The sequence below is a fragment of the Gallinula chloropus genome (genome assembly GCF_964237585.1).
Source record: "Gallinula chloropus genome assembly, chromosome: 26".
NCBI lineage: Eukaryota > Metazoa > Chordata > Aves > Gruiformes > Rallidae > Gallinula > Gallinula chloropus.
Genome location: NC_140111.1, coordinates 3,056,588 through 3,122,020, shown reverse-complemented (window position 1 = coordinate 3,122,020; position 65,433 = coordinate 3,056,588). Strand labels below are relative to the sequence as shown.

At 43.6% G+C, this 65,433-nt stretch overlaps 5 protein-coding genes across 5 annotated transcripts in view; all 5 read left to right on the top strand.

Annotated features, from left to right (window-relative positions):
* The window catches only part of KRT23 (keratin 23), a gene marked incomplete at its 3' end in the record, with an annotated part of 10,537 nt that extends 7,312 nt beyond the window's left edge, over positions 1-3,225 (top strand). The window contains exons 4-8 of the mRNA XM_084275746.1: positions 229-390; positions 485-610; positions 1,352-1,572; positions 2,418-2,449; positions 3,122-3,225. Of these exons, the coding sequence (XP_084131872.1) occupies positions 229-390; positions 485-610; positions 1,352-1,572; positions 2,418-2,449; positions 3,122-3,225 (645 nt within the window). The remainder of the gene's footprint in view (positions 1-228; positions 391-484; positions 611-1,351; positions 1,573-2,417; positions 2,450-3,121) is intronic.
* Positions 3,226-13,367: 10,142 nt separating this feature from the next.
* Positions 13,368-18,046, top strand: KRT20 (keratin 20; the record flags this gene model as incomplete). The annotated part of the gene is made up of 8 exons (XM_084275368.1): positions 13,368-13,694; positions 14,454-14,536; positions 14,717-14,873; positions 15,796-15,957; positions 16,040-16,165; positions 16,303-16,523; positions 17,282-17,322; positions 17,949-18,046. The coding sequence occupies 8 exons, from the start codon at positions 13,368-13,370 to the stop codon at positions 18,044-18,046; spliced, it is 1,215 nt and encodes a 404-aa protein (XP_084131494.1).
* Positions 18,047-20,506: 2,460 nt separating this feature from the next.
* Positions 20,507-23,899, top strand: LOC311201362 (keratin, type I cytoskeletal 12-like; the record flags this gene model as incomplete). Its single annotated transcript, XM_084275743.1, has 8 exons — positions 20,507-21,139; positions 21,652-21,734; positions 21,947-22,103; positions 22,381-22,542; positions 22,639-22,764; positions 23,048-23,265; positions 23,515-23,597; positions 23,802-23,899. The coding sequence occupies 8 exons, from the start codon at positions 20,507-20,509 to the stop codon at positions 23,897-23,899; spliced, it is 1,560 nt and encodes a 519-aa protein (XP_084131869.1).
* A 2,477-nt stretch (positions 23,900-26,376) lies between these two features.
* KRT222 (keratin 222) lies at positions 26,377-32,029 on the top strand (the record flags this gene model as incomplete). The annotated part of the gene is made up of 6 exons (XM_084275748.1): positions 26,377-26,493; positions 28,380-28,508; positions 29,275-29,495; positions 30,106-30,182; positions 30,358-30,463; positions 31,816-32,029. Exons 1-6 carry the CDS (start codon positions 26,398-26,400, stop codon positions 32,027-32,029), a joined length of 843 nt encoding a protein of 280 aa, XP_084131874.1. The 5' UTR covers positions 26,377-26,397.
* A 5,235-nt stretch (positions 32,030-37,264) lies between these two features.
* On the top strand, positions 37,265-51,887 carry SMARCE1 (SWI/SNF related BAF chromatin remodeling complex subunit E1). The gene is made up of 11 exons (XM_084275745.1): positions 37,265-37,312; positions 38,178-38,228; positions 38,753-38,796; positions 41,714-41,818; positions 44,128-44,208; positions 45,326-45,457; positions 46,995-47,166; positions 48,999-49,171; positions 50,084-50,185; positions 50,688-50,898; positions 51,617-51,887. The coding sequence occupies exons 2-11, from the start codon at positions 38,222-38,224 to the stop codon at positions 51,826-51,828; spliced, it is 1,239 nt and encodes a 412-aa protein (XP_084131871.1). The 5' UTR covers positions 37,265-37,312; positions 38,178-38,221; the 3' UTR covers positions 51,829-51,887.
* Positions 51,888-65,433: the final 13,546 nt, after the last annotated feature.

The window sequence follows — 65,433 nt, the reverse complement described above, 5'->3', positions numbered from 1 at the left end:
TGCCACAGAAGTAGATCTAAGTCAGGTTTAAGTCACATTATAGTATTATTCATATATATTTTTTTTCCAAATTGTGTTAAATGAATGTATCTAACAATTAACCTACCATTATGAAAAAGAAATATTTGGGGTATTTTGAGAGGATGGAACCAAAGAAGACAAGGCAGGAAGGAAAACTTTCCACTTTCATAAACAAGTTCCTTACTTCCTCTGCTAATATATTAATAGGACATGGAAGCCAATCGTTCATCACAAGACTTCAAAGTCAATGTAAAAGTAAATGCAGCACCTCCTGAAGACTTAGCCAAAATTCTAGCAGAAATCCGACAAGATTACGAAGCCATCATCGAAAAGAATCGCCAGAGCCTTGACAGCTGGTACAAAGAACAGGTAACAGCTGTTTTCCACTCATTTCCCAGCTCCCTGTTTGCTGTAGTGACTAACCAGAGTCAGGGAGCTTTATTCTTTTGCTTCTACTCTGCAGAGTGCAGCCACATCTCTGGCAGCAACCCTGAATCCAGAACAGATACAGCGCAATGAGAACGAGATCAAGGACCTGACACGGACTCTGCAGTCCCTGGACATCGAGCTGCAGGCACAGATGAGTAAGGTACCTGTTGCAGACACCCTGGGCCAGTTGTTGCTATTTCATATATTCTCATGGATTGTCATGGCCCAATTCTTCATTTAAATCCACAGCTTAGCATGAGTTTCTTGTAGTTATTAAAGTGTTGGGGAAATAAGGATTTGGACCATGCCTGACTGCCAGAATATGCAAAACAGATTCAGCAACTATCACAAAGAAGTGAAAATTGTGTCTCCTCCAAGTGAAATATAGGGAGAAGAGAAAGAAGAGATGGGATAGCAGACTCCATGATCTAAAAAGAAGAACAATTGTGCAGGAAGACAGATAATAATACAAATCTCATATTTACAATGCCATTATAATGCATGAAATATGTGAACTCTGGAAAATGTTGGTGGGGAATCTTCCAAGGTATTTGTCAGCTCTTGAACAGGTTAAAGCTCACACATCCGTGACCTGGAGACTGTGGAGCAATTTTGGACTGTAAATGTTGAAACTGGCAGAAGACTGGACAGTTAGAGGAGCACAGCTTTGGAGCAGAAAGAATGTGGCAGGGATAAATTACTGAGGTTTTGCCTCTCACACGCAACACAGCTTCATGATTCTGCTGTCTTCACATGAATAGTCATGCAAATGAATAAGTGTTTAAATTACCACAGTCTTAATGTTGTCATCTTCTATCTAGAGACAAAATCTGCTGGCATTTCTGCATTACAGCTACCAGAGGAATAATAATAAGTTTATTGGTATTATTTGCTCCATCAGAAACACATGCTGGAAGACACCCTGGCTGACACTCGGAAATACTATGCTGCTGCACTTCAAAACATGCAGCACATCATCTCCAAATGTGAGGAAGAGCTAAGCCAGGTTCGTCATGACATTAAGCAGCAAAATAACCAATATAAGGTTCTTCTTGGGATCAAAACCCGCCTGGAGAAGGAAATTTCCACTTACCGCCTGCTGCTGGAAGGGAATGTTGACGGGTAAGGCAAAGCTGCCCTGGCTGGAACAGATGAGAGTTCTCATATTTGGGTTATTTATTTGTTTGTTTGTTTATGTTTAATCAAAGCTTCTGAGTTCCATCGTACATCAAGGGTTGGTATTTTAATGTGATGGATCACATAAAAGGCTTGAGCCACTTACTATACAGAGAAACTTGGACTACCTAAATTAATATAAACTTTTATTAAAAAAAATAAATCTACATTCCCACTGCATGCCTACCAGCATAGGAAAAACACCAATTTCAGTAAAATTCATAGCCATTTCCTATCTTCAAAATGAGTTCTAGATCAAAAAGAAGCCTGGAGACAAGTTTAGATGTCTTTTGGTATGCCACCCGCCGCTACAAACACCAGCACACCCCTCTGGTGATGGGCGTTTTGGTTTCACCACCTCTGCCTTGTCTGACATCTCTGCACTCAGAAATCTTTGGGCCTCTCTATTCTTTATTCTCTTACCTTTTACACAAAGTATGTCTTATTCATACAAAACCAGAAAAGGGAAGATTAGCAGCCTTTATAAAGTACAGGGCTATTTCTCAAAAGCCAAAATGGGATCAACTTAAGCAACTCAGAACATCCGAAAACCACTGCAACTGCCCCCAGGGAAAGCAAAACTGAATGTAAGCAGGAAAAGTTTTAAGGTGAGACTTAAGCTCTGTACTAAGATTACCAAAGAGGGAAAGTTCTCATAGTATTAAAAAAACCAAAGCCAAACCAAACTTTTTTCACAGTGGTAGGAGATCTCTTTATAGTCAGTGAGATGAGGGGATGAACTTCTTGAACTCAGCATAATCATTGCTTTTTCTGTTTTATTGTCTTTACAGGATAGCAAGAAGATCTGAATCAAAAGCTAAAGGTGAAAGTCCCTTATTTTTTTGCTCTTCACAGAGACTCTTAATTACTGTAATTTCCAATCAAATGTTTCTCAGAATAACTTTAGCTGTACATGAATGAATCATGGAAGGTTTGCATGGCAGTTACATCTTGTCTAGGCCATATTTGACAATAACTGACAGGAACTCATTGCTCTGGTGAAGAGCTGCACTTCAGAATTCATTCTGCTGCCTCTACCCACTCGGGGACTGTCTTCAGACTGACCTCTGTTAGTCACAGACATTGTCCAAAGCTCAGGCTCAAGACTAAAGCTTTTATGGTATAATGAGGAGGCAGAGACTCCATTTGGTGACTAAAGCTTAGGCTTGAGAGCAAACAGAAAATCTGCATGTCTGGAAACTCACATTCTGGCAGGAGCATGACCTACAGACACATTTAGGTTAATCTGCTCTGAAGTTGGATTTGCATTGGCTGGGATGTAGCTGCATTACTCATTTGCCCTGACCTGGACAAGATTCAGAGTGACTTTCTGGCTGCACATTTCACAGAGAGCACTAATAACTATTGACTTGAAGGGAAACATGTAAAGATAAATCAGTGGAGGAGGTAGCTGGTAAATTATTGTAAATGAAGTTCTCCCTGCATCATCTTGTCTCAGCACTGCTTGTCTAATAAACCTTTCTCTGTCTTTCAGAACTTGATGGGCTCACCAATCGAAAGATCAAGGCAATTGTCCATGACAGTGTGAATGGGCAGGTGGTATCTTCCACCGTCAATGAGATCCACCAGCAAGCATGAAGTAAAAAGTTCTGCTGACTTCTGGCTCTCCTAGCAGGCTGAGCTCCACCAGCCCTTCTGTGCAACCTCATGCTGTATGTTGGTCTCCCTGTGTGTGGAACAGGGATGTTATAGTGAGCTCTCGCCTGAAATGATTTGCAGCCTAATAATGAATAGTGCCATACAGAGCTAGGTCTAGCTGATATTGTTAGTTTAAAGAGCTTTTAGTCATCCAAACGCTGAAGAAAAGCTATTCAATGAGAACAACTGGCTGAGCTGGTAACATATTTATTATGCACATCTCACTGGGGCATGAATCTCCATCTGTGATTCATTTATTGCTCTGCACATTAACTATAATTTAAAGTGAATAATCTCTCAACTTTTCTCCTGGCCTTATGTCTCTCATCATATACCTCACTGGAGCCAATAAATTCTTTTCCATTACTACTTCTGGTCATTGTAATTTCCAATTATGCCTTTTCTTACAGATGTACCAGGCCAAAGTGGCTGATCTGGTGTAGGGTCCTCCACGGGCTGGAGGTGGAATCTTTGCTCCGGCAACTGGTCCACCTTCGAGCTGGCTGGTACTGGCTCTGTCAGGCCTAGAGGAAGCTTCTAGGAGCTTTTGCAGAGCCATCCCTGCAGCCCCTCCACTACCACACCAAGCCAAAATATCAATTTAATTTTAAAAACCCATTTCAGTTATTTGCTTTCCCATTAATTCCCATTGGTTTTGCTAATGGATTCTGTAGTCAGGATAGACTGGAGTATGCAGTGCATCCCAAGGTAAGGGGAGAGGCCCAAGCAAGTCCTTTAGCCAAATCCTAGCTTCTTCCCCTTTCTCACATCACCCACCCACTGACTCAGCAGGAGACCCTAACACCAAGAGGAGAATTTCCAGTGATATGCAAGGCTAAAAACAGATCAAGAGAAAGAGAAATATTACTCGGGCTGTTTAGACAAGGAAGACTGTAAAGCAGCAGGAAGAGAGACAAAATGGAGCATAATGAGTGTCTGCACACATTTGCATTCCAAAGTCAACGTCTGCATATAAAACAGGGTGTTCAGGGCAGTCTCGTATTCATGAGCAAAACTGTCATTGTACTCTTTCATACCTACTCATAAGGGACTTTCATAAAGGGTTCCTGTTATTTGCTTCGCTTTGAAACAAGGCTCACAATAGAAAGTGAAAATTTCAAAGAAAATTCAGATTTAAAATAAAGAAAGTCCATCTTTGCGATACAGTGTTTTCTTACCGGCGTGTTAGGACCGGTTCATGATTCCCCTTCACTTCCCCCCCAACTCTCCACCCTTGTTGCACAAAGAGATCCCAAAAGCATTGAATGGATTACCTAATGGTTTCTTTAAATTGGGCAAAACTTGTAATACAGGATTAGTAACTCTTGGCTAATTAACAATGTCCTTCCTTATGGCTTACCAGAACCAACAAGCCAGACCTGGTGTTCGTAGCATCTGGACAAAATGTGCCCAGGTTTCCTTGAACTATTTTCTATGTTATTTAAAGCTATATTAATTCCTAAAATTTACAGAGCATAACTGCATTATCGTGATACAAATACTTATAAAGAATTCTAAGTAGCCCTGCTTTCCACGTTAAAGTACCTATGCTTTGTACTAGGTTTTGGTTGTGCTAAACTACAAGGAAAGAAGGAAAAATGAATAGTTGAAGTGCTTTATAGGACACGCCTGTCCTTCTCTCACATTCTTGAGCAATGCATTAGCTTCCCTTGTGTCCTCTCGTGCAGAGGTGAGAGATGCACTCCCTGCACGGCCCGATTGGCACTGGCTAAGATGTAAAGAACAATCTCCATTCCATGCCACTGCTCTGATGATTTTAACTTTCTCTGACAACTGCCACTGCATTCTGTAATGCTCAGACCAGTACAGCTCACAACACTGACCTCATCGCTCACTCCGTCCACTAACTTCATCACACATCGATGGCTCTAACACATCCATTCAAGCTGCTGTCTTTTAATAAGTGAAGTAAACCAATTAGTCCTTAAACATATAAATAATAGTTACATTACATTCTGCTTTCTAAAGGCAAGGAAGCATCCCATGGCAAAACCTACTTATTTCTTGAGAATTTTCATGGCTTTAGAACACAGTGTATCCTGGCAGATTTCCCTGCTGCTGAACAGTTCACGATACCGTGTCACTGCTCAGTGTTGCCCTATATCCAGTGGTTAGACAAGCTGTGCATTTCCAAATGTATTTAGGGTAGGTCTGCACCCTAAATAATATATAATGGTACTAATGTTTACCACTTGCATGCACTGTTAACATCATATTCTCCAACATGCTGAGAGATGAAGTCAGGGAGATAATGAATGAGGGCAGAATTATCATTCCCATTTTATTGCTTGAGAAATTGGAAAAAGAGATGACACAACTTGCTCAAGGCTGCAAAGAAAGTCACTGATAGCGACTAAATTAGAATCCATCACTTCACAGCTTCCACTTACCCAGCTATTAGATAACACAACTTGTGCACAGAGCCACTCTCCAGTCACAGCAATCCCTTCTGTGTCTGATCGCATGGGAGATAATTCGATTGATACACGTGTGTGCTGCCGGTCAAGCCCCTGCACAGTGAGGATGTTCTTCCTTTTACGTGTACCAAAACCCTACCACAACCAGTTGTGTACAGACTACGGCTGGTTGTCTTTGGTGATTTCATAGTATTTGTGGAAAAGAGATCACCTGTGTCCTCCTTTCTTCTAGCCTCAGATCAGCATCTTGAAGGAAAGGAAGCCTCCAGAAGTGTGATACTGTATTGCTTTAAAAGTTATTTATGAATTCATTTATTAAAACTAATTGAACTGTGCTATCTGGCATTTATTCCTCTTCAGTATTAAATACGCACAGAAGTGCTGCTGGAACATCAAGGTAGTGACTGATCCAGACCCAAGGAAACTGCAATTTTAGAAATTTGAGATATCTTTTTTTAATGATATTTCTGTTATTTTTTTATGATATTCTGTTATTTTTTCAACAGACTCTAAGTGAATATATTTTACTTCCCATAAATGGAATAGGATAGCAGAAAAATACCAGTAGGAGCTAATGTGATTTCTAAGCCTAAGCGAATGATGTAACAACACCTTTGCAAACTAACCAGACACGGGAACTCGCAGTCTATAAAAGGAGGCTGAAACCATATGCAAAGCTCTTCCTGCAGTTTCACCTGCCATGTAAGGAAGTCCTGCACTAAACCTCCGACGAGGATGCAGAACAGACTTGAACGCGCTCCAGAACGCGCGTGACTCATGGCTCATTTCACTTGTAGAAATGCTCGGTCTTATTAAGGTGTATTACAATGCGCGGCTTTAGCATGTGAATTGTTGATCCTCTGGAAGGAGTTTGCAATGAGGTAATGCAGTGATGGTTTGTGCTATTAATCACACATTCCTGCTGGTGCTGTGGCCACACATTGGCAGATTTCTTTCATATTTATGAACAAGACATTTCGTCAGAATGCAGAAGTTGTGCTTTCTGCCTTGCTAATAAAGCTGCAAAATTAATTGAGTAATTTCAGAAAGAGAAGAAAGGAAAATCTAGCATTTATAAACACTGCTAAAAACACTGTTTGCATGACATTATTGAAGCAGAGAGAATAGGTAGAAGAGCTGGTAAAATATTTCACAATGTCCACACCCTGACCTATAAAGGTTTCTAAAGTTTAGCTGGGAGATGCCTGTTCCTGTGTGTGAATCATTTAGAAAAGAGAAGGACCTAAAAACAGGGAAGCAAGGAAAAAAAAACAGGAAAGCAAGGAAAGAATAATGCTTGAGAGGCCTGCATGCTCCTGTCTTCCTCATGTCCTGAATTATACAGCAAAAGCATCTTAATTATTGATTCTACTTCTGCATTTGGCTTTGTGAAATCACAAGTAATATTTACTATCTATTGTTCCCTCGTAATTCCTTGCTCTGTAAAATTTGTCTTTTAAGTTGCACTTTTGTGATATTTTTAATTGTATGACTATCCTGAAATGACCTGCTTGAGCCCACATCTGTGCTCTGTGCACATCCGTGGCTGTGCACAAATACCACATTAAACACCCATGTCAATATATGCCACTTTGTACTACCCTTCTGATAGCAGCTCACAGCTGGCAAAGCACTAGACATGACCTAATGGGGAAAGAGGCCCATGGCCACTTCTTCTGGACATATTAATTTGCCTTTTGAAAGTCTGAATGTGTATCAGAAGCTTAAAGGCAAAGCCACTTCCAATAACCATCAGGATTCAGGGGTACTAGGGGTTTTTTTTTTGTTTTCCAAAGTCCTAAGGACAAGTCACAAGGAGCTAATTTGATAGGCTGTTATTAGGCTCTATAGAAAGCAGTAAAATTGAGGAATATAATTTAATTAGAGAAAAATGTAATTCAATTTAGAGGAAGCAATTTGGAGCAGGGAGGGAAAAGGAGAAACAAGTAGAAGTAGCTGACACACTATACAATAGTTCTTTAGAATAGAAGTTAATGGTCTGTTACTTTTAGAGAAAAAGCACCAGTTTTGGCTCAGATCAACAGCCCTGAACTACATATATAAGAAATTAAAGCACAAAAATGCATAAACCAAATGCACTGCATGCAACTCTTGCCAGAGCAATTTCAAAGGAGGAAATACATAATGTTATTGCTGGAAGAAGACAGAAATGGTGATTTTAAAGTTACCGGTGCAGGACAACCCCCATTTATTCTTTCTTTACTACTGAGACAAATTATAAGGTTTTGGAAGCCATTTCAGTGACCAGGCTCTGCTTTTTTAGTTAATGTCACCACAGTTACCAAGCCATTTTATGAGTGGACATGTTAGACTGGAAATAACATTGCTGCTATGCAGAAAAAAACCCACCAAAACCAAAGTAACTTTTTCTTTAATGTCTAGATCTTATTGTTGTCTAAAAAAATAAAATATTCAAACATCAGACATAAAGAAAGGAGCATAATTGAGAGGGACAATGAACATTCCTGTCCTCAAAAATTCAGTTTCTAAGATTGAGAGAGATGGGTAATATTTGTTGCCATTGCTTACAAACTTCCTGCAACACACAACTCCAGTAATTACAGCTTGTGGCTGTGAAGATAAATATTACTTTAAACGTCTGGCCACAAGAGTTATGCAAAAAATTTTTCTACTGGATACAGGTCCAGAAAAGTAGGTAAAATGTGAAATTTTATTATGCAATGTGTGAATTTTATTAACCACGTTCAGGTTCCAGCATGGACTCTCCTGTTCTAGCAAATAATGGGTAGATTTGGGGACGCAACTCTTAAGAAGGCAGGTGGTGGCCTCTAGTGACAAGCAGGTATATACACACGGTGCTGCTGCAAGCGGGCCGGCTCCGGCACAGCACGGCCACCGGAGCCACTCCCTCCGACCTGTGCCTGCGGGGAGAACCCTGGGGCCAGCCAACAGCCTCACCTGGGAATTTCTGCTGAACTCTGTGTGTGTGGACACCCCTAAAGGCGCACAGCTTTCTCGGAGGGGAGCACCGGGATGTATTTTCAGCCTGTTTTAATTCCTTTTTTGTTTGGGGTCCTGAAGCTGGGACAGTATTTCATGGTCCTTCTCTTTACAAAGCAAGTAACCCACAGTTTGTTTCTGGTGATAGAAATACTGGGAGAAGGGATGTCACAGGGTCACCGGAACGTGCCGCAAGGACGATCTACCAGCATGGTCCCCACACAAAAAGCTGCAACCAACACAACTGCCCGGGGAGCTCCAGGCAGCTCCAGCACGATTATGCCTTTGACAAAGAACTGAGTTTTGCTCTTGATTTGGGGCTTCCAAGTATCATATAAGTCAGGTCCCTGGAACCATGGAACTTGGGTTTTTTTTAAAGCTAGCAAAAGCAATCCTCACAATTGTGAATACACACAGTACAGTGTGTTTCTCTGTGTCTTTTATAGCATATTATCAGTGTGTGCACATATTTGCAAAGGGCCGTGAAAATTGTATTTGGTTACTGAATCATATAAATATGTAGTATGTTCCCATGGATACTGAGCTATTCCAGCATTATGGAACTGAGGAATCCAGTAAGCTGAAATATTCTCTATCTTATTGGTTTTCTCATTCCACTGACATCTCAGTCGCACATAATTCTTACAAGGGAAAAAGATCTGCCTGGCTGTCTTTTATATTATATTAGAGCTGATATTAATGATACTTTTAGGGGGGAAAAAAAGAGCAGGTTCATTTGTATGGCCTGGAGCTGTTACTGTTGGCACTGAAAAGTGATTCTCTTGGAGGAGAGCAGCTAAGACAGGAAAGACAGCTCCTGACTTTCATTTCCAACCTGTGGTTGGGGAAGGATGTAACCAACACATTGTCTTATGCACCACACTGAGGTCTGGACCACTTCTGTAAGTATCACACTATTTAAAGTCATGTTTTAAATTCACCTCTCTGATCAAAAGCTCAAAGTGGAAAGAAATAAGGTGCAGTGATCTGACAACTAAGATATTTTCACTGGACAGAAGAGAGAAAGGAGAGGGAAATAAGGAAAAAACACACGTGAGGAAGACAGTGTAAGATCTTGTGCTGCAAATGTTCAGGGCGTAAGCGGATCCAGTTGAGTTGATGACATCATCTGGACCTTCCTCTCATCTGGTCACATTCAGCAAAACACACATCATCTTCCCATGGAAAACAAGCTTTCAAGGGTGCAGCATTTACATTAGCATACGATGCAAAGATAGTTTGCTTTCAGGGTGGAGAATTGTCCTGAGTACTTTTTTCATTCATTCAGAAAAATCTTAATTAAAAATCTGCTATTGGCTCACATCTACATTAAAAACTGATTTTGATTTTCCCCTGAGAGCTCATTTTATAACTGTTCCCTTGGTTGTAAACCAGTTGTATGGCATAAATCACAAAGTAACTTCTCACAAGTAGCTTAAGAAGAGAAGGAGGGGGATTTCTCAGGCACAAATACTGAATACTGCAATATGGCTGGAAGATTGGACAAGGAATTCCTCTTCCTTGAATGCACTTTTGGGTCTGAATGGGAAGAGATCTTCCGCATTCAAATTCATGACACAAAATCCAAACTGAGATCAGCACGATACAATAAATGGGCATTGGATTTTACTCCTAGAATGGATCATGGCTAAATACTGAACTAAAAGATGTTTCTTTATTTAAGTCTTTAAGTTGTGCAAAAGAAAAGCCTATGTTCTACCTAAAGGCAGCATAAAAGCAGAACCAGAGCTGGGTGTGCCTTTTTTCCTTGAACCCTCAAGACTGGTTGCCCATTACTGGCTAGTAAAGGTGAGTAATGCTAAATGGCATGCACATCTTATCACAGCCCTGCATGACTGATCTTCATTGCTCTCTAACAGGCATTAACATCCTGTCTCACAGGAGAGAGTTCTTCATGAAATCAAACAATTTATTAGTGTTGCTATGAATGCCTCATCATGGCCACACACAAACCATCCCAACTGAGCATGTCACTGGCAGGAAGTGTTATCCATGAATACAGAGACTGTCTTCTACAGAGAATTCACAACTGAGTATTGAGATGGACAGTGTTGTGCTGAGCTAAAACATCTGTAAAGTGTTAACAGTATTTCCTCAACATTGCTTAAAATTCAGGTATCAGATAACGCATGATTAGGTTGCTCAACATCTATTTAGATAACTCACGGTTACAACCAATGAGATAGAAGTAAGGCAGCAGCCCATACTCTTCCAAGATGGGCATAGTTTGAAGGAAGCAGAGGGTGATGACCACTCCTAGATGACAACTGTAGAGCTTTGCAGATGTGAGACATGATGAGCCACTTGCCCTTCAGCCAGTCCATGGGTCTTGCCTTTGATTCATTCACCAGTACAGATACAGTTCACTCTCAGTTTCTAGCGATTTATGCAACCATTCAAGATATATTCCATGAAAAAACCCTGTATTGAACAAAAAATTGGAGCAAATCCCACTTCTGGTATGAACACCACCTATCCTAATCTTAGTAAATATTCTTGCAAATTTTCCAGTTTATTTTTTGAATAGAAGCATATATAAAATGATGAGACCAAAGAAAAAATGGGGAAAAAAAACCCAAACAAATTAAAGATGGAATCTTCATGTGATATTTAGAAAAAATAACATCAAGGAAACACAGAAATTAATTTTAACGAATATTAAGAAGACAAAGCAGAAAGTTTGCTCTTAAATAGACTATCATAAAATGCTGTCAGAGATCTAGGCAGTGAAATGTATAGCCAAGAGATGTAACCGTAGCAGGATCTCTTGTATTCCACTTACTGCTTTAAAGGTGTAAGCTCCACCTACTACCACGACTGATTCTTACTCAAAGTATTTTCAATGACCAAAAGATGACTTTCTATAGCAACAACCCAATAGATATGGCTAGTGTACTTTGGTTTTAACTGTCATAAATGTTTTTAATTACCAGTTACACCCAAAGAAGTTCAAGGTCCAAAGACAATTCACAGCATCCTCCTGCAAAAACGTTCTGCCCTGAACTCCGGTCACTTGGTTTGGAAACACGTGTGTTCAGGATAGCCAAGCCTGACAGCTCAACTCTTTGCCTTGATCCAATGCTATTTAGACTAATCTGTAGCACAGGAACTTTAAAAACTTACCAGTACCCATTCCCTAATATTTCAGGTTAGATGTTCTACCCTGAAGATGCTCCAATATACAGCTTAATGACTCCAAAGCTTAATGCCTCACCAATTTCCTTTCATAAAATGTCAGTACGCACAGCAGCTGTTTCCACCAGTAAAAACAATGTGTGTTAATTGTTCTACCTGACAAGCTGTACATTAATAATACACTAACATACTGTCAATGCAATGCCCCAAGGAACTACACCCACACACGGCCTCAACGCACACCTGCCACACGCTCCCCTGCAGCACTAATGACCCCTCAGCAATCAGCTCCTGCCCCTGCTTCCCATTTTCTCTCTGCAGATTCTGTATCAAAACTACACACTGTAGTTGGTTTAGGAACCTCAGTGCAGTTAGCAGTGGGATGGCTGCGTTTCTCTGTGCACGGGCAAAGGCAGCTGATGACCGTTACTGAGTGCAGCACCCAGGTTAGTGACAGAAGGTCCAGCACTGGGACTCACTGGCTGTCATCTGTAGTACTGGCAAGGCAGGAGGGATACTTGGTTGGCTTTAATTTCAGCCACACAGGAGGGCTTGGAGCTGGCTGTGCTGGAAGCTTGATCTCAATGCCTCCTGTCACTCTGTGGACCTCAGCATCTCATATGAAATCAAGTGGGCAATGAAGATTCCCAGCAGTCTTGTTCCTATTACTTTACTTACAGGCAAAGCATTAGTCTTTCTGCTTAATTCCAACTGTACTGAAAGCTAGAGTTCAACTTGTAACAGTTTTCTAATACTATCTGAATGCATATTCAATGCATGCTAACTACAACATTCACTTTCTAATTGCACTATATTGGCTTGTGCTCACTATAAAACGAATTAACATGGTAACTACAGATGCCTGCTTTCTAATAATTCTGCTAATACGCTGTTCTAGACTGTCCTGAGGCCCAAACTATTGCTTACTGAACGGAAATATTTACATGATTGCAAACATAAATATTTTAAGTCTCTTGTCACACACAGTCAATTCTCCTTTTCATTTCAAGCACTGCACAAAGGGGTAAGAATCTACTTGTTTGTACAAAAGGACGATAGACAGTATGGCTGCAGGTATACTGTTATAAATGATTCAACAGTTTATTTGTGTTTTATCTTTTATTCAAAATAAAAACAAAGCAAGCCAAACTACTTGGGGAGTTAGTCTCAAACACAGATAATGCTTTTGCATTATATGGGGTGTGGGGGCAATATCCTGTCAGCCATTTGTGCTGACACCAGTTACATTACATGTAATAATGTGTAATAAACCCCACCAACAGAGGTGGGGTTTTATTACCCCTGTGCTTCCTCTTTGAAGCACAATATAAAGGGTTACAGAGCACAGACTGTTCTTCACTCCAGCTGCTCGCTGTGTAGGTTCAGCTGTTCCATTTTGGAAGACGAAGAAGAGAAATGGCATTCTCTACCCGAAGCATTCAGTGGGGTACAAGCACCCGCTTCCAACCTCCTGCCCCCAGTGTCAGTGGAATGAGCTCCAGGAAAATGTCATTCCAAAAGATCCAGGCACCCAGTGTCTATGGGGGAGCCGGTGGCTTTGGCACTCGCATATCTACCAGCAGCGGCCATGGACAAGGCTCCAGCTTCCAGCTTAATATTAGCGGTAACGACGTGCTGCTCGCTGGCAATGAAAAATCAACGATGCAAAATCTCAATGACCGCCTGGCTGCGTACCTGGAGAAGGTGCGCTCCCTAGAAAAGGCAAACTCCCAGATCGAAAAGCAGATCAAGGAGTGGGCTGAGAAGAATACTGTAGCTGTAAGGCATGACTACAGCTCATACTTTAAAACCATTGAAGAACTCCAAAGTCAGGTAAGCTTTCATATAGCCATCTATAAAGATAGGAATTGCAATTATCTGGGAGATAGATAATCATCTATTGCAGAAAATGTACTTTCTCTAAATTGCAGTTGTCTCAGAAAGAGAAAAATAATTTCTTTTGATCAGATCCAAATTCCTGACAGACTTTACATAATTTGTAATACTGGATATACGTCTGCAGATGTGAGTAATCTCACACATGGAACATCTGTGAAAATTCATTCTGTTCTATTTGCCTCAGGTAATTTTAATTAGCGAAAATACTGATGGTAATTTACATATTTAAATATAGTTCAGCATCTCTAGATTTTAAAGGGCTTTTTTTTAGAAAAGACTGCCAAATGCTCGGGAAAAATAACAGATCACTACTTGAACTAGTAAATTACTCTGCAAACAATCATAGTCCCACAGAATCAGCTGACAGGTTTGTCAAATTATGTTTCCAGTCAACTTCCTTAAATCTTTCCCCTCATACTTGTCACCAGTCGTATTTTCCATCCTTTAAAAGCAGATCCTTTACAGACAGCAGCTCGTCCCAACTATTTTATGTACCTACAACAGGATAGTTTGCCTATTGGAAAACCCTAATTCCTTCTGTGCACTTCAAAGGGAACTCACATTAAACCTGGATGACTTACAGACAGCTAAAGTTAAGAAAGATGAAGGCCACATGCAGAATTCATTTCTAGAAATGGATCCAGTGCACATTTATGGGCAAAGATTCATCACTTTTCAACGATTCCTTTTTAGATTGCTGATGCACAGTTGGAAAATGCACAGCTTGTCCTGAAGATTGACAATGCCAAACTGGCTGCTGATGATTTTAGACTGAAGTAAGTTCACATTAATTTCATAAATTCTCTTTCATGCTTCTCTTCTTCATGACACCTTCCAGTATCAAAGCTGAGAATGGAACACTTTCCATTTTACAATAAAGCTGTCCTAGTTACCAATGTAACCTTTGCATCAAACAGCTGTGTTTTCACGATGACAAAACAAGCCTCATTTTACAGGTATGAGAACGAATACCAGCTCAGGCAAAGCGTGGAGAGTGACATTAACGGGCTGCTGCGAGTGCGTGATGACTTGACTTTGACAAAGGCCGATTTGGAGTCACAGATTGAAAGTGTGAATGAAGAAATAGTTTTTCTTAAGAAGAACCATGAGGACGTAAGTGCAGCCAAACACTGTCAGGGAGGGATTCTTTCTGAAGTGGCATGCAGGAACTCAGGCTCACTAGGAATAATGAAATCTTCATGGTTATTCTGAAAGAATATTACACTTATGGTGGGATTCAGCCCCAGATCAGCACTTCCAAATTTAGTTACCCACTCACATATTATCTATGTGAATGCACCTATGATTCTATTACAACCAACTGAGAGACAGTCAGTAAAACACATGCAGCCTAGGCAGTGATTCAGCTCATTGCAGAGCAAACCCCCAACGGGCAGCTCAGCAGGGACACCCTCTGGTCTCTGCTGGTTGCAAGAGGAGCTCTGGCTCATGCAGCTACATACATTCACAGCGTCTCTCCTGGGAGTCTGAGCTCAAACTGAACCTCACCCTCAGCAAAACATCTATAGCTTCAAAGACCTACAAAGCTAAGAATGATAAATAGCCATGATTTATTTTCCCTTGTCAAGTAAAGACACAAACTGAAATTCTTAATTCAAGATGACTGTTAAACACTAACATAACCTCAATCATGGCATATTCCCAAGCTTTCCTCTCAGTGTCATACCATCAACTCAAAAGTGTAAATTCCTTGTCAGGGAATTGAGTGAAGGTCTTTAAGAATAGTGTGTGGCTTAGGAGCTGCTATGCCATAGGAGTATACGAGCGGGAACCATGACTCATTCCATAGATCTGGTCCAGAGGAAATAATTGTTTTATAATATGTTTATCTATGATACTATAAAATAAGTAAAATGTTCTAACATGAGGTGCACTAACCAGTATTTACAAGGTGATTAAGTTACCTTGCCCTGAGGTGCTACTTAAGAATTACTTCTATGTCTGTAACTTTTGAACTATACTGAGGATTAGAGGGTTCCTATAGCTGATGCCAATCCAATCCTCATTGCTGCAGGAAGTTGACAGCCTGCGCAAGCAGGTGGGCAGCTCAGTTACTGTAGAGGTGGACGCTGTGCCAAGCATCGATCTCGCAACTATTATGGAAAACATGAGACGGCAATATGAAGAAATGGCAGAGAAGAACCGCCAGGAAGCCAAAGAACGGTTTGAACAGCAGGTAAGGCCAATTACTTAAGGATCAGTAGGAGCCTTAGTCGTGCCTAGGTGCAGTTCACAGACCTTCTGGTTTTGTATTTCAGACTGAAGCACTGAACCAGGAAGTAGCAATCAATGTTGAGCAGCTGAATGTCCAAAGGAAAGAGATCACTGAGCGGAGGCAGATCTTCCAGAATCTGGAGCTGGAATTACAGTCCCATCTTAACATGGTAAATACTTCAAGTGCTCTGTATTAAGAACTGTGTTTAGTAGATAAATACACAGATAAATATAAAAACTGAGAGACTTTCCAAGCAAAATTGTATCCTCCTGAATAATACATCTCTGTTCTTTTCACGGCCTGTAGAAAAAGTCTTTAGAAGACACTCTGGCTGAAACCGAAGCACACTACCGTTACCAGATAAACCATATACAGGAAGCAGTTGCCAATTTAGAGGCTCAATTGAGGCAACTCCGAGCTGACATGGAGGGTCAGAGCAACGAGTACAGTATACTCCTGGATATCAAGACTCGCTTGGAAATGGAAATCGCCACGTACCGCCGCCTGCTGGAAGGAGAGGACAGCGGGTGAGGAAATACACACCACCTTTTGCTTGTCTGTTCAGTTCCATAAGACAGCATACACCACTGGAAATAGTCTGTATTCACAGAAGGTGGAGGTGTAAAACCCACCACTTTCCATCTGGCTGGGGGGAAGTCTGCTGCCCAGCTTCAACTGCATATTTGGAGCAGGCTGCAGTTCGTGCTGGCTTTCAGAAGCTGCTGTAGATGTCAGTTGAGTTTGTCTCTCTCAGCCTCTGCATATGTACACACCGTTACTCTGTGAGCTGAGTAGCTAGCCAGATGTTCACACTCCCTAACTGTCATTAATTCAATCTGGGATCAACTTGTCCAGAACTGTAATGACTGCAGCTTCTGCAGCCTTGGGCTAACCTGGGCTCTACTCTATCTCTGTCAGTAGCAGCCAAGCTACTTAAAACTTTGAAGATGTGGAAGTGAGCTGACACTAAATATTCAAGAGTCCAGTATCCCACATTCTGTAGTGAAAAGAGCAGGCTTTGATGAAAGCACAGGAGGCAGAGAGTGGTTATTTCTGCGCCGCCCTCCCCCCCCGCCCCCAGGGTTCTGCCCATTCAGCTGTTCTGGCTCAGGAACTAGCTGGGGCATATCTTTATGAGCTGAAGTCATAACATTGCAGAAACCAGCCTGTCGATTAATTTCACCTGGTTGAAGGTCTTGATTAAATGTACAGGAAATGTACAAGGGTGTTTCTCAACATGTTGGGTGCCATATATTTACATTTGTTTTATTTATAATTTGAACAGAAGTGTCCAAATGGATCTATCTGTAGCAGAGCTTGAAAAAGGTAAGTCACTCCAACTTCCTTAGTTTTTGATGGCTGCCTGTTGAAATGTAATGGAACTAAGTAGCCTGATAGAAAATGACATCGTTTCAAAGCAAATAATCAATCAGTGGAATCTTGTATCAACTGCACAATAGATAACCTATAGGGATTATACAAACCCTGGTTTTGTGTGTTACTCAGGAACCCACAGTAAAAGCACAGGCTCCTCAAAGAGCCAAGAGAATGGCAAAGAACAATTGCATAACCTTCTGGAGGACAGCAGAAGCATCTGCTTCTCTCCACTCACTATACAGGGACACTAGGCTCCTAAATGAAGCATCTAGTTCAATAGCAAAAATATTCATTTCAGTGTAAGACTATTCCTAGGTTTGTACTGAACTGAAGCAAATCTAGCAGGAGGGATAGAGAGGCATTCAACATAATGTCCACTATAGTATTATAGGTAACATGCACGATGTTCAAAGGAAGAGAAACCGTATGCTGAGTACCCCAAAAGTTTACTTCACATAACTGTGCACTGAAAAGATGCCTTTAGCTATTTTCTCATTGGTGGAATTGCTGCGAGTGAAATTCTTCTGTCAACATACCTCACATTTAATTAATTCTCTGTTCCCTTTCATTACCAGAATCAAGTAAAATTAAGAAGATCAAGACAATTGTTGAAGAGGTGGTTGATGGCAAGGTTGTCTCCTCTGAGGTAAAAGAAATTGAAGAGAAGATGTGAAAGGCACCAGCAGAGAGGAGATGCCTCTGAGATTCTTAGAGCTGATGTGAAAACTAAAAGATTAAACTTTATAAAGAATCCAATCCAATTCTCCCTAAAACCCAAAAGGGCTGAAAAATGCCAAACAATCAAATCAAGGCAAATCGCCAACAATATTCGTTGCTGTTGTTATGTGGGAGTGTTAATAAAAATCAGTAACTTAAAAAGTACAAGATTTTGTGTTTATTTACATAGTGACTAAATAACTTGATTTAAAAAAACACAAATAAATGTATAGTTGCTTCCAAGACAGATAAAAATGGAAACACTACTTTTCACTTAGATCACAGTCTTAAAATTACATTAAAGAACTTGCTTGGTAAAAATTAGAAAGCCAAACGACTCACAGCATGATTTTGCTGTTGCTTTCAAAAGAATCTGAATTTAATTTAGAGAAATACTGAAGCAATGTTTAGTGTTGAAGTTTCAAAGCACTAAGCTGGTGAAAGTCATTAGATGAAGACGTGGGACAAAACTTCCTCATGTGCTTAAAAAGCTCTTAATAGTAACGGGCTCTTCTGAAAGCACTATGAGGAATTTCTCTTCGCTTTTTCACTGTTCACTTCAGTATCCAGTGCCTTATTTTTTCCCACAACTTCAACTTATTAATAGGTGAACATTTTTTAGAAGAGAGCTGCTACTCCTGGAACCTTGATGGACACTCCATCAAAATTTGACAAAAAAGAATTTACCAGATACAGTTTATACACTTTCTATCAAACATGTTGTTTTCATTGCAATCTGACCATTAGTAGCCTATTTGGTTCTCTTATGTACTAGCACATTTGGAGTGGATTTGTTCTTAAAAATGCATTAAAATGTTGATTCAGCACACCTTTTCTGAAATTGAACTATCATTCAAACGCGAGGCAGCTTCACTTCAGTAAAAACTGGTTTTCAAATAAATAGGAAGTGTCAATTTGCATTTCATAATAAATTAAAATTAATAAATTAATTGAAGAAGCCTATTTATTATTTTTCACTATCTGTCAATGGTTATCTCACCAGGAACTACAGCAGACAAAGACATTTTATCAATAAGAATATATTTTGCCATCAGACCACCATCTCCTTACTCCTTTCCCTACCAATAACCACACGTATGCTCTCCCGTTCGATGTGAGTCTCCTATGGCACACCCAGATCTTCAGCCCAAGGAGTACACCTTTTCCTCTTGACAGCATAAACACAAAAACCTCTTCCTTTTGAAATCTCACCTGTCCAATGCCTTATTTACTGTACATAAGCAGCTGCCAAAGACACTAATCCTTTACTTTCACAACCATGAGTCACTGACGCCGGGCTATCAATTCAGTTCTACATAAACGCTTTACTTAAACCTTTGATCTACTGCCCATAATACATTTCCACCCCAAAAAGCACCCATACTCCTGATGTAGATAAATTAAAAATCAAAACATTGCAGTGGACAAATCAAATTATATAATTAAGCCAGGACAAAGAAAAAACTATTTTCTGTTTACCAAAATAACTTCAAAAGAAAAGTCGATTGGTTTTGAAGGGTTTCTATACCTAATACTGCCACCAGAAGCGCTATATTTGATCTTGATCCTTAGATTTACATTATAAAAAGCATATAAAATACAGAAATAATTTTCCTTATTTTGAGATAATAGCAAACTATTCAGAAGAAACAAGTGCTTCATTTCACCTCAAAAGTATAAATTGTTGGCATAAGCTATGCATATTACACAGAGTTATTTCCATTATGAAACATTCAGGGCAGAAAACACAATGACAAATTATGTTTGGTATAATGAAGTGTATTTATGTTTTCATATTAATGATCAACTTACAGCTCACTGAATGTTCATATGCATTTTCATACACTTTTACTGATCATTTTTCTTGCTCTTTATTAAATGTACAGGGAGCACTAATCTGACAGAGGTTCATGCCAGAAAAGCATGATGAGAAGCAAACGTTTTTGACACGCACGCTGGGAAGTGTGATATAAAGGGATCATTCCACTGACTTAGCATACTTCTATAATAATAAACCCAAACCAAGAAAGCAATGAATATGTAATGACAAAGAAAATTATTTAGGAAGGGTTTAAACACGAAAAGAAATTTACATGCTCCATTGCACATGGCAAAGCATTATCCTGATGTCTCAGCTCACTCCACCCATTTCCCCTCAGAGAGCAAATACCTGGAGGGTACCAGATTTCCACTCCCACTGGCAATTCAGATTGGCACACATCATTTAGTTTACTCAGGATATACTAAACTGACTTCCCTTCCAAAGAAGAGAGAGAAAGAATTGAAAGTCTTTCTAGGAGGTGGGGACTGCTGCTGAAACACCCACCGTTTTCCCTATATAAAGGCTAAGCTGTTCTCTGAAAGGCCTGGCTGTGTGCTGGACACTTCACGTAACAGATCGGGCAGCTTGAGCACCATGGCCCTTTCCGTGCGCACGAGCAGCGGACCCCGGCAGTTCTCTTCTCGGAGTGGACTTGCAGGGGGATCTCTGAGAGTGTCCAGTTCTGGCGGTGGAGGCGGCTATGGTGGCAGCGGACTTGGGTTTGGTGGTGGGTCTGGCGGAGGGTTTGGTGCTGCTTCTATGCTTGGTTCAGGCTCTGGCTTCAGTGGGGGCTTTGGTGGAGGCTTTGGTAGTGGTTTCGGTGGTAGCTATGCAAGTGGCTTAGGCAGTGCTTTTGGGGGAGGTTTGGGAAGTGGGTTTGGCAGCAGCTCAGGCGCTGGTTTTGGAGGCGGCTTTGGCAGTGGCTCCGGTGCTGGTTTTGGAGGCGGCTTTGGCAGTGGCTCCGGCCCTGGTTTTGGAGGTGGCTTTGGCACTGCTGGTGCTGGAGATGGCGGTCTTCTTTCTGGCTCAAAAAAAGAAACTATGCAGAACCTCAATGACCGCCTGGCTGCTTATCTGGACAAAGTACGATCTCTGGAGGATGCCAATACTGAGCTGGAACGCAAAATCCGCGAGTGGTATGAGAAGAACAGCTCTGGAGCTGGTATCCCTGGGTCCGGGAATGACTACAGTAAATATTGTCCTATAATTGAAGATCTTCGAAACAAGGTAGCAAAGCAATGTACTTAATGTATCTGTAAAGTTGTAATTCACCTAATAATATTTTGGATAGCAATAACAAAGTCCTTTCAGCAACCACGAGCAAATTTGTTAACACCAGATCTACAGCTAGATTGCACAATGCTGAGAGACTCCGTGATTTGAAAAGAGAAGGAAGTGATGGGATCCAGTTCTACAAACTCCTGTAGATAACAAAGTTTGAATTGTAATGTTTCATATTGCTTGGATGATAAATTCAGTTCCTGAAAGAGCCAGACTACCTGGCAGGGTCTACAGAGATTGTAAGATATGCAGCCATAGAATGAGAACCAGGGTTCTACCATGAAGCAAAACATGCCGATTTGCAGAGGCTGAAAACCTACTATATATTTTCACAGTAGAGAGTCTAATGAATTACATCTAATATTATAATTGCACTTAGGATTACAGTTATGTAGGTGGCTACATGGAGCTGCACAGCCACTAGGCTATAAAATCATCCTCTGAACATTGTATTCCAGATCATTAATGCAACTATCGACAATGCAAGAATCATCCTGCAGGTTGATAATGCCAGACTGGCTGCTGATGATTTCAGACTGAAGTAAGTATATCTCAATATTACAAAACCTAGTATTTCAAGGGGAAAAAATGGTATTAAAAATTCTCTTTTCTTGTAGAGTGCTTTAATATAATTATTAAAATGCTGTGATTGCATTAATATTTCATATTAAAAACTATGTAATATATAATAGTAGTTTGCATTTGACCCCATTTATCATGTAAAAAAATCATATTTAATGCCTTTCTTTACAGATATGAGAATGAAGTGGCTCTTCGCCAGAGCGTGGAAGCTGACATCAATGGTCTGCGCAGAGTTCTTGATGAGCTGACCTTGACAAGAGCTGATTTGGAGATGCAGATTGAAAGCTTGAATGAAGAATTGGCCTATCTCAAGAAGAATCACGAAGAGGTAAATGTTTGCTTGTTTGTGAATTCACAACAAGGCAGATGGAACTGTGAAAAATCAAAACATTTCCTTATGCCAGTGGCAGTTCCTTCGTTTTATTATTTGCTTTTTCACTGTTCTTTTGTGAGTTTACTAAACAAAAGAAATATGTATACAAGCTATGGATCCTTATTGAAACAGAATTTATATCACAGATATTTCTTTTTTCATATGTTTATCTTCAGTAGAACTTTCTTCTCATCTATTGATAGCATTTTTTCTTTATTTTAAATCTCTCCAGGAGCTTCAGGGTATCCAAAGCAGCGCATGTGGCCAAGTCAGCGTTGAAATGGATGCTGCTCCAGGAACTGACCTGACCAAGCTTTTGAATGAGATGAGGGGACAGTACGAAGTCATTGCTGAGCAAAACCGTAAAGAGGCCGAAGCCTGGTTCAATGAGAAAGTAATGACCAGAGACACACATTCAGTGAAACACATGTGAAAATGAGTTAAGTATGTGCAGTGGTAAAACACACCCTGTTCTTCCTTGTCATTTCAGAGCGGGGAGCTGAAAAGGGAAATCTCCACCAATACTGAGCAGCTCCAATCAGGAAGGAGTGAGATCACAGATCTAAAACGGACTCTGCAGAGCCTGGAAATCGAGCTACAGTCTCAGCTTGCCATGGTACAGTCTGAGGAAACTGCTAACTAGTCAATTTTCCGACTTCAGGAGTGTTGTTAGATCTGCTTCAATTGCAAGTAGCATGTTGTAAAGCAGATGAACTTTCATGTTCACATTCAGTGAAGCAGCAAAGGCCAGTTTTCAAGCTGCTATTTCAAGACAAAACCTGAGATCTCTAAATAATGAGGCTATTACTTACTCCCATTAAACTATTTCAATTGGTTTTGTCTTTGTAAAGATATTTTTTCCCCTCAATCAGAGATTTTTTAATATCCTTCTTACACAGAAAAAATCCCTTGAAGACACTTTAGCAGAAACAGAAGGAGGTTACTGTGCTCAGCTTTCCCAAATACAACTTCAGATTGGGAACCTGGAGTCTCAGCTCTTCCAGGTCAGGGCCGATATGGAGCGCCAGAATGCAGAGTATCAGCAGCTTCTAGACATCAAGACTCGGCTGGAAATGGAGATTGAAACCTATCGTCGCTTGCTGGATGGCGAGTTTGTGTGAGTAACTAATTTGTTTTCTTTGTGCAGTGATGTCTTTGCTGGGAAAAAGAGGTAAAACAAAACGGTACCAAAATACAGTAAAGCACATACAATTCTTCTGAAATAAAACAGATATATTTTACCTGAGGAGAAGAAACCATTCTGCTCAGTACTTAGTTTAAATACTTTAAATGTATTAGTTTAATGCAATTTCTCCTGACCCTGACAAACACTCTGCAATCTTGCCTGTCTCTGATTCGCTTTCAGGACTGCGGGACAGGGAGTTATATTTGAAAGCTCATCCCTGACAGGATCCAAATCACAAACACAATCACTGGATTCTTCTCAGGGTAGGTAAAACTTGATTGAACGAAGTCTTGCTTCTGAAGTCATTCTTACAAATAATACTTGCTATTCTGTTTAACTACACCACGGCCTTCACTGTAACAAGAAGCCAATCTGAAAAGGATGTAACTGTCTATGTACACATGCTGATCTTTATTTCTCATTTTTAACACTTTCATAAATATTTTTGCTTTGTTTATGATGTTTAGATCCTACCAAAACTAGAAAGATCAAGACAATTGTCGAAGAAGTGGTAGATGGAAAAGTTGTTGCATCCCACGTTAAGGAAGTCGAAGAGAAGATTTAAGGCCCGATCTGATACTGCGAAGGATCCGTTTACTCCACGTTTCTTTCAAAGTCAAAATGGATAAATACATTTTGTTCTTTTCTATGAAATGATAAAAACAGATTGGCTTTTTACTAAGATTCTTTTACCTAAAACAAAGGCTGCCTTTTCACTCTTAGCAGTCATGGTGATTTATTTTCTGCTTCAGTCTACTGGTATTACCTGTAATATTTTCATGGTGTTCTTTGAATATATCACCAATTCTTTGTTCAATAGCTAGAAATATGGTGCACCCATTTAATTAGTTATGCTTTTAAATCATTTTTAGTAGTTAACATATAATAATTTTGCTATTCTTTCAGTTTTCTTGACTAATAAAGAGCACTCAACAAGCTTTAAGATAGTAGTCTCCCTTTATTCTTCACCCAGGACTGCTGCTCCTGACCCACACATGCCATTGTGCTGGGTATGTTGCTTTGCCATGTGCTATGTGCACGGTACAGTGCTCCCCATTCATTTAAAGAAATTAACTCAATATCAGAACACACACGTTAAAAAACCTGTTTAAAAGGAATACACAATAACTTATCATTTAAAGCTGTTCTGAAAACAGAACTGCCCCTTGCTGAGGCTGGGAGCACCCTGGGAAGAAGGGTCCTGCAGCTTCCATCCCAGAATGCCTTCCCCAGTGAGGCTGCAACCTGCTCCTGGTTTCTGATGGCCTGCTCAACTAAGCAGCAAAAGGAATCTCATCCAAAGCAAAATTACCAACTAGAACACAATCCCCTTAACAACTTACACACCCAAACCTCTGTTCTCCAGCCAAAACACTGACGATTTCTATGTGATACTGAATAATGGTGTGATCTGCCTCCATACACCATAACCCTGTCCCAAATTTAACACTGTGATCTAAGAAATGACTGGAAAGTGCCAAGGGTGTTGTTCTGATGTAGGTAAGATCTAAAAACCACCCCAGCTGTTTACTGTCTCATGAGAAAGCAAGGATGGCAAACCAAAGCAGTCTGTAATCACTGTAGCACTCTGTGCTGTATCACAGAATCCAAGTAACGGATGCACAGTATCTAAACTATAAAGTTAACTAAAACTCAACATTTGTAATGAAATATGAACATTGAAAGTAGCTAGAATTCAAAAGTGCATGAATACGAGTAAAGATACAATTGCTAACATGTTTACACCTGAAAAAAGCAACTTTGCCTGATGTAAACAGAAAGCACTATGAGTCCCGAGGAACTGAAAGCAAACTGCCAACAATCAGTATTGCAATGCAAAGAAAAAGGAAGATTTTAAATAACATTTCAAGTGCTTATTTGCTCTTCCTATTAACGCTTGCACTACCCTAATATATAGTATCTGACTCGTGTTTGATGGATCCTAATGTGTTTATGTGACTTTTATCATACCATCAATGACAAACACTGTCAATATTTTGGTTTTAGAACTACAAAACACTGAAATCTTTAAGGCACTTGTCGAAAATATAGTGGACAACAAAACAGTCTCATCCCAGTCCAGGTCAGCTGAAAAACAGCCAGCTAAGAAAAATAAAATCAGAACACAGGATCCTTTTACATGTGCCAGCGGACAGAGCCAAGAACAAGGAAGCCTTATGCACCCAAGGAGACTTTTAAGTGGTACAATACTCTGTCTTCTAAAAAGATGAGCATTTTGTAAAAGTCTACAGTCTTTTTTTCTCCTGTTACCGACTTTTTAAACGAAGTATCTGTGTTGCCCATTACTGAAAACATTCTGAAAAATAGGCAAGAGCCACTCTTAGCAGACAAGATCATTGGGATCATACAGTAGCAGCACTGAGCCAGGAAATGAATTATTCGCAGAAAATACAACACAGCAGCAACCTCTACTTTCTATGTCCCTGGTAGCTGCCAGGAAAGGTGAACTGAACAGTGTTGCATCGCAACGGTGCTCTTTTTCAAAGGGGGACAAGCCTCCACACTAGACCTGGTCAGACACCTGAGGCTTTGTCCTGCTGAGGCTTCAAAACCTTCCAGGACAGAAATTCTGTAACATCCCTAAATAACCTGCTCCAGTGCTGTCCCAGCAGCACTGCCACCAGCACAGGTGTATGGAGGGGAAGCTGTTCCCTTCCCTTCTGGAACCGCACTCTCATGCTGTGCAGCTGTAATTTTGTCCTTCGCTTTTTATCTCTTAACCTCCCTTTTCTGAGGTTATACACCAAAGCTGTAGGGTAACAAAGCCATAAAAACATTGTATATGTTCATTTTGGCACATAATTTAGGAATCATTCTTTTAATAGCTGCAAAAGTGGAAGATGTTTGCTTTACTAAACTTGCTTTTTGAAAGGACTGAAAGCCTCTGACCTTCCAGTGCATCCTCAGAAATAGAACTCTGCAGCTTTAAAACCCGCCTGTGCTGCCTCTCCCTCTCTCTCACTGCAGGCAGTGAAGGCTCTGCAGCACCCGGCTCATCCTATCAATAAGGTTCGGTTAGCCAAGGTGGAGGATGGGAGGAGAATGGATCTGTCCCAGCTCCTCAATGAGATCAGGGCAAAGTATGAAACGCTCATCACCAGAAATCAGATAAAGACCATCATCTCAGCAAGGACCCAGGTAATGACTTCATGCAGACATACACCTTCCAGAGGAAGGAGACAACCCCTGTCTATACAATTCCTCCCTCAGCCTCTATGAGGTACAGTATTTCCTTTTCAATGCAGCATCTTATCGGGGAAGGGATGTTGATTTTACTGCAGTGAGATGTGAAGTGGAAGATATGGAAATAGATTTTGTGTAGGGTATGGAATCCACACTAAGGGAATGCTGTGTAATTCATCTGGATGTTGTTCTGTGCCTGCAGCAGTGATATTCTTGTGATTTAAAAATTGATGGCATATGCTGTAACCTGGTAACCTCTAGCAACATTTAGTTATCCCAGAGGAAAATTAAAGGCAATGCAAAGAATCCATTTATACACAGAAAGCTTTACCATTTCTAGTACCTGTGTTAAAGAAAACTGTACCTTTTCAGGAGCTATTTTATACTGTTCACAGTAAAACTATGTCATATTCTTCAGTAAATGTAATTTTTTTCATACAGATTGATTAAATGATATCCACACACAATGCTACTATTGGAGATTTACCTACAAAACATCTCTAAAAACCAACTAAGCTTTGAAATAAAATGGCAAAACAATTTTCAGGCATAAAATGTCAAGAAATTCAGGGTGAAAATGAGGTATTCTATCACTCTGTTGTACTACTTTGGTATTGCAGAAATTCTGGAGGGTTTTTTTTAACCACAGGCCAGACTCCTGCTGATCTGGCTGATCTACACAGTCCTCCAATGGCACACAGCAGCCCTAAACCAGATAGTTAAGCCAAGTTTATGTTTGTGTTTGGCACAAAGCAGACAATGTGCACTGACATAATCTTGTCACATAAATTCTGCAGTAACCAGGCAAAAAAGGATAAGCAAAAAATACTGAGTGTTCATTTGTGAATTAGCCAAATCTAGATTTTTTTTTCACCAAAACAATGGCATAGTAAAATTCCAATAGTTTAGTATGCTGGGGTGGGGGGCAGGTGGGGAGATACTTTTTTAATTGCTTCCTAAGACCTGGATTAATGAGTTTACTTCCTTAGAGTTGATGGCATAAGAACCAACATAAACCAGTAAAATATGCAAAAGAGCATGTAACGTTTCAAGTGCTTATGGCTTCTTCACCACTTAGAGTAAAACTCAGAATCAAAAGGGGAAATGGCTTTCATAAGCGAAACAATCATTCTGGAAGTTAAATGCATGAACATATGACATAAATCAAAGATGAGCCTGAGTCTAAAATGACCCAGCATATCCTCAGGGTTAGTCAAATAAACTACTTCTAATAGCATAAGAAAAGAAAAAAACAAACCCCCACATTTTCTTGCAAACACAGTACAGTGCTTGTTTGACATGCTACTCATGTTTAAATGAATGGAGGCACTTGCTCTCAAATGACAATCTGAAATCGAGTCAATGACTAGGTCAGGCAAAACCATAATTAGAGCAATTGACAGTTGTGACATATTCATTCAATCACCCAACAGTGCTCCCTCCCTATAGAGCTTTTCTTAGAAAGCAAGAACACATTAAAACCAAAGAACCTTATGCAAACCTGGAAGCTTTGACTGACAACAACGCCTCTAGTTTCCATGAAGTTAAGCCTATTTACTCAAGAGGTGAATAAGGTCTAAACACATCTGGTTAATTTGTGTGGGAATTCCTCAACAACAAATATGTTAGGGAGAAAGATGTGACCAACTAGTGCCCACCAAACACAGTAGGATAATGGATCCCCATCTGCACGGTACATAAACTATGAACTCAGCACTGTTAGCTTTCACAAATTCATATTACTCCCAAAACATTCCAACTAGTGATTTTTATGTATCTATTTTACTTTCATTACTTGACTACTTTTTCAGCAGTGGTATGTTTTCTATACTCCCCTGTAGCTAGAAGAAGCAGCAGTTCTAAGAATGGACAGAGATGCAGAAGCCCTGAAGGCAGCCAGAGCAGAACTCTGCGAAGCACGACGGCAGTGGCACCATATGCAGATCGAAATTGAATCCCTCCATGCTGTGGTAAGCACGACAGCATGAAGCCTGAAAACTCTTAAAATGAAACTAATCTTCTTATTTTTTGCTGTAAAACTACTCCACAATTCAGTTTATGTAACAGTCACATCCACTACAGAGCACAATCACACCACACGGAAATGTGTAGCTTTGGGGTGGATTTTCAGCTCATTGTCCAGAGCACTGACCAAGAAGCAACAACTCAGTCATTTGCTCACATTAAAGGGTATCATACGTACTGATTCAGGGGCAGCCACTGAACATACGTGTGTTTTCATGTTTTCACCCCCACCAAACACATATTTGCTCCTTCATCAGGTCTCCAGTCATTCTGCCCAACCAATTCACATCAGGTTTAGAACTTTTTTTGAATGTGTGGACCAAATTTATCAATTGATTCATGACAAAATATGTCAGCAGTATGCTGAAATCAGTAACACAGATAAGCCACAAAGAGCAGACAGACTGCTCAGTTTTGATAGAGTGTGAAGCTGGATATCATTTTAACCACACAAGCAAAGCCAGGGACCTGCACAATCAATGGTAGTGGAGTGCTGGTATAACAGAAGGCTATGGGTTTTTTTTATCCTATCTTAAATTACTAAAGATTTTACTGCAAAAATTCTCAGCAAAAGTACTAGGAGTACTTCTGCTCCTAAAGAATATTCTTAAAAGAACCAGTGTAAAAATACACAGGTTGTTAATGAAAAGCACATAAAACATCTTTACTCATACGCTTTCCAAACCTTAAAATATGAGTTGCATTTCACAGGAAAAGGGTTTGGAACGTTCGTTGCGTGCCACAGAGCAGCAGTACCACGCACAACTACGGAATTTAGAAGCTGAGATTGAAGGCTTAGAGAAAGAGCTGCTGGAAGTGAGAAGAGGTATTGAGAAACAGCTTCAAGAGCATGAAATTCTCCTGAACACGAGGATGAAACTGGAGGAGGAGATAGCAACATATCGCAGTCTGCTTGAGCAAGAAGAGAACAGGTACTTGCTGTTTAGAGAAAAAGTACTCAATCTTCCATGTCAGAACTTCTTGTTGAAATAATTGTAAACACATGAACCAATCATTTAAAAATTACAGTATAAAATCCTTAGATAGCTGTACAAAGCAGCTGTACAAATGTAAACAACCAGGAAGACAGGGAAAAGGCAAAATACCACATCTTGCACCCAGCACTGGTATCTTCACAAGCCAGGCATGTGATTCTGAAATCTTTCACTGCATCCCTCAGTCCTTTCTACAGAAACTGCAGGGTTTCAACCTAGGAACCTCACACATTTGCCTAAGAAGATTCCAGACCAGGGGCTTCTAACTATGAAAACAGACACAATTGAGTACTAATAAAATTCAGTAGGACTTCCCACAACACAACAAACTCAGAACTGTTGGAAAAGAATGATGAAACTGCATAGCCAATTTCAGTAACTTTATTCAAGTCTATGCTCAGAATCAGAACTCCTCACAGAGAGTTGCTACAGTCAAACAGGACTCCTCACAGTTCTCTTTTTGATTTTTCATAGCTGTTCATAAGACAAGTTTGGGTTAAAGTAATTCAGAGTTGTTAGGTGACTGCAATAATGTTTATTTTTGCAGGTTTCGTTGCTCTGTACCCAACCCCAAGGATGACAAAAAGCCGACCACTAGCAAGATTGCCTTTACACTGCCTTCCAGTGAGTTTCTGACCCTTTCACCTTCAGGAATTATGGCCCTAATGGAGGCTCCTAACTATTGACAAATTACTGGATGTTACAAAAGGATCTTCTTCCAATACAGGAGGAGGAAAAATGTCTCTGTGTCCTGACCTACTCTTCTGCATGCCTAGTATATCTGCATTTTCTTTTATAGATGGTGTAAAGAAACATGAAACTGAGAAGGTGGAACTGATGACAAAACAAGCAATCCTAGATGGAAACGTTATGAAGGAAAGCGCTGAAGCTCGTGGCACTGTACAGTAAGATAATCCTGACTTTAACAAAATAACAATTAGAAGTAAATGGTGGACATTGTATTTCAGTAGATTTGAGTTTTCCTTTATTTAGTATCTCTCATATCACGGCCATACAGCCAAGAAGCTCCAGAATAACAGTGATAGTCCTCACAGGGGTATTGAATGGCCTGATTTTCAATAAATTAAAATTTAAAATTCTTTTTATTAGCATTTACTTCATAAGCTAACAATATCATGATGATGTTTCTGATTTGTAATTTCTATTTCTGTCAAGAATGAAACTATGAATAATTCATTTAGTTAAGGCTGAAAGCAGAAGAGCCCTTACCATGTTTGCAAAGTCCCTCTGGGGCATATTTATGCACATAAATTCAGGCTTGGCTGCTCTAACTTGCTATTTGGAAACTCTTACATTTCACCAATTACCAAACAGGGAACGAAGAACTTGGCTCCTGAGTGGGCAAGTGAAAGACTGTTAGTATGTATTATTCACCTTAAATTACTTTAATAGTATTGGATTGCCTCATTCTTCTATTATTTTCCTGCTGCTCTTCAAGCTCTTTTGAGGACTAGCATTTAACACTGCATTTAAAAAAGACTGTAGTGCGCCCTGCCATTAATACTTGACTGTAATCAGTGGTTGAAAAGGTGTAGAAATCCTGATTAAAATTAATGCCATCATACACATTCCATACCTGAAGCTTATGTTCCTACATGAGCTTTGGTCATCTTACACAGCATGTCAGATTTGCGCAGCACTGCTCAGCTGGTAGTTTACTTGAGTAAGGTCCCCTGAGTTGGACTCTCAGATCCAGATCCTGACACATACTCAGAGGATTAAATCAACAGGATTTGCAGTACCTAAATGGTATTGGATCAGACAGGGCTTCAATTCTCTGTGTATTACTTCTGCCCTTTTTTCTTTTTTTCTTAATTAATGGAGATCTACACGTTGAGCTTTGGATCTGAACTAGATTTTTCTCCTCCCTATTTTGAAGGCTTTCAGATGCAGGAATTCTGTCCTGCCCACTGCTCTGTGGAGGTTTCTAGCAGGGTTTTAGAGCCTGGATTCCAAAATCTCTCCTTGGAAACAAACTGCTTGTTGTGTTTAGAGCAGTGGTTTTGTATCCCTGTCTAGTTAAAAGTACAAACCCAAGAATATAATGAATCCTCACCCATTATTTATCTGTTCTGGAGCATGTGAAAAAACCCAACACCTTCTTGTGTTTCAGTACCTGTCTAAAATCACTCGACATTTTATTATGCAATTTCTCTCTACACTTAGAAAGCAGTTCTGGAGATAGACATTTCATATTGCCTGAAGGATCATAAGTACATTTGCTTTACTGTTTCAGGACAGAAAAAGTGGATGAAGTTATTAAAGAATGGGAAGGTTCTTTCTTTAAGGACAACCCTCGCTTAAGGAAAAAGTCTGTTTCATTGCGGTTTGATCTCCACCTGGCAGCAACAGATGAAGGATGTTTACACACAAAGAAGAAAACTCTTCCTGACATCGAAGTCAGGCTGGTAATGAGGAGATCCTGCAGCATTCCTTCCATCAAACCCTGACCTACAGCAAACGAACCCAACCTTCGTCTCCGGTGGGCTCTGGAAATCAACTGTAGATGGACTGACACAGCCTGCTATCTTGCTACAACCACAGAAATCTTACTAAGTACTTTGATTAATACAGTAAAAACATGCAAGCCTTTTAAAAGGAAGGGAGAAGAGGCAAGGGAGTTAAGATACTGAGAAACTCAACCTCTGCTAGTTTTATACTCCAGGAGCAGCCCTTTCAGTTACTCATTATTGTTGTTTTGTAGTATTTCACCAGATATTACAATAATTACAGTATAACTTTATACTTTGACATATCCTGCCTTTGTAAAAGAGAACTTGTTTTCTCTTTCTGGAAATGAGAGATGAATATTTCATCCTCCTAATTATTCACTACTGCATACATACGGATCCTTGCAATAATTGATATCACAACTGCCATACTTCTTGGGATAAATTTTAAAATAACACTTTCTAACAGCAAAAATTACATACAATACAAAAATGCTCTTAAAATACATAAACTCTTAATGAAGACTTTTCTTTTAAAAGCGGGTGGTATTTTTAAATTATTTTTTTAGGCAACAACTGAGCAAAAAGGTCTTTCCTTTATATAATGACACAAACATTTTAAGCCTTGTTACAAACCAGTAATATTTTAGCCACATTGTTCCACTGATTTCAAAGCTGTAATTTCCACTGAGAATCAATCATTCTCTCCTTTGTCCACACATCTCTACTACAACTTTCTTAGCCATAGCAAGTAAAACTATACCCTTTAATTGTTCAAATGTAAGGAGTCAACCAACCATTTTAATGCTGTGTATTCTAAGAGTGTGAATTTAAAGTTCCTCTTCTGACAAATCTTATTGGTAAGTTATGCTTGTGATCTAGTACACACTACACCAGGGTACAAACTACTATAGCTTCAAATTAAATGGACAAATAAGGACTACCTATTCAAAGCAAAATTCTACTGTACCCATTAAGTATCCCCCACTACTACTCAAAGTAGTACAGGAGATGATCTTGCAGCTACACACAGAAAAACAAACTCACGACACGCTTCTTTGTAATATCATGAGGCAACTGTCAACCAGAAATTCAAACAAAATTGCATTAAGATGAGAAGGATGGTTTGTGGGGATTGTTAAGAGGCATGGATGTCACTACTCACCGGGATCGCAGGGTATCAGAATCTAGAAAAACCAAGTACCATATTTGCTGGCTTCACAGCAGCATGTGAGAGATTAATCTAAGTGTCAGTATTTGCCTAATTACTTACGGCATGTGTTACAAAAACTGATACTACAAATCCTTACAGTGTTTAGTTACGCTTCTATCTTTTGTTAATGGTAAGAACAATGCATTTATGTTGCCCACAGGTCTGTATCTACTGTATGAAGCTGGCTAATTATCGTTAACCTTAATACTGATCTGGTGTTGTTAATACTTGAGTATTTGGCATCCTGAATGTATTAGCCTGCCCTAGTATTTTCACTATGCAGTATTTTTTGTGCTTGTACTCTGTACATTTTACAATACTTGAATTTAAACTAAGTTTTAACGGCTTTAAGGCACTTTAAACAGGGATATGAATTTACCAAAGTAAATGATAGTACTACAATAAAAAAGTATTAAAAGTGAGTTTGCCCATGCATACTTTGTGAGCTTTCATGTGCATACCTTGAAAGAAGCAACACAGAAATACAAACTAAAAGTAAAACTGCAGCTCTGAAACTGTTTTCTAAGATACTGTATTAGAAAGATACTAAGTATCGTTATCATAACATGTGAGTGTCCCGCAACAAAAATTACTCTTTTTCCAGTAAACCCAGTAACTCTGACTGGATCTGAAGTCCTTTGCTCTGAGTAGTGCACAAGAAGGAACGGAAGGCAGCATGTGACATACATAGGGCACACAGAGTTTACAATCTCAAGGATAAGCTGACAAGAAAAAATAAATAGCAAGCAATAGATACCAGGAACTTAGTTTAATACCTAAACCCCTAGAACTGCTCAGGCAGACTTCCTCACGCAGGAAGAGCTTGCACAGGCACATGAAAATCACTACACAAATCCATGGAACTGACATCCCTACAGTAACCAGTAATGGAATCATCATAGACACCTTTTTTGTCTTTAACCAGGGAATCTTTGGCTTATTCTCTGACATATGGTACTTCTTGAGGCATTAACTTCTCTAGAGCAACTCCAGATTATTTTTTTCCTCTAATTCTAGAAACTCAGACAAGAATAGTCAGAACACACACCTAACTTTGGCTCCCCACATCATTTTAGAAGAGAAGAATTACTGTGTATCTTTAGTAAATATTGTCTGGGATACTAAGTAACTAGAGAAACATGTTGACCTTATTCACCTCTGGAATTTCATCCACTTAATGGCCCAATGTCACAGTCTCTGACCCCAGTGACAGCACAGGTACATGCTGAGCTGTGCTGAGATACCTCTTCCACCCGTAGAAGTTGCCATTGTTTAACACTGGACCCAACTCCTCATGAAACATACAGCTTGTTCCAAACAAGTGGCATGAAGCCAGTTACAGGTTTATGATCATGAAACCTGATGCTCTTAAATTAAAAAAACCCAAAAGAGTGCTTAGCAGCTGATTTTGTTAACACAGGAGATAATGGCATCTGCAGGCAGCCTGCTCTTACCTGGTCCATGCTGTTTTCCTCCTGTAGGATGATGTCCTGATGCCTACTTCAATACCTGCATCAAGATTTGTTGATACTCTAGACCTGGTTCAAGTGTGCACCCTGGTTCTATGTTTTCTTCCCTTACCGTACATATATATCTTTTGTGCTAATCACAAATTCCATCTCTTCAAATGTAAAGAGCTCTTTTAAACATAAAGTACTCAAACTTCAACAAATGTCAGTGTGAACTCCACATGGACATAACATCTCACTCTGATTGAGGTCATTTTAAAGCTGAATTAAAGAAATGTAACACTGAAGCTTGATAATATGGCAAACAACTCTTCACTTCTGTGCTGCTAATTAAATTCAGACCAGGTGAGCTGTTGCCATCTAACACCTGCAAATGTCTGCTGTAAAAGTGAGTGTGGTCTCAACCTACTTTCCAATGAACATATGTCCTCATTACAAAGCTCATGAAACTTGCTAATTGAAGCAGCTGGATAAGACCTGACTACTTATGTCATACAGTAGCTTAAAAAGTGCATGCAGGCAAAATCTTTCACTACTGTGACATGGAAATTAGGCAACTAGCAAAGAAAAAGATGACCAAAGCACATATAATGGTTCAGAACTATTAGCATGTAAAGTGAGTGTGAGTAAATGTACTTGAATGTAATAAGTATTTCAATAAGCTGTGCAAATTTAGAATTTAACGAAATGCATTTTAACACTACCAGTGCAGCCATGTTATTAATGAAGCAGAGATGAATGTGTGAAGTGGTCAAAATCAGGGTAAAAACCAGGATAATTTTCTTACTCTCAACAATTATTTTCTCACCTTTTCTTTGCAGATGTTCCACCCAGGTGAAACTGTGGACTGAAGACAGGCATATTTAGCTGGCTTGACTGAGGAATCATTTCAATTCTTATGTTCTTTTAATTATCAAATCAAAGTCACATGTTATTGTGCTGCATCCCAACAGATTTCCATTGTGGGCACAGATAGCACACTGTAAGCAGATGAGAGCAGAGCTCTTGCCTCTTCACTTGCTCATAAGAATATGCTTATTTAAGAACGAAAGCAAGCTGGGCTAGAAAAACCATATGCATCAGGAAGAAATGGGCCTCACTTGCAGCAAACCAGCATCACACCAGTTAGCTATTCTTCTTTTTCCCTTTCTACTGTCTTTTTGGGTCAAGTCAGGCAGCATCGCATCTTATCTTTTTTCTGTTCAAGAAGTAGTAAAACAGGTTTCTGCTATCACATCGTGGACATTCACTGTTTGGCTTTCCTTCAGCTGCCACATCCACCAAAATCCTCCTTTATAGATGTCTAGAAATGTATTTTATTAGTCACATGATGGCATTTCTATGCCGAACTTTATACTTCCATTTTAAACTCACTTTAACGATTTCCACTGTGTGGAAGAACGCTGAGGTCTGAAACTCTTCGTTTTCCTCAGAGCCACAAGGCCTCGGGTGGTTTGGATGTGCAAACCTTCCACCTCTGTGGAGACTTTCCAGTCTCCTTTGTCCTTCCCCATCCCGTGCAGCACAGCGTTTGAGTTGGTCAGTTTCATTTAGTTCAAAATGATGACGTACAGAGGTTTAAGCCGCTGGGCCCTTCCCACAGGCCACACAACCCTTCCTTCGCGCCGCTCGGCTGGCTGACCTGCTCCCTCCAGGCCCTCTCCGGGCACAGCGCCATCCCGGCTCCCCTCACGCCATGCTGAGCACGGCCAGACCCGGGGCCGCATCCTGCTCCTGCTCCACCTCTCTTCACAGTTGCCGCTCCCAGACCCTTATTCCCGCACCGTGCTGCACTTTTAAACACTGGCAAACAGCCGCCCTGCGCTCTCAGGACCCTTCTCCCGCCTTCACCACCTGCCCGTACCGGGGCCCTGAGGCGACGCCTCAGCGCTTCGCCAGCCGCCTGGCCCTGCCACGCGCCCCCTGAGAGGAAAAAGGCGCCAACAGCGCCGCGCGCGGCTCTGCGCCGCAGATTCGCCGTGGGGGCCACCGGCGCCGCTCGACTCGTCCCGACCGCTGTAGGTACGTGGACGGCGGATGGGGCTGCCCAGCGGGGAACGGGCTCGTGGAAGGGCGGGAAGCAGGTTCGCCTCCCTGCGCAAAGTGCTGACAGTGAAAGTGAGGGCGGACGGTTTCCCGCCTACGCCTTCCCCTGGCTCTGGCAGGACAACGGGGACAAGCCCGGCTCTGGAGGCTGCGAGTCTGCGGCGGAGACGGCCCAGCCCGCACAATGGCTCGGGAACGCCGGTAACAGCCCCGCATCAGGCGAGACAACGGCGCCTCCTTCCCGGTAACAGCGGGGTGGGGCCGCGCCTCGCGCCCGGAACTCTTTGCTCTCTGCGTTCCGCAGATTCGCCACAGCCCCTTCCGGCTCCCTCCGCCGCCTTTGGAGGGGTGCGGGGGGAGCCTTGGCGCAGCGGGGGCTCTGGAGCGAGCAGAGCAGGCCAGCCACCCCCCCATCCTAAAACAAGGGACCCACCGCCGGCAGGCTGGAGGAGGAGGGTGGGGGTGGTGTGTCGAAAGTGCGGAGTGGAGCGCGCAGGCGCTGTCCTCGCTGCCGCCCAGGCCTGGTGGGGAACAAAGGGAGCGCGGCCGGAGCGGGTGAGTGGGCGCGGGGTGTCTGCGCGGGCGGGCTCGGCGGTTGTGGGGCGAGCGGGCCCCGGGGCAGGCCGTAGTCCGGGTAGCAGCCTAGCCGGTGGAGGGGTGAGGGGATGGGCCCCAGCACCTCCCTTGTTGGGCCGCGCGGTCGCGGTGGGGCGAGGGGCTGCCGCGCGGGATGGGGCTCCTGCGCTTCCCGCCGCGAGCAGAGGCGGCTCGGTGAGGCTGGGGGGGACCCCCGTGGCGGGCGTCGTTCCCCCTCGAAGGCGGCGGTGCCGGAGCTGTCCCGGCCGTGGCTCTGCTGCTCCTGCCTTGGCCCTGCAGCCATCCCGCCGTTGCCTCCCCGCGGGGAGTTCGGTGAGGCCCGGGGCCCTCGGGAGGAGGTCCGGCCCTGCCGGCACCGCGGTGTCGTGGTTGGAGGGGCCGGCGGCGCGGGCTGGCTCGTTGCGGGGCTCGCTCGGTGCTGAAGATGAAGCACGGCCGCGTCCCCAGGCCCGCTCCGGGCCGCCGTGTGCGCTGAGGAGCTGCCGTTCCCTGTGGCGGCTTCTGTGTGTGCTCCAGCCCCTGTTCCCACACGGTGTAAAACAGCGAGGTACGGTGCCTGTTCTAGGAGGAAAATACATATGGTCACACTTAAAGCCTTTGCCGCGAAGGCGGCACAAGCCCGAGGGTTATTTCACAGCCATCTAACGCCAGATGCCCTGGAAAGTGCTTCCGTTTTTCACACAAGTGGCACTTTGGTTTTTAGCAATTCCTCTGTCTGTGTTTCACAACTGGTAATTAATAGTTGCTCTGATAACTGAGGTCTCAAAATGTTGGGGGCACAGAGGCATACAGCTTAATACTGTGGTATTCTTTTGTCTTTCAGAAGTACAAATATAATGTCAGGTGGCTGAAAATTTGCCTATCAAAATGTCAAGTAAGTTCTCAGACTTTTCTTCCTTTAACTTGATGAATTAAAGATGGGGTTCAGCAGAACCTGTTTGTGAGATAAGACAGTCCCGTTATTCCTTGGGTTAAAGGGAACGATGTGGCCTGTAGTCATTTCTGACTGAACTCTTGGCCTTAAACCCTGCTGGGGCTGATTTCTGGCCTGTTGTTTTCATGGGAAATCCAGATATCGCAGCTTCTCATAAATCTTGTTCCACTGCAGTTTTGGTTACCCTCTCTTTAATTGCTGTGCATATACCTGGATTTCACATCCTTCAGCCTTATGCATAAACAGGCTGGCACTGTAGCAGTGGTGCAGTCTTAAACTTGCACTTTCTGTTGTGTTTTCTGCTTCTTGCTCTTCAGTGGCAAAATGCAAAGTCTTTGAGATTAGGATTTCTGTCTTGTTTTCGTAAATTGCTTGAAAATGGTTGCCACAGCAGATGCCTTATAAAGAATTTGCTTAAATTTTCAAGGGGAAAAAAATTTTTGCTTACATTTATATCTTAACAGAAAGGCCATCTTATGCCCCACCTCCTACCCCAGCTCCTGCAACCGTAAGTATAGTGATTTTTCTCATTAACACAGAGCTGGTAATGCAGCCTTTAATAACCAACCAGATACTTATGGAGTTACATCACCTTCCTGTATTGGAAACACAAACTAATATTTCCTTATTGATATGGTATGAGTTGTTTGATTTCCTTCATTTTTTTAAAAAAGAAAGCCATTTGTGAGAAGCTGAATTAAAGTTGCTTCACCTTTAAGGGCAGATACAAGCAGTCATTTGTCTGAAATTAAGCATTTGCAGTGGGTTGCAACAGTATCCTGGAGTATTTAAGAACAAACTGATGTATTTAACTCTCAAACTTCCCAATCATGCCCAAATCATGGGCAGCCAGTGCATTTTCTGTGTCTGATTTTCATCAGGAAGCAGGACCGTACACGGTTCCGTTACACCAGGGCAGATGGGGTCAGCCTTGCTCAGATTTCTTGAAGTCCTGGGTAGTTTGGAGTCCGTGGCATGAGAAATATTTTACTTCATAGTGAGGTGGTGTGGAACAACACTAAGGGAAACATAAGCAGTAGCTCTGCATCACGTGCAGTTTCATTTCTACATGTATAAAAAGGTCCTGAGAGCAGGTGAAAACACACACCTCTTCTGTAGTATTCATGTTTCTAAATAGTTTGTGTTGTGGGAGTGTTCACAGAAGAAAACACAAATCTTTGTACAGAAGAACAAGAAAAGAGGCTACAGTGGATTTTTTTTTTGTTCCAAAGAAAGTTTGGGAAGTGTTCTGCAGTCAGGTGTCCCTGATCTCTGTATCTGGGATGAAAACTGCGAGGTGGGATTTAGATCAAATTTATTGTGCCATGCTTTACATTTAAAGAGGCTTGAAAATGTTCTCCTGTGTAAATATAAGTTCTTACAAATTTACATGAATAAAACTGTATTTGTGTAGCTTGTTCAGAGTTTTCATTTTGCACACAGCTTGCCAAACTTGTGCCAGTATTAGAAGGAACATGGTGGCATCCGCTCTTGCAACTGGATTCCTGCATCAGGACCTGTGCAGACAGATGTGCATGGATACAGATGTTGTTAAATGGCTTTATATGATGTGGTACATTCTTTAGTTCAAGTTAAAAGCCTTTAGAAGGGCACTTGAAACAAATTTCAAACCCACAACTAGTGACAGGTATTACCTGTCTTTGAAGCATCCTCTGTATTATTTATATTTTATACAGTCCTTGAAATGATAGTTTGTGCTCTGTTAATGCAGTTCATAAAAGCAGACAAATAACCTTGCTTGTTCTTCCACAGCCAGTTCCAGTTACTACAGTCAAGAAACTACCAGTAGTTCTCATAACTGCAGTATTATAGCTGACGTAAAAATTCTCCATGTACTGCAAGGTAGTTCCCTTGTAACACTTAAATCCTGTCTTGCAGAAATAAAGAATTAAGCAGATGGAGATTACAATTGTCATCTGATTTTATTGAAGAGGTGTAGTGCAACATATCCAAAACCTGTTGTTATGGTAATGCAGAAAACTTTAGTAAAATGGTGTCTTATTACATAGTTAATGTGTACATCACCATCACAGGCACATGGATAAAGTCTCAGCAACTCTGACTAAGTTTAAAAAGGTGGACAATAAAATACCTGTTTGAAGGCTTGACTGGAACAGGATAACTTTATGTTTAGAAATTAACTGCAGTGTGTATGTAAACTTGAAACCTTCACGAGTTAATGTGATTTAGCTGATAGGTTATTTATGTTCAGTGGTTGTATTTGTCATTCCTTGGTTCTTGGAGTCCTGAACCAATTTGGAGAATTTTTGTAATTAGAATGGGTCCAGCCAGTGATTATTTTAAAGGGCTCTTCTTGGAAGACGTGTTTCGTAGGGACAAAGTGCTCCTGAAGCGTGGGATGCTGTGTGGATGGTACTGAAATGTCTAGAAACACTATGGGATGTTATGAATCTGAATAGAATGATAGGATCACCACAGTCAGGACTTGATTGCAATGGCTGTTAAAATGGATCAGCTAAATTTGCTTGGGAAGTGGAGCATAATGGAGTGAGGGGTTTATGTGAGATGGGGAATGCAGTGAGCAGTCTGATACCTGATTGTTTGTCTGGGATAGGTAGGAAGAGATTGTAAAGACAATAGTTTCTCCTCTACATTACAGAGGTGAGAACAAATTGATCCGCTTCCAAGACTGAATGGAGGTGTGGTGATTAACTTCTGTAATCCTAAAACCTGGTGATCTCTTAAGGCTAGTGTGCAGTTTCTGACCCATAGATCTCCCTGCAGTGGTTCCTTGTCTGTCAGTCTGCAGCCTACCTGATAACAAGTGTCTCTCTGAATTGTCTTCTCTCCTGGCTGCCTAACCCCAGTTCCCCAACATATTGAAGTCTTGCAAACCACCAGGAAAGTCTCTATTTACTGTTATGGTGCACAGGTGGTGCTTTGAGAGATTATTTTTTCCCCCATTTATTCAGGTATAATTATTAGAAAGGTTAGAAGGATGGGAAGAGGAGCAGACAGGTTTTCATTGGTGTAGTAAATGTGGATACTGGGGTTTTCTTGTCCGATTGCTGCGTGCTGTTGCCTTGTAAGCTTAACCCTTTGGATGTGAGTTCTGAATTCCTTGGTGGCTGATGTTGGAAAACTTTATTAGCCATGAGCTGGATTTCTGGAAGACTTGTTGAAATGAGTTACTTAATAGAAATAAAATCGCCAACTTCAGACAGAATTTTGTAGTGACACATCTGCTTAAAAATCCTGTTTCCTTACTAGGTTTATACTGGAGTAAGTTTTGTGTGTTGAGAAGATATCAACTGCTACACCTCATTTGCTTGTTTAAATTCTGGTTGCTTTTGCATGCCATATTGCAGTTCATTTTCATTTCTGTGTTCTCCTCGTTTGAGCTCATTTCTCATTCGTGTTTTTGTCTCATTTGTTTCCATCAGCAAATGCCCAGCACACCAGGGTTTGTGGGATACAATCCATACAGCCATCTGGCCTACAACAACTACAGGCTGGGAGGGAACCCGGGCACCAACAGCCGGGTCACGGTAGGAGAATCAACTATTACATCATCCGGCAAACAACAGGAACTGACCAGAATTGGCTTTAGAGTTAGGTTCTTCTGGATCCCGGCTGCTGCCGCTTCTTTACAGACCCCAAAATGACTTCTGGTTCTTACTCCCCACCCCTACCCCTTCCCTCTTGCTCTGAAACCTCCTGCAGGAAAATGGACTCTACTCAGCAGCGACAGAAACGTGGTAATGGTGTAGGATGCAGCGCTCCAGACAGACAGGCTGTGGTCTGCACTGACCACCGTGTGCACAGGGAAGGGTCTGCAGTGGGGGTGCACGTTCTTGGAGGGAGGGAACTGCTCATTTATCCAGGTGTATTGGCAGAAAGATATGGAAGAGTACTTAGCAAGCTGGAGACTGTTGATAGCAGCTGCATCACAGTGTGGAGCCATGCCAGACATGCAAGCCTTTATTTCTCTTTCCAGTCCTGGTCTGGTAGTAACTGCAGAGTCCCAAGTTCAGAAAGTATTTTTTTCAGCAAAAGCGTGACAGTGATAAAATCGAGTCCTTCTGGATCTCAGGTGCTCTGCCAGTGTGTGGAAAGTGGCTGTTAATTTTTCAAAGAGGTGGAGTCAGGTGATGAAAGAGGTGACAGCTTCTTTCAAACACAGATCAAATCCCAAGCACTGGATGCAGTTAGGAAACAAAACCAGAGTCTGGGAGCGTGATGCTTTCATAACTAACACACCAGAAAGATCGAGTCAATCCCCAAGGTTTTCCTTTTTTTTTCTTTTTTTCTTCCCCCAGATTCTGTAATTCTCATAACTTTTAAAGCTTTTCTTGTGAAACTTTCTGTCTCAAAACAGTTTGGAACATGATGTAAAGAAAGATTTCCCAGGGAACAAATACACAGTGCTTTTAATGAAGTGCACTTTTTTATGACTCTTACATAAGCATTCTTTCAAACTATATACATGAAGTTCACCTGGCTTGTTAAAGTGTTTACAGAAAATACTTCCCTATACAAGCTGGAACTTGACTGGATTTACTTCCTGAACAGTTCTTTTTTTTTCCTTGTACAGGAGTAAGTTAGGTTTTGTCTGAGAACTTCCATTGTTTCTGTATGTCATAAGCATACACAGCTTTCTCTGCCATGCATATATCAATATATGTATGGTGTCTTTAAATTCCTGTTAATTTAAAAGCATTAAACAATTTCCGTTAATGTTTTTCCAACCCATCTGTATGTGTATATCTGTATACATCTGGTAATGCATATACCTCATGTACATGACTTACACACGGGTCCGTGTGCATTGTTTCATAGAGCTCCATAAATTCAGCAAAACAAAAAATAACTTAAGAGGAAAAATGTGAATGCTGAATGCTGAACCTGAGCCTCCCCGGCCACACGGAAGCGTCTGCTTGTTGATGGCCCCAGCCCTGAAACATCCTGAAACATCCTGTATCTTGATGACAAAGTTCCCACTTAACACAGCGGAACCTCTTGCACGTGTGAGTGCTTGAGGAGTGGAGCTTTTCAGACCCTGGCTGGTGGGGACTGGAAGGTCACCACACCAGTCTGTGTGTAGGTTGTGTAGGTGGAGGGGACCAGAGGGATGCAGCAACTCGCAGTCAGCAGCGCTCAGTCTCCTCATCAGGGGTGAGCAATGTGCTGAACAGTGTACAGTCTTCCAGGGGGAGAAGAGCACAGAGGATCTGACAGGTTAATTTGGACAGTGGAGCACAGCTTGGATACCAGTAATGCACATCAACAGCTCACCTGCAGAGGGTTGGTTTCTTTTTACAATGAGTAGTTTAGTTTGCACCCAATTACCACTGACAAATTTTGCAGGCAAATAACTAGCTAAAATGATTCAAAAGTTTAAAATATGCCTCCCAACTTCATGATCTTCAACTTCCTGCTTATCTCCTTCTCACCTGTAGAGTAGCCACATAGAATTTGTCAAAACAGGTAAAATAAATTGCTCATCGGAAGTGAGAAAAAGGACCTGCTGGGACTGAAGCCTCTGTGTAGGCTTCTAAGCTGGGTGTTTCAGTAGTTAAAATATGGAGCCCTCTTTGAAGATGCAGCTAGTTGCTACTCAGTAAACCTGGAGATACAAAGGACAAACTTAAATTGGAAAAACATCCCTGTGACCAGCTGTAGTTAGTACCTGTCAGCGGTTTGGGTAATGTTTATGGTGATGTTGCTTGCTTCTCTTGGTGGGTGTGTGAGTGGCTTGTTTGTTAACTGCACAAGAATGAGTGTTTTCCAAAACAAATTTGTATAGAAACTCTCCAGCAATCACATTAACAAATGGATTTATTCGGTTCTTTTGTAGGCTTCCTCTGGTATTACCATCCCAAAGCCCCCCAAACCCCCAGACAAGCCCCTGATGCCCTACATGAGGTACAGCCGGAAGGTGGGTATAGAGTGTCAAACAAGTAGTAACACGAGTTAGCTTTTGTATGTGCTAACAATTAATTGCTATTATCTTAGTTTCAGCTTCTAAACTTTTACTTCTAACAGCCTGCACATTCTTTAAGGGAATTGTAAAGTACAGATGCATTGCCCTTCAGAATAAAGGCAGCAGTAGTCTGTTCATACAGTTGCCAGTTTCTGGGGGGAAAGTTTTCCCTAAAATGATAATTGCTACCACTGTCTCTGCTGACAAGGATCCACCCTGCCACATTCAGAAGTGCCTGTGACTTACTGACAGAACTTTTTTATGTAAAGGAAGTATTCCTTGCGGTATTCTGGGCTTGGTACAGTGCTGTAGCTGGACTGAAGAGTAGCAATGAGTGGACTTTGCATGTTCTCCTTCACCAACCTAGCCTGTGGCAACGTTTGCTTCGCTATTCTATGAACTGTTTGACAGAAAGTAGGAGAGAGACTCTTGTGGAGTCTGGAATCCTGGGGCATGGGGAGGGCATGTCAGCCTGTCTGAAGCGGGTGAGCCAGAAGGAAATTCTTCCACTTCTGGTAAAGTATCTTTACCAGCATGTCTGTCTCAGGCAAAAACCATCAACCAAATAAAAAAAGTCAAGTGGCGCAGCAAGAAATAACACTGACAGCTCTCTCCTCTTATTTTTTTTTCCCTATAAAGTTAGGAACTTTTTTGGTGGAGTCAGAACTTGTTGGAACTCAAATTGATCAGCAAGACTGAAAAATATTTTGCAATGTTCCATTCTGATCTGAAAAGCTCAGTGCGCTTTATCCTAACCTACTGCTGGATGTGTTTACTCAGTAGCAGTTTCTTTCCCAGAGATGCCACGATGTGCATTTAAGAAGAGAATTGAGAGGGTTAAAGGCAATGTTCTCATGAAACCAAAGCCATTTCAGCAATTGCCTGTTTCAGTAGATGGCTTCCTACTGACTTCCTGCCCCAGAAAATAATCCAGCTAGTTTAGCCAGACTCATTCCTAACTTAATCCTGTTTTTCATGGTGATTCCAGAAAGAACACTGAGATGACAATATAAAATGTTTAATTTGGAAGTATTTAGATATCATTAGTAAAGCTCCAGCTGTTTCTGTTAAGGTCTGGGACCAAGTGAAGGCGTCCAATCCTGATTTGAAGCTATGGGAAATTGGCAAGATTATTGGAGGAATGTGGCGAGATCTCACTGATGAAGAGAAGCAAGAGTATTTGAATGAATATGAAGCTGAAAAGGTAAATGGAAGAAATCTGGGATGTTTATTACAGCTGATTCTTCTAGGAACTGGCCTGAGAAGAACAATTCATCTTTCCCATGCAGTGGTGTATGAGGCATTCACGGGACCTCTGTATGTAACTTAAATGGAAGTATGTCCTGACACGTCTCTTAGAGGTTTTAAAATAACTGTACATCAACTGTGACTGGTCAGTTTTTAGACCTAATTCAAAATGAAGTATTTATAATTGAGTGTCGATTTTAACTGTTTAATGAATGGATTTGATTGTACAACATCAGTATTGAAAAGATTGTCTCAACACCAAAATCCTCTTTCAAAACTGGTGCTCTGCAACTACTGCTGTTGTCATGAACGTTCATAAAAGGCTTCCAGTCACGTGGGGTTTGGTTTTCCTGGTGTAAGCTGGTGTAACTCCACACTATGGTGTAGTGTTTTGTTTCTTAATAGAGAAATCGACCACTTTCAGGGCTTTCTTGTGGTTTTGGTTTTACTCCTCTTCATGGCAAAAGGTGCTGGCTACCTGTGTGTCGAGATTGGTGAGTGCTGAGGACCTTCACCAGAGTGTCACTGATCTTAAGGTACAAAGGGAGCAGTGTCCAGCTGCTGTGCTGAAACCTGGCAGGCATCTGAGGCTGTGTACAACCTGGTCAAATAAGAGCTGGTTTTACTGCAAGTCAATAGAAAAATGCTTCAGAGCTGGGTGCTCTTAGCTGGTTAAGTAAAACAAAATCAAGGAATTCTATTTTTTAACTTGGTGATGGTGTTTAGATTGTAAGCTCCTTGGGGCAGGGGCCATCTTTATATTTTTACAGTGCCTAGGTAGAAGGATTCCAGGCCTAATCATAAAACAAGGCCTATAGGTACTTTTAACAATATTGTAGATTATATCTCATTTTTCATTAGAAATACCTTAAATTGCTGTTAAAAAAAAAGACTTGATGAATTTTAAAAATGAGATTAAAGAAAGCAATTCAAGGGGAAAAATACATGAAAGAAGGTGAAAATAATGCTGCAGTCCTGCTTCCAGGAGGAGACAGGACTCTGGCTGCAGCATTCTGTATCATCCCAGTGCAGGGATGGATCAAAGAACAGAAAAGTCCTCAGTTATTTTGAAAACTGGTTCATCATGTACTGGAATAAGGAAAGAGAAGAAATCAAAATCAAAGATCTAGTTAGAACTCCAGAGAATGATTGAGGATGTTTGAAATTAACTCCTTTTTTTAATGTCAGTGCCTTTTAATGGAAGTGCCTTGTTCTGAGGGGTTTGATCTTTACATCTCAAAAAAGCTATCGTAAGACTTGCAGGTATTATGAGTGAAATGTACCTAAAAGCCCATCAGTGTCTCTAAAATAGAAATGCCTGTGGAAGGTGTGATGTGTACAAGGACAGACTGAGAGAATATGGTCATTTGTGCATCAGCAGATGGTTCAGGATAGCTCTGTCGGTGTAACTACAGCTTGCCTGGTACAGGCTGCAGTGTGTGGAGTCTGGGAGCGTCCAGCAGTGCACTCAACCAATGTTGGTCACGTTTCAGATAGAGTACAATGAGTCCATGAAGGCCTACCACAACTCCCCTGCGTACCTCGCCTACATCAACGCCAAGAGCCGCGCGGAGGCGGCGCTGGAAGAGGAGAGCCGCCAGCGACAGTCGCGCATGGAGAAGGGTGAACCCTACATGAGCATTCAGCCAGCAGAAGACCCAGATGGTAAGCAGAAAGGAGTTTGTATGCAGGTCCAGTCAGACAGTCTCGTTGCAGGACTGGCAGAAACGGGCACCAGGCACAGAAAACTACCAGTGTTACAGCTTTCACAGTGCTTGAAGTGATTTTTGTTCTGGTTTGGTACCTTTAAGCGTGATTTTCACCATCATTTATTGTTTCATAAAGCTAACAGCTGACTTTGGCCTGTTTGCAAAAAGTAAGGTGGCAAGGCAGGGGCAAAAGGTATCCCAGCCCTTAATTATGTGTGCAGTAATGCTTACAGCTGAAAAGAAATGTCTGCTTAAAGCTCTGTGATGGCTTTAACTGTGCGTTCTAAAACGTTTGGATGCTCAATTTAATCCAGCTTGAGTGAACGTTTGTGCTGCTTTACCAAAAGCACCTAATTCTGATGGGCAGATTTCTGGTACGATTAAAAAGCACCTGAACTTTGAACGTGTTCAACAACTGTCACTTGAGATTGTTTAGGAAGTAATTTGCCCTTGTTCCCTCACTGCTGACAAGTTGATGAGAAAATTCTGCAAGTTTATCTGGCTGTGAGGAGCTGCACCCACCCGCTGGGAAAGCTCCAGACTCTACACCTGATTCTGCTCACAGAGGCACGACCCAATACTTGTTGAAACCTGAGGATGAAAAATGTACTCAGTCAGTTACACCCTTTTTTCCTCCCCCTCCCCTTCCTTGTAAGAACATACCTCTGAGAGAAAGCTCATGGCAAACAGCGCTTTCCCCAGTGTGAGGTAACTGCACAGGGGAAATACATTTATTGTTCCAGTAGCTGGTATCTGGGGACCTCAAATTCAGTCTCTGCTGTGTGGGCCAAGTGAACTCAGCCAGAGCCAGCAGCACAAGGCCCTGCTTGGCATCTGTTTGCACCTGGGACCAACCAGTGAGTTGTTTTCCGAGACAGGCATGTCAGCTTCTGTCTGATCCTGTGTGTCACTGCCATCCCAGACTTACAGCATAAAAGGAACCTGATTAAGGGGACAAAGGCACAACCTTGAGGAGCCCAGTTTGCACAGAACTCATGCAAATCTCTAGTCTTCCTGCTGTTCCCTTCTCATTGAATCAGATGCCTCAGTGAGAAGCTGAACATAACACTTTGAAATGAAGCAGATAGAAGCGTTCATCAAACTAGTTACCTTTGGGCATGATTCGTGAGGATTCTCTTTGACCTCTGTGAACAGTTAGAGAGTTTTCCAGTGGGAAAACTTTAGGCAAGGTAAATTAAACTTCTGGACTTTCCTAAATGATATGATATTCCAGAAGGTAACTCCTACTTGTTGCTGAACACTTTCATACTCTGCTGATACCAGTTACGCAGGGAAGGTTCCAAGAGATTCCTCACTGGTTCTTTTAATAAGAAACTTTACTCATCACTGAAAATTCATAGTAACAGAGTAAAACTGCTTCATGCTTTCATTCCTCAGTGTTACAAAAACCAAGTCCTTGTTTATATTGGAGTCCTTGTCCTGTTGGTTTTTCTTCTGAGTATTGCTCTGGTAACACCACTGACCAAGAATGGGTTAGTTTTTATTTGGTGTAAAGTGGAAATGTGGAAAGCAACACAGTAAATAACCAGGTCAATCCACACTTCAGATGTGTGGGAACTGCATGTCACAGCTGTGCCAGGGTAAATGCTGCTCTGGCCTCGTAGTGTCTTTTTTTCTGATTACTGGACATTCTGCATTTGTTGGTATGAACTTTGACATGACAGCGACAGCAGCTGCTGTTTATCCTCAGTAATGTGGGTAATGTCACTTGGCTTTGGTCCTGGTGTTGTGGATTTCAAGCAATTGCCCTTCAAACTCTTGTTTCAGACTACGACGATGGATTTTCCATGAAGCACACAGCCACAGCTCGTTTCCAGAGGAACCATCGTCTCATCAGCGAGATCCTGAGTGAGAGCGTGGTGCCCGACGTCCGCTCCGTCGTCACCACCGCTAGAATGCAAGTTCTTAAACGCCAGGTTCAGTCTTTAATGGTTCATCAGGTAAATAGAAATGATGTGAAAGCAGCTAAAATACAGTGGTATCGGGCTGTACTCCAAGTCTCAGGTCATTTGATCATCTACATGACTCTTCTTGCTGGGTGTCAATGTTCTGCATTCTTGAATAGCTAATCTCTGCGTGGAGCTACAGGACATGAAACCTCACCTGTGCTCTTTTGTTCTTAGGGTACCTTCAGTGTTAATTCCAGAGCTCTTTGTTATTATACAAAACCCTTCTGTATGTGGGGCGAGTTTTCTGCTTAGTAGGTACAGGAAGAGTTGTGACTTTGGGGTAGCCTCTGATTCGTCTTGTTTGTCATGGTTCTTCAGTGAATTGTCCCTATTGGAACATTTTCCATGGAAAGTTAAATACATGTGAGGACCTCTAGTGAGCTCGCACTTATGCATCTCACCCTGCTGTGGCTGGGCACAAGCCTGTCTCCTCCCTGTCAGTGTAGTGTAGGTGAAGAGAACAGACCAAAATCGGGTGGAAATATGTTGGGTTTTTTTTAAGTTAACAAAATAAGATTCAGGGTTGGAGGGGGGTTGTATCCCTTCTTTTCTTTAAATCATGGCCTTGCTGCTTTAGGGATGTAACTGAAGGGGGGTATAAGTACCGGTGTGGTGCACAAGAAGGAGGAAAAGGCATAGATTTTATGCTGGAAGATTCATCTCAGGTTCATACCACTCTTCATTTAGCATAAGCCCAGCCAGTCCTCAGTTACTGCACAGATCCATCTATTGTTTGTACTTTTTAATAGCTGTGGGGTGTTAGATCAAGGGAGGTATCAGAATATTTGTGTATTATACTGATAAAAGTTAAAACACTGGCGTAAATATTTTTGTATGTAGCTGTAAACTTTGCCCAGTTCCTCAGATGACTGTCATGGTTCTTGCCATTTGCATCATTTCCAGCGTAAACTAGAAGCTGAGCTTCTGCAAATCGAAGAGCGTCACCAGGAAAAGAAGAGGAAGTTTTTGGAAAGCACAGAGTCCTTCAACAACGAGCTGAAAAGGGTACAGTGCTTGCTTTTCTCCCCTTGCTCTGAGGGATCTGCTAGTGACCCACTTACACAAGTGCTCTGCCCACTTCTCTTTAGTTCTGTATTTAGTTATGTGTAATTGCATGACAACTGCAGCGTCCTATGTAGGGTGATAGAAAGCACGTGGCGTTTCCGTGCTCCTTCAGTGACCTTTAGTGGTGACATTCAGCCAGCACAGTTCAAAGGGGCCGAGTTCACTGCAGAGCAACTCTGAGGACGTGGCCTAAAGCTGCTGTGGAGAACATTGTTCTGCCCATGGCTGCCTTTAAACAACAACATTTAGGTTGTTTCCTTATCCCATCTGTCTTTTTTCCTTCTTTAAACAAGCTTTCATCTCCCTCCCCAGCTACTTTTAATTGAGACTCGATCAAATCTGAAGAATTACGCTGCATGTAGAAATACCCAACTCGTAACTGGGTTTTACTGATGTGTTGTTTTCCAGTAGTAAAAGAGCTTTCCTCTCTCTAAATTGCTAGTTATGCAGTTTGAAGGTGGAAGTGGATATGGAGAAAATCGCAGCTGAAATTGCTCAGGCTGAGGAACAGGCTCGCAAGAGGCAGGAGGAGAGGGAAAAAGAAGCAGCCGAGCAAGCTGAGCGCAGTCAGAATAACACAGCTGCTGAGGAAGAGCAGGCAGCCAACAAGATAGAGGAGAAGAAAGAAGAGGACAGTGCTCCAATGGAGACAGGTAACTGCATGTGAAGACCAGCTACAGGAGTCGTTAGAATCAGCATTAAAGCAGCTCTGTAGAGGCTGTTGGCCAGGAGTGCCCTGTGTTTCACTGTATTTTTGTAGTGGGAAGAAAGGCTTCAGGATGTTTAGAATGGTGAGCGTTATCTTGGGCACACAGGAACTTGCTTCCTTCTCGTTAAATCGCCCCCTTTTAAAAGGGGAGAGCTGTAATGCTTAGTGTACACCTTACCCAGGGGGAAAAACTGCTTCCTGAACCCAGCTCACCTTCTGGACACCTGTTAGGTAGGAGCAGCTGGGAGAGCTTCCCTGACCCAGTGTGTCCCTGTCCCAGTGCCGGCATTTGGCAAGGACAACACAGCTGCACTTCTTCCCATGCTGCTGGTACGAGCTGGTTTGCAGGGTCTGTGCTCTGCAGTGACATCAGAAAATACTGGATAGGGGCATCAGTGGCAAATAACATCAGTGCGCCACAAGGGAAGAGCACTGGGGAGTCTGAATTGTGCCTCTGGTGTCACAAGGTGTCTGGGTTCAGGCAGCTGCAGGTGACTTTCAGGGCACTGTGTGTCAGGACAGTGTACATCCCATGTGCCATTTACTGCGTGTTCTCAGCCAGGGAATACTCAGATTTATTAAGGGTTCTGTTTATTCCCAAGTTCTAATCACACAATGTTGAATGTGTTGGCTTATAACTGACGCTGATAAATCTCTTACAGAAGAGCCTCACCCAGAAGAGAGCACAGAAAACCAGCAGAACGGTGAAGAAGGAACATCCACCCCAGATGATAAGGAGAGTGGCCAGGAAGGGGTGGATAGCACTGCCGAGGAGGGAACCAGTGATAGCAACACTGGTTCAGAGAGCAATAGCGCCACAGTTGAGGAGCCTTCAGCAGACCCGATCACTGAGGAGAGTGAGAAGAAAGAATAAATATTGACTCATTTCATGTGTCTCTTTTTAATGAAGTACTGTTTTGATTTCAAAATGTGCTACGCGGCTTTTTCTATCTTCCTTGCCTGTACCACTTTTCTCCAAAGGATACTGGGTTTTAATAACATCATATTATCAGCAGAGTGACTTAAAGGGGCCTTTAGAGGCAAAGGATATCTTACCGCAGACAGAAGCGAAAACCTCATGTCTCTAAACACAGCTGTACCCTATGGAGAGACCATTGCTCAGGATTTCTTCCCTAGACAGACAGCATCAGGTTTGGGATGTGTCAGAATCAGGCCTTCCCCTTCCTTCCAGTTACATGACTGCAGGGCAGGTGTTTCTCAGAGGCCCTTCCCATTCCTGTGGCCAAGGAGCTGCAGTTGTCTCTGGTTCAGCCGTCCTGACCCAGTTTTGCCAAGGGACTGGCTGCCCTGACATGCCCGTTAGTGGGACGTTCCCTGTACCATGGTGGCAGAGGCTGGAGCAGCACCATTGGGCTGTGCATAATGGCACTCGGCTCCTGCAGAGGCTGGAGCATGGCTGAGCTGCCTCATGGTCAACATCAGTATCAAGAGGAGATGCTGCCTGTGCTGCCAGCTCCTCTGCCTGCAACACCTTGCAGGGCACCTAAGCAGGGCCTAAAGGGCCAGGAAGGCTGGATCTACAAACTAGGGGTTGTTCTGTAGTCTGGGTTTTGTAGTGCAGCTGTTCAGCAGGGATGGGAACTTACTCTGTGTGCAGCGTGTCAGGAGATGCAAAGGACTGAGGAGGGCACTCTTGAAGTAAACTACATCTTTGGGTTTTTTCTGTGATGCAGGATTCCTCTCAACAAGTCTTTGCTTTTCTTCACCATTTAACTCCTTTATTTGCTACTGAGATTCCCTAGTGTGACCTCAGCCAGTGAGAGAGGCCCAAGTACAAAGCAGGAGAAAGCATTTAAGTACGTCCATGTTCTCTGAGCCCACAGTCACTAATATATCACAAAACCAGTAGCTTTGCTTGTCCTGAGCCTTCAAAACCCCTGGGAACTCCACAAGCCACATTTTGCCCTCTCTCAAGCAGAAGCCCCACTACAGGAAAGGCTTCACTTAGTGTAGCATCCAGTACAGAGCTGTTTGTGCTCCAGCTGTCAGAGAACACAAGGCGTACGCTTGAATAACGAGTGTGTTTTTATGGAACAGTGGCTGTATCGGATAGGGATGGGTTTAAATCCTTGGGGTCTTTTTTTTAAACAGTCTAAAAATAATAAAATCCCACACATTTGGGTTTTTAAACTTACAGTGGTCTGCTGCTCGTCTGTTAAGGTGACGCCTTTAAAAGCCAACACACAGGAGAATCTGTAGAGGAAAATAAAACTCTATCAGTGCACTTGTATCACCTCTTTGCCTGGAAGTTTTTAACCACCTCCCTCCAATCAATGTTACTTTAAATAGAATTTCCTACCTGGATGGCTGAATCTACAAAGTCTCTTTGCAAGATACAAAGAGGAAGATACAATTGTGCTCAAATGTTAGATGCCTGTTCAGGCTTTTCTGGGGGTACCCACTGTCCTTGACCCCAGAGCATGAGGTTTCATGAGCTGATTTGGGCCTTTCTCTCTGCTCAGGGGCAGTTACTGCCCCAGGCACCATCCCACAGACAGATTAAATAACCTCTTCAGTCTCTGCCCCCCGTTCACAATCTCATTCCATACTGGGATAAATAAACCTTTTGTCTGTCAGTGCAGTGAAGTTCTTTGGGTAGAAAAGGCAAGGATTCAGCAGGCATCGGGACTCGTTCCATGGAATGAGCTGGTTCTTTCCAGTTGCTTCAAACTTGGGGATTTTCAAAGCTCCCAACTAAGATTTCATAGCCCGTCCTCCACAGAATGAACTGCATTACCCTCGGCCTAAAACCTCTCCCCCAGCTACCCAGATATCTTCCCTGGGTCACAGAGTGCCTGGGGCTGTGGATGCCTGTCAAATGCGATGTGTAACTGCCACTCTCCTCTTCTTGGGCTGATACCCATGTATGACACAGCTGGGGCTCTTCACACACGTGTAATGACCAGTCAAGACCAAATGGATTTATTTTCCTTTCCTTTCAGCCCGTTTCATTGCTCACATACACAACTAGTTTGCAGAGCCCAGTGACCGATATTAAACCAGTGGTGTTTGTATTGGAATTAGGAGGAGCTTTGTTACCATCATGTTACTCCCCCAAAGACAGGGCTGCTGCCCATACAGTCCTGTTCACTGTGTTGCCATTCCAGAGAGATGTCAGCTTTAAAGCCAGTGGGATCCCTCACTCCTGCCTGTTCTACTCCCTTGAGTCCACCCCAGGACCGGTGAGTGCTCCAGTGTGCCGCAGCTGCTGGGAGCATTGGGCCCGTCGGTTGAGCTCTGATGCTGAACCAGGTGGCTTTACACCTGAAGCTGTACATCTCAAGGTTTATTTACTGCATTTTGCTCTTCTAAAAAATCATTTTCTTGAAGAATCGTGGCTGCCAACAGGCAGCTTTGATTTCTCAGACGATACCAGCTGCTGCCCGGGCTGGGGCCAGACCGCACAGGGGGCTCGGGTGCAGCCAGTGCAGGCAGGAGCCGACTCCACACCTTGGGTGCTGCAAACGCTTGTTGAGCAACAGCTTTTATCTGGCAACAGCCTCGGTTTTGAAGCCTGTTTGTGCTTTTCATCTGCTATATATTCTCAAGGTGTATGTAAATAACAGTAATTATTGGCAAAGGCAAGGTGTGTTGCAGCTGAGGGTGTGTACCCGAGTGAGTAGGTGTCGTCTTCATGGGTAAAGTAACTTCTCCAAGCACGTGAAAACCTCCTGGACAAATGCCCAGTGAGCAGAGTCAGAACCACTGACCACCCTGCGGTGCCCAGCAGAGGTGCCCACAGGGACACGAGCACTTGGGTGCAGGAGAGGCACCTCCTTGAGGACCAGTTTTGCAAGGAAGCCAGTTCCTGGGCCCCAGTGCGCCTCAGGCTGCAGCTGGCAGCAGCAACCCAGAGCCTGGTATCTGCCTGGCACCCCCAGCTCCCCCTGCCCAGCAACAGCTCACCAGAGCCCACACACACCCACCTGAGGACCTGAAACCCTCCCATCAGGATGATGAGGCAGATAAAGCCCACCAGCTGGTTCTGCTTGGGTTGTTGAAGTCAGTGTCTGCTTTGGCAAGAAGGTGCAGGCTCTGGGGGCTCCATCCTCCTCCAGCTGTGGTGAGTGTCCCCAGGTTCCTCCTATGTGGCGAAGGTGTAGGTGCTGTGGGGACCGCTGAGGGTGCCTGTACTGCTGGGGACAGGCTGTGGTCTGCTCTGGGGGCGCTGAGAGCTGGCAAGTCCCTTGCACCCACAGACAAGGAAATGAAAAGGCAAATCCAAAACATCACATCATGGTGAGGGAGTTGTTTTCTTCAGTTTGTTTTTCTCTCCCAGAAAACACAGGCTGTTTTATTTTTCTGAGAGTGACTCATGCTCTGTGACCTCTGACATCACCGTGGCTCTGCTGTTTGCTTTGTTCTGCAGGTAAGATCAAGTAGGCGAAGGCTCTCCCTCCTCCTCTGCTGGGTAGATCTCAAAAATATGCTTTTATCTCACCACAAAAATACACTTGGGAAAAGTTATTAAGAGGCCTGGTCTTAAGAAATCGGTCTTAAAAGTGTTTTGGATTATTTTTTTGCATGAATGTAATTATCAGATTTTATCACCCAAAAAACTTTCTGACCTACAAAGCTGAAGTACAGCGAACAGTGTGGAGAGGGCCCCTTGCAAGGTATTTAGATGTCAAAATAGAAGCGAGGCACCTACTGAGGCTGTTCAGAGCGACTCAACAGGCACACTGCTGCGCTCACAGTGACATCCACAGGTCTCAAGAGGCCCCCTGAGGACTTCTGGCACCCAAATGCCCTAGTGAAGCACTAACCTAGATACGTGTTTGAGGTCAGCTTCCTGTGAAAGCCAGAAATCTTCTGCTTGTGCAGCAGCTAAACTTTCAAACCGAAAACAAAGCATCTGGAAACACTAAACAAGGGTTTAAAAACACAATCACCTGTGGATCACATGGGATGGTCTTGCAAAGCTCAACTGCTTCAAGCACAACTGCAGGGGCTGTGCTTACATAAAGGATTATCCCTGTGATGGAAAGAAAGAAAACAGGTTGAGAGAGCTGCAGAGGGATAAAATATCAAAGTAAAGGCAAACCCTGGGCGCGGTGGGAGGCCAGGGCAGCCGGCTGCAGGTGGGGAAATAGGAGCTCCTATTGGAAGTGTCGCATCACGCTGCACGGCAGCTTAGAGCAAAGGTGGGAAGAACCTGGGGGGGTTGAGGCAGAGCAGATGGAGATCCCTGTGAGGGGGCTGGCCAAGTCATAGAATCATAGAATGGTCTGGGTTGGAAGGGACCCCAAGGATCATAGAGCTCCAACCCCTCTGCCACAGGCAGGGACACCAACCTCCAGGCCTGGAGCTACACAAGGCTGCCCAGGGCCCCATCCAACCTGGCCTTGAACACCTCCAGGGACGGGGAATCTACTACTTCTCTGGGCAGCCTGTTCCAGCACCTCACCACTCTCTCTGTAAAAAACTTCCCCTAATATCTAATCTAAACCTTCCCTCCTTTAGCTTTAGTCCATTCCCCCTTGTCCTGCCATTATCTGCTCTTTTAAAAAGTTGAATCCCCTCCTGCTTATAAGCTCCCTTCAGGTACTGGAAGGCTGCAATGAGGTCCACACACACCAAGAGGGAGCCCCTGAGCGCAGGGTGTGTGGCTGAGCAGGATGTTTCCCTGAGCTCCCAGCGAAGGGACCAGCCCCGCTCTGCCCAGGCCAAAGTGGGCACATGAGGAGGTTGCTCTGGCCCATGCTGGGTCCTCCCTGGTTCCCACCAGCTGCATGTGCTCTGCTTGCAGACCCATTTCTGGGCCTCCCCCATCTCCAGGTTCCTTCCGAACAGGTTCCGTCCTCCCCCCAGCCAGTCAGGCTTTGCTTTTTATTCTTTTAAATAAAAAAAGCACATTTGGATTTTCATGCTCAGTGTATCAAAAGCTACTTAAGGAAAAAGCCTTTGGATGGGCCATCAGCCCACAAACCCTGAACCCTGCACGTGGTCCCTCTGCCCCTCTGCCTCCCTCTCCTTCCCACTTCAGAGCCGACTGCTCCCAGCAGTCCTGACCACGGAGTACTGAGAAACCACTCAGGGAAGGCAGAAGAGCATCAGTGCAGGATGTGTGCCTGCAGCACCGAACAAGCATCAGTGCAGGATGTGTGCCCGCAGCACCGAGCAAGCATAGGTGCAGGATGAGTGACCGCAGCACTGCCGCCAGGCGTCTCCCAGCCGCCCCGCCTCCAGAGACGTGCTACAGGGAGAATGCTCTTACTCCTCGGTGCAAATTGCAAACTCAGTCAGTCGCAGCCAGCAGCCACAGTATCTGCTGCAGCACATTTATTTCTTTTTGACTGTGATGGGGGGTGCAACCCACTTAGGGTCCCAGCCTATGAAGCCGCTGGCTCCACCAGCGCGGTGTCACACACGCCAACTGAGGCTGTGCCTCTCAGCTCACAACAAATGGCAGTTTCAGATTCCCAGCTCACAATGACAGAGCAAAGGGAAATTCGAAGCAGTAGAAAGAACTTAAACTCTGTTGTCTTAACTTTTCTTTTTCCACCTCCCTAACAGGAAAGAGCAACGGTGAGAAATGCACGAAGGGATCCCCTAGAGGGATCCTGTGCACGGGAGCACTGAGAAAGGCTGTTTGAGACCAGATACCTGGTAAGAAAGTGGAGAGAAACCTTTACTGGAGCATAGGGGAAGCCAAGGGGATCGAGGTGCCCTCAGGGAAGGATGGTGGATGCTGGTTTGAGTCACTCCATGTCTGGTCTGGCAGATGGAACCGAACTGAAGCCACGTCCCTGCAGAAACAGAAGAAATTCAAGTATTAGCCCCAGATTTTACATTTAAGTTGCTCTTAGATAAATGTGACCAGAGAGACGTGAGCAAACCCACTTCTGCACCAGTGCAGGTCTGGGTGGGCTGATCCCAGGACAAGGTCCAGGACAAATCCCACAGCCCAGCACGTTTCCCTGCTTGAGGAGGGAAAAGCCACCCTTGGTTTGCGCCTTCCCAGGCAAACTGAGGTCATTTCCTCTGTCTCTTGTGCAACTTGGCACGACCCTCGCCAGCAGATTCAATTAGTCAATAAGGGTAATTCAGAGTTTCACTCATTTAACTCCCAACGAGAATTAAGATACATTAACTTAAGATCACCTTAATTCTCAGTACGATTGTCTTTGTATGGGCTTAACGTGGTTTAACTAATCCAGCACAGTCCGTGTGTGTTAATTTATCAGCGAATCCTTGTACACTCAAGGGATAAAGCCCAACAAACCCATTAATCCTGAGTGCAGAGTTTGTCAGCAAAGGATTCTGGGAGTTTTGAGTACAAGTGTTGAGCAGCTTTCACCATCAACACTTGGTACTGCAGGAGCAGGATCTGACTGACCCCTCTGCAAATGTTGTGCTCACATGGGAACTTCTGTGAGCTCGAGCGTGGGTTTTCCTACTGCCCCAGGCCTCACCTTGAGCAGAAACCTTCTGGCTGTTGGTGCTGCCGCAGGGTACCTTCCCCACCCAAGTGTGATGCTCCACATCCTTCATTCAGCACTTGCGTCACACTACTTCTGCTCACTGGCTTCCTGCCAGAAAGGGGACAGTGTGCGGTGCTCCCTTGGCCGGCTGCAGGGGACAGTTCTTCTCGCGGTTACAGGCAGAGAAGGGGGAATTCTGGATGGAGACCTGGCTTTGCTGTTGCCCTCAGTGACTCCGCTGCGCTGGGACAGACCAATGCTGCTGCTGTGAGTGTTGTGAGATGCGGGTACGACTTCAGCAGAGGTCAGCAATCAGCCGTACGCTCTCGGGGTGCCCTGAATTGAAACTGCGGGCGCTGCCCTGCAGAAGGGGGGTGTCAGATCACATTACACAGAGGAGCTGTGAGTGCGCCCCAACCTCCTGGGCAGGGACACACCACGTCCCAGCTTCATCCCAGACCAATTGCAGCCCTAACTCGGTGCCCTGAAGGAGCCTGATGGAGGGTTGGAACCTCGATGCGGGTGCTCTGATGCCTGGCTCAGCCCTCTGGAGCAGGGTGTCACTGACAGCGATTCCTCTCCCCTCAGTGGGATTTGGACTGATAATCAAGCGGAGATGGGCAACTGGGCTCCAGCCTGGGTCCCGCTCTGCCCCAGGGTTCTGTCTCACCAGTTTTGTTCTCAGTTCCCTTCCTCCACTTCGATGCTGGTTTTGTTGCTCCTCTGATGCCTTGGGGAAACTTCCCGCAGTCCTGCATCCTGCCCAGCACAGTTCCTACAACGTCCTGGGAGCTTTTCTTCATGGGTTTTATCTCCTCTCCCTTCCCCACCCATCACCCCTGGGTAACTACTGTTCCTTCACTGTTAGCTCAGGGGAGAAGTTTGCTCATCGCAGCCCCATCCGTGTATGAACAGAGCAGATTGGGGGATGGACCCGATCACCTCTTGAGGTCCCTTACAACCCCTATGATTCTGTGATCTCCAGGATGCTCCAAGCCCTGAGGGCACAGAGAACCTGGCATCACAAGCAGCCAACAGCCGGTTATCCGGTGTGGCATCCGCACCTTGGCGGTGGCAACCAGAGGGTCTGAGTTTCTGCCGACCTCACCCCTCCCCACCTGTGTCTCTGGGTACGTTTCCTCCAGCCCGGCTCTATTCCTGGACTGGAAGTTGTCAGGGTGCAGAGCAGATGCCAACCTGCTAAAACTCTCAAAAAAAAAACCCAATAACAAATGAACTGGAGAGAAATGCCATCGTTTGCAGCACAACATGGTGAATTCCCAGTGACACCAGTATGTGCCCTTCCCTCCTGCAGCTGACCAACAGGCACATGAGCAACTGTTGTCCCTAAGAGGACCCTGCTTGCTGTGCGCAGATCGTTTACCCTTGGGAGGATAAGGATCTGCTGATAACCTCACAGTGAGATCATAATCATGAGAGGGGATTTTTCAGGGCATCCCCTACAGCCGCTCTACGAGCTCCTTTCGGTGAGGAATGCCAGTTTGGTATCACTCTTAATGTCAGGAATTTACTCAAAACTTCACTTCTGCTTTTTGTGTGCTTGAGGAACGACTGTGCCAAAGCACCCCCCTCCCCTCCTCCATGGAGAAAACCTACTGACTTCACCACAAACTTCCCCGTGTACATCCCAAATGCCATCTCAGAGGCTCGGGCAGGGCAGGGAGATCCCAGCTGTCTTGGTTTGGCAGAGCACAGCAGCAAGGGAGACAGTGGGTCCCTCCTTGATGTGCGAGGCAAGGGATGGTGCTGCGAAGCAGATGGCTGAGGAAAGGCCACCCTTCCCTCACCACTGGCTTTCTACAGCGAGGGGGAGAGACTCGTAAGAGCAAAGGAGGGAGCTCAGAGCTGGGCACGGGGCTGCTGTTTCCTTTGGTGCTCTGAAGCAAGCCACTGGTCCTGCAGCAGGGTGTGGGGAGAGAAGGGTCAGCACATTGCAAGGGACCTGTGACACCCAGATTTGAACCGCGATGCTTTTACTTGTACGTAAAACCCCCTCCCAGCGCTCAGCCTGAGGCCGGGCTACACTGACGTCGGTTTGCTGTGCCGAAACTGCCCATGCCGCTCACCCAGCATTGTGCCAGGTGGTCTGGTACAGCCACAGGCAGAGCCACTGCACAGACTCTCCACCTGCCAAGAAGTTTCACATCTGTTTGCGTCTCAATTCGCTCAATGCAAAGTTAGTGGGAAATACTGGAAGGTTTGAATTCAGGATGTAGAAACTTCCTGCGCTGTGCTCTTCTCAGAATGGATCAGAGCCTGAAGTGCAGCAGAGCCTCATGAGTTCTACTCTCAAGGACTGCACAGCCTGTGCGTGCCAAGCCCTGCGGCACTGGGGTCCTCTCCATCAAGGGGTGTCCATGTGTCTCAGCTGAAGGACAAGCTGCCGGTGCTATGCATGGGATATGGATGTGAAATGCAGCCACCGAACTCCCGTGAGGTATTTCACTGCTGAGTGAGTTGCAATGTCACGTCAGGTTGATTCAAGATGACACGTCTCAGTTTGGTTCAGGAACTTCAGTGTTTCAGCTCACATGGAACCGATCCGAACTGAAATCTTTCTTTCTGAGTGAACTTTCCAAGGAATTTCCTAGCAATTGTGTTTCCGTTGAGGTACCACAGCTTCCATCCACACTGCAAGGGGTAATCACTGCTCTCCACTCCTGCTGTGGGGGTGAGCTGGGTATCCCGGGCTCTAACATGGGACTGAAGGTACCCAGGAAGCTGATGGGGGTTTTATAGATACTTCAACCTCAGGGCAGCGAAATATGTTCTGCTGAGCAAAAAGCACAAGGTGGCATTCCTGGCAGGGATGAGACCTGGCACTGAGACATGCCCTATGTTTGTACCTGCACATTCTGAAACAATTCAAGTTGTTTGACAATCCATTCACTGTCAGTTCTGTAAAGACAGCCCGCAGGGTGCACACCTTCAAGGGAATACAGCAAGGAGACAGAGTCACTGCGGCGTGGAACAGTCTGCAAATACACAGGATCAAAGTAAGCAAAGCTTTACCAAATGTTTGGAGAGCTCCTGAGGTACAAAACATGACTGCACAAGAAGACCTGGTGTTATAAAGTCATCATAAGCTGTTTATTTTTAAAAAATCCCATTCTTTTTTAGGGAAAACTGTTCTAATTGGCCAGACGAGCGGGAGCTGCGCACGTACCAAAACTCTGAAGCCAAAGTTTGGCAGGACTTGCAGCTCCTGTCCACCTGGGGATGGATTCAGGGATGCTGCCTGACTGGCTCTACCCTCTCAGTGTGGGAACTGAGCGAACTGAGACGATGGTGCTGATCTCGGTGTACCCACACCCCCGCCAACAGCCGCGTGCGCGAAAGGCTTTACACCCACCATTTCTAAGTATTCTACCTGTACCGAAGAGAAACCTTTCATCTCTCGTCCCTCTTGGCGGAAGTGGTTAAGAGATAAAGCTCTCAAAGGCAGCGATCTGCCTGGATAATTGATGAACAAAAGGAAAACAGAGCGATAGAGCGAGCCACAGAGAGGTGAGCTACAACTGCCTCCCCTGGTAGCTCAAAAGCAAGCGCGCCAAAACGCTGGTGGTGCCTGCTAAGGGAATCAGAGAACCACAGAATCTCCTGAGCTGGAAGGGATCCAGATGGATCATCAAGTCCAACTCCTGGCTCCACACAGGGCCAGCCAAGTCAGAGCACAAGACTTGAGGGCATCGTCCAGATAGTTCTTGAACTCAGTAAAGCTCGGTGTGGAAAAGGAAAGGGGAAAGAGAAAGTGAACAGCACAGAAGAGCAGGTCACTTTCTGTGAAACCAGATAAAACCAGTGGCAGCAACACATCAGCAGTTTTGGGGTCAGACTTTGAACATACTCAGGTTCTCCTGAAGTCTTGCTTTGGCTGTGCTCAACCATTACATTGGGCTAAAATAGTTTTAATAGGTTTTTTTCCTGTTTTATTTTTAATACCACAAAACCTCCATTACCTAGCACTAATCTTCACACCCTGCACTGAACTCTGCTAGAGGGAAACAGGTCAGCTCTCCCCAGCAGCCAGGAGCCTTTACTCCTCCCAAGAGCCACAGACTCCCAGACATTGGGTGGTTGTGGTGTTTCAGGAAAGACATTGCTCAAAGCAGGATTTCGGCTGGGGAGCTGGCTGGGGGCACTCACAGCAGCTGGATTCTGCTGCTGAAGGTGATGTGGTGCTGAGGGGCTGATGCTGATGTAATTGACTGACTCATTTATTGCATCTTATCAGCTCGCTGTAGTAAGTATCCCATGTCAGATAATGAAGAGCCTGATTACTCTGAAAAGGATGGTGATTCATTGCAGCCAGACGTGGCTGTCTGGCATGGCTGCCTTTTACAATGGCTACTAAATCACCACGTTATTTGTCTGACAGGGTAAGTACATTATCTCCACATGAGCCTGAACGAAGGTGGGACAGGTAAGCTCTGTCTGGGATCCAGCCCATGATGCTTCATCCTTCCACCTGTCCCATCTGCAGTAACAGCACTGCAGGGAGAAGACGCAGAGAACAAGGTGCCGAAGTAAATGCCTTGAGTCACCCTGGAATCAGATGGAGAGAGGGGAGTGCCCCCCTTTGCTCCGCTCTGGTGAGACCTCACCTGGAATACTGCTCTGGAGCCCTCAGCACAAGAAGGCTAAGGACCTGTTGGGGCACAGCCAGAGGAGTCACAGAAATGATCCAAGGGCTGGAGCACCTCTCCTGTAAAGACAGGCTGAGAGCCAGGCTGGTTCAGCCTGGAGAAGAGAAGGCTCTGGGGGAACCTTACAGCAGCCTCCCAGTCTCTGAAAGGTGCCTGTAGGAAGCTGGGGAAGAACTGTTCCTAAGGGCATGGAACCATGGGACAAGGGGGTATGGTTTAAACTCAAAAAGGGGAGATTGAGGTTGCGTGTTAGGGAAAAGTTCTTCACTCTGAGGGTGGTGGGTCACTGCCACAGGCTGCCCAGAGCGGTGGGGGAGGCCCCATCCCTGGAGACATTCAGGGTCAAGGTGGATGGGGCTCTGAGTGACCTGCTCTAGTGAAGATGTCCCTGCTCACTGAGGGGTGGAACTAGATGGCCTTGGAAGGTCCCTTCCCACCTAATGTTCTCTGGGATCCTATGATTCTAGGAAGAAAAGTGGGTTCAAGAGGAGCTGATGGTGTTGCTGTGAGAGGAGCCCATTCCAAGTGCAGGGACCATGCTGGACAGCCACTAAGTGAAAGCCACCGGTGTGTAATGAAGCCAGCCCATTTAGGAACAGGGATGTGGTGACTTCCTGCTGAGGCAGGGACCAGAGCCAGGAACACTGCAAGGACCAGAGCCAGGCACACTGCAGGGACCAGAGCTGTGCACACTGCAGGGACCAGAGCTGGGCACGCTGCAGGGACCAGAGCTGGGCACGCTGCAGGTCCTCCTCATGCTGATCCTGAGGTCTGAAAGTTCTGCAGTAACATGATGTGGGGAAGACGTGGGACCTTAAAAGCCTTTTGAGGAACACGGTGCATGCTGACACTGAGCAAATGGTAACACAAAAAACACCCAAAAGCAGAAAGGGGGTGTGTGTGGGGGGAAGTGCAAGTACTTGCTTGAACTGCTGGTATTTTGGAGGGGATGCTGTAAGTGTGGGGAAGAAGGGCAAAGGGATGCTGGCCAGCAGCCACCCTGCACGCTGAGATTTGTCATGTGGTAGCTGAATCTCTTCCCCGGAAAGGGTCTGGTGGAGGAGATGGGATCTTCCCTGCTTCCCACAGGGTCTGGTGGATGCTCTGGCAGATGAAGTAGGATCTGCTGCAGAGAGGATATAAGAAGGAATGGGATGCTTCTTTGCTGTGACTTCACCATAATTTCTCATGCGTCATTGCAAAAAGCAGAACCCCTTTCAGCAGGTCTGGTAATAAAGCTTTCCTCAGCTTGCCCATGACAAGGAAGCACGTAAAGCCCAAAGGGAGGAGAGTAGCGCTCTGAAGTGCGTTCAAATCAGAGGGGCGCCCTTAAAGTGACATCATAGTGTGCCATGTGTTCTGCAGAGGGGCAGGAAGTATAAAAGACAGAATATCCCAAAGAGGGTCTCTGGCAGGAGCTGCAGCGGGGTGGGGCTGTGCTGGAATATGTGATGCTACTGCTGAGCTTGTGACTCCATCTCTGACTGAAGCAGAACCATGGATGCTGGTGAGTACCTCTTGTGCAGCCTCTGGCTCCATCTTCTGCTATGCTAATAATGCCCAAACTCATGCTCTGGGACACAGGGATGAAGTGATCATCCTTGATGGATGATGGATTTAAACAATGTTAAAGGCTTTCATCTGATTTACTATCCAAAAATCAGTGTTGTTAAAAAACTCAAATTAGCTGCTTCACTGCTGATACACAATACACAAATATTGGCTTGGAGGGGGATTCTGTCCTGAAGCAAATGAGTTCTTCTCATAATTCCCACCTTTTCTTCTTTCTTTTTTAAAGAAAAAAGAAAGAGGAAAATACTACATCCTTGAGAATGTTTTAATTCAGTGAATAAACCAAGGAATTGGGAGCAAACATATCTGCATGTTGGCTGAGTCTGTCCAGTCCTGCACAAATTGTCCCTATTAATTAATATTTCACTGCAGCAACACAACTTTGCTGCACAAATTAGGGGGCTGCTGGCTCGGAGCTGGTTCAGCCCTGGCTGAGTGCCCTGGGATGGGTCAGTATTCCCATAGGCTTCCCCATCACAAAGCACGTGGAGAAGAACAAGTCAGCAGAAGCCTCTTTGCTTTGGCTCAGTGACATCCCATTAGCCCAGCAGACACAAAACAATTAGTTCCCATTTCTTCCTAAAGGTTTCCAACCCCTTTCACTGCTTCTTGTTGTGTTTTGGTACCCAGTGCTCTGCAGGCATCAACTTCTATGAGCTTGAGTAGGTGGGCAGCTGCAGGAGGGGGGTGGCACTGTGGGCTGGAGATGTGGCTGATAAGATGTGGGCTCTTCTTTCTTCTAAGACTGATTTATTCCTTCTTCACTTGTTTTTATTTTTTTCATTGCTCAAATAT

Excerpts from the sequence above, each read along its gene's own strand:
- SMARCE1 (XM_084275745.1), top strand. Across the intron at positions 49,172-50,083 it reads AGTCTTTAATGGTTCATCAG|CGTAAACTAGAAGCTGAGCT; the intron begins GTAAATAGAAAT and ends CATCATTTCCAG. Across the intron at positions 50,186-50,687 it reads TCAACAACGAGCTGAAAAGG|TTATGCAGTTTGAAGGTGGA; the intron begins GTACAGTGCTTG and ends CTAAATTGCTAG.